Raw genomic sequence first — 72,089 nt, forward strand, 5'->3', positions numbered from 1 at the left:
TCAAAGTTCTTTATAAGGATATTTGTAGTTTCTTCTTGGCTTAGTTATGGATTCCCTCTCTCTCTCTCTCTCTCTCCTCGATTGTTTCGCCACTTGTCGCTTAAATAGCAAATCCAAAGTTACTGCGAGGAGGATCAGTGAAGGATTCTCTACGTTTCTAGAGGATCGGAATCTCGTTTCGGAGGATTTTGGGTTTCGGGCTAAAATTGAGGTAAGGCTCAGTTTTCGTTTCTAATTTAGTATATGTGTAGCAGTACGAATTGTAAACATGTATTGTACTGTAATTTGTAGGTTTTGGAGTCTTGGTTCGTAGTTTTGAGGACCATAGAGTTCGTTATTGGATTTTGGGTTAAGGTAAAGGGATTTTGTTTATATCAGTCCATTTTCAAAATTGGGATCGGTAAGCTTATAGGCTACGATCGTATGTATGTTTTGACAACTTATTTGGAAAAATCTGTAGGGTAAAAATACAGGATTTTCGGGTTACATTTTTTGAGGAAATTGGGGATTTCGGGTATCATCTCTACTTTGTTTTGGAAACTGTTTGTTATGTCAAAACTGTATTATTGAGGTGATTGTAATCCATATTTGCATAAACTATATACTTGAATTTGTAAATGATATGATTTGCCGTAAACCAAATAAGTGTGGTATGTATGGTTGTATGTATTTGTTCCAGGTATTTGTAAAACAACTATGTGGCGGCTAATTACCGTACACTGAAATGTATAGGAACGTGAGTTCCAAAATGATTCCAAGGATTTGTAAAACATCCATGTATTGGTTAACTACCGTGGGCGAGAGTAGCCGACTCTATATCCGGGGTGTGAAATATCATCAGTATGATCCGGCTGGTCACTGAAGAGTGTGTTCTACACCGTATGTAGCAATGTAATCACTGTGGACCTAGGTCGTCGTAGCGTAGTTGTGCATCAGGTAATGTAATCCTGGTGAGACTGGATGACCTTGTGTAGTTGCGTATGTGGCAATGTAATCACTGTGGGCCTGAGGGGTCGCTTCGTAGTTGTGTATGTAGCAATGTAATCGCTGTAAGACTGGGTAACCTTGTGTAGTTGCGTATGTAGCAATGTAATCACTATTGGGCCTAAGTCGTCGCATGCAATGTAATCGATGTGAGACTAGGTGACCTTATGTAGTTGCGTATAGAGCAATGTAATCACTGTGGGCCTCAATCTTCGTAGCAGTTGCGTATGTAGCAATGTAATCGCTGTGAGACGATGTGACCTTGTGTAGTTGCGAACTAGTGTGATGACACTGACCGTATGTTTTGGGTATCGTATGTACTGGAATGGTTTTTGTGAAAATACTGGAATTGTATGGAACTGTATGTATATGTATGAAATTGTATGTAAATGTTTCGTACTGTATCGTATTTTATAGTGTTATGAAGTATGTAAAATAACACTGGTATGCCACACACTGATATAACCTGCTTTCTCCCTTACTAAAAGGTGTCTCACCCCAAATATATATAAATTTTTTTCAGGTCTTTTTGGTAGCCGAAACTAACATCCTAGCATCCGGAAGCAAGGGGTGTTGTTTAGCTACTACTAGTGCCTGATAGGTACGAGTTTTTGTAACCGGGCTGTCACGATGGATTTTGTAGACGCCCATAGTATGTATGGTATTCATAGGGATGTATATCCTTATATGGTATAGACTCTGGTATGATACCATTTATGTATAGAAAGATCGTATTTCGCTGTGTATTTTGATGAGTATGTATGTATATAGGGCATCCGTTCACCCCACGGGGTCGGACCCTCTTTTTATGCTGTATCATGTATGTTTTAAATTGATATAGAGACATTTTAGGTTACTTTATTCACACCTGGGACCCACTCACGGGTTCGAGGCGTGACACAGGTAGCCACCACGACTCCAGCCACTCTAACGCAGCAAGCCAAGCATCCCCCTACTGCTCCTCTCGTCCATCTCACTTACCCAGCACCGCCACTCTCTGGTAGCACCATTAACTCCAGCAGGCATCGCCGTCGCCCATCACCCTCGCCATCGCCATCGCCATCGCCGATGCTGCTCATCTCCTTCGCCACCCCGCCGTTTGCTATCGTCGTGCCCATCTCCGCTCATCAGCTCCGGCAATGTCAACACCCGACCCCCTTCGTGAGTTCCCTACATATAAACACACACAGAAAACACCATACACACGTAGTAAAACACACCCAAAAACACACACAAACACACACACTCCACGCACTACACACCCCACGCACAACTATGACTCCCAAGGTAAGATTTTTAGTTGTACTTCTTTTTGTTTTTTTTTTTTTATCATGTGATTTTACTTGACTTTGTTCATATTATCCTCTTGTGATTTTATTTTTTCATTTTTTTTATCCTCATGCATAGAAATAATATTATGGTTTTTTTTATGATGTTATAATCACACACACACACACACACACACACACACACACACACACACATATATATATATATATATATATATATTATGGTTTATTATGTAGGTAATATGGTGATTTATCATTATTTATTGTTTTTAATAACATATGTATATTTATATTTTATCATGATTTATTGTTGCATATTGCTATCATATATTATTGTATATTATTTGTTAATATACTATTATTGTTTATTATTTATGAAAAGTGTTGCTCTTATATTCACGTGATGTCCATTTTTGTTAATGTTTAGAGGATTTCATGCTACTTTTGTTTAGGCAATCTCATAATTTTAGGATGTTGATTACCTTATGTTTAAGTTCGTTTGGGGTTTTAATTATTTTTACATTTTTAAATGTGTTGATTATTTTACATTTAGGGTCTTTGTCATAATTAATGCTCTTATATTCACGTGATGTCCAATTTTTTATTCAATTTATTTCTATAATTTCCCATTTAGTGGTCTTATTGAGTATTTACATATTAGTATTAACTTTAAATTGTTTCCATAATTTCCCTGTTTGCTTACCCTTATATAATTATCCACTAAATTTTGATCACAAGTTTGAATTGTTTCCTTAATTTTAGTAATTGCTTCCATATGTGTATCGTGTCAGTATTAAGGTAATTATTATGTTATGCATCTTATCCTTATTATCATTATCATTTTTAGAAGTAAGTTATTATTATCATTATGGTATATATTTATATATATTGTTATATTGTTATATTATTGTCATATTGTTATATTATTATTGTTATAGTGAATATTCTTAGAGTGTATTTTGTTATATAGATACATGATGTATATGAGTATACAATCTTATTAAGTACGTTGTTATATTTAGTATTATTAGATTATATGTTTATATTAAGAATATGGTTATATTTAAATATAATGTCATTTTCAGTATTTCATTCTATATTATATATTATTATTATGATTATATTTAGTATTACTTATTTAGTGTATATTTTTTAGTATTCTAATATTTATGCTATTACTTTTTTTTATAGTATCTTTAGTATCCTAATATATATATATATATATATATATATATATGGTATATGGTATTTTATTACTTATTTTGGTATTTGTAATATTTTAGTAGATATGTTTTTTTTTTTACATAGGAACTCTAGCCACCAACGAGCCCTTCGGACCCCCTGGTGTAGTACCAAACCTACAGATTGACGTCCTCCGCCACCAGGTCTCATTGATCAGGGTAAAGTCCGAATGCGGATACGGTTTCTGTGAATTAATTGGACATTCGGCCAACTCGACTCTCGGAACACATCTCCATTACCATCCACGGTCCCCACTGGTTCACAAAGCAAACTCTCACCATCCATGGTTTCCGTTGGCTCATAGAGTAAACTCTTACCATCCATAGTTACCGCTGGTTCCGTGAGTGTATTTACGTGGAATTGAACCCCTGATGCTCCTTCTTACTTACTGATGCCTTTCCACCATGCCATGCCATGGGGGTAGTAGATATGTATTATTATTATTATTATTATTATTATTATTATTATTATTATTATTATTATTATTATTATTTTGTGTATCATGGTAGCTTAATATTTTAATTTATCATAGTATTATCATGTATTGAAACCTCCCAGAAAATTTTAAAATATCACAAAATTATTTAGAAAATCCTAAAAAAAATTGAAACCAATATGAGAGTTATTTTTGTACAATATTTTCTTGATTTTCATTCCAATGATTGCAACAAAAAGGGGATATGAGCTCTTTGAGTTTCATGTACCCCATTTATGAGGGAATATATATTTATTATGTAAATATTTGTGTGAGGTTTTCACGAACATATTGTAAATTCACAAAAGGAGTAATCTAAAAAGCTTTTTTAAATTTACTTTGAATAATTTCATAATTAATTAGGTACCGTTCATAAGAACGGGCGCGTAAGGGGTGCTTCTATTTTTCACCTCGCATAATCGAATTCCCGATCCTGGCTTTGGTAACGCAGACCGATTCTATTCTTAATTGGGTAGTAATCAAGTGTTTTAATCACAATCAAAGGTTAGTGGCGACTCCATTCCTATTTTTCTCCGAAAATACAACATATATTTTTCATTCGCCTCGTTCCACCTCTGGGACGTCGCGACATATATTGCTATTTTAGAAAGTCATTTTTGTTCAATGCATTTGCATTAAATATAATTTTTCTTTATATTCTAGAACTGCAATCTGGATGAGCCCTTTGAACCCCCTGATAGCATCATATTGGGAGAGAATGTAATGGTTTCAGAGCTCGCTCATAAGCCATAATAAATCAAGGGTTGGTCTCTATGTGGAATCAAACCTAAGGCTACTATTATCAAGAAGTCTTATAACTCGCTTATATCTACATGAACCAATCTTTGGAGGCTTAGATATAATATTATACTTTTAAAAAGTATTTTATATTGTTAAGACTCGATGTAAACTATAGGATACAACGAACTAGGTCCAGTGGTGAACTAGGTACAAGAGATTACATCTTTGATTTGATCAAATCTTTTTGTGTGTGGTTAAGTGTTATATAAAACTTTAAAAAACATTCTCCTTGTCATTGATATGCTCCTTTTACATACTAGTTTAAGGATGGTAGACACTTTATCGTTCACAGAATTCCATACTTAGAAATTAAATTTTCTTTGGAATATATAGATGTCCTTCTCAAAGGAATAAAGACTACAAAAAAAAAAAAAAAGGTAAATCAAAAGCATTTTGTGAGCATAATAGGTTTTTTAAACTGTTAAATGTTTTACATGTTGGATTCTTGAAATGAATGAGTATCAATAATTTTCTTCTCATGTTTATATGAATTCTTAAAGGTAGTGTTTAGAAGCATGAATTTTGAAACTTGAATTTGAATTTATAGATTTGGAAGAAAGTTAATACTATTTTATATTACATTTTATTCAAGTCCACACAAATTCAAATTCTTGAGAAAGATTCTTTGAACCTAAACTACTAGTATATGTCATCCTAATAAAATAACCAGATGAACTTACGATGCCAAATCCTTGCAATCATCTTAACTTATTGGATCATCTTTCCCTCATCAATAATGGATCGGTTAGTGTCAAAACTAACTTAATTAAGAGAGTCGCAATTTTGCATTAAGCTCTGGGTTTTCATTTATTAAAATTATGTTACCATGGAGGAAATTTTTAATCGTAAAAGACCCATAGACCAGCTCAACTTGTTTGATCTTCAAATTAGAATAATCCTATATATGTTTTCTTCTGAAAAAGGAAAGGTACTCTCAACACTCCACTGAAAACTTGAGGAAGGATGCAATCAATGAGTGTACGAGGGATTGCCAGCTATTTCTTTCCAATGGAAGGAGAAATGTATACAGACACAGCTGGCTAGGCAGGTAGGTGGCCGGTGGCCCTTAGGCAGCAAAGTAGTTTGGTGTAATTGGGCTGTCTTTTCGTTTATTTTCTTCTTTAGTTTGTTTTTGCTTGCCGGCAAAACAGGAGTGGGCAAGAAATATTCAGGAAGCTAGCCAAATTTGTTTTGCCCTTTCCCTTCTTCATTACCTCTTCTTTTGAATCAAACTCATTAAATGATTGGAAACTGGCCATATTGTTCTTTCCTAAAAATTGAAATGGGCAGATAATTTTCAATGTTATTGGTGCATAAATGTAGAATGGAATTGATTATTATTATTTTCTGATCTTTTATTATGTGTGTCATACACATGGCTAGATCCTTTTAAATGCATCTAGCCTTGTATAATTTGAGGATCATGTCCAACCGAAAATGGTAAAAAAGCTTGACATGAAATTTCACTACATGTTAGATTTAAAGGTTTACTGCATTTGTCTTTAGTATTTTTGTTTTTTGTTTTTTATGATTCAGAATTCCAACTCGAACGACCCTTTTGGACCTCCCTAAGTGATGGGTGGAGGGGACACTCAGTCACTAATTGTGACTGAAAACTCAGTGAGTAAATGCACTCAATTGCAAAATAATTAATTTCAATCTAAAAATATATAGAGGAATTCAAAACAACTCGCTCACTCGTTATTCACCCTCAGTTCACCACACTTTACATAACACAGACACACATCTATTTATAGCAGAACAAGTGAAGATTAAATTAAAAAATTGTGGTCTGGTCAGTGAGGTTGGTGGCCGAAGCTTGCCCGATTTCAACAGAGGTGGACTGCCGGTTGATGAAGCTACTGCAGTCAAATTTTGCTGCCATCGTCCCACTGTTCAAGTCTAATCTTTAACATCCCCCCTTAAACTTGACTCTTCAGGTTTTGTCATTCCGAGCATTGTTTTCAGTCTTGCAAAAATATCATGCCTGAGTGGGTTCGTGAAATGTCAGCAATCTGATCATACATTCTGCAAGATATTGAATTCACTTCTTTATTCTTGACATGCTCCTTGATAAAATGATACCGAGTATCAATATGTTTGCTTCTTTTAAGGTAAACTGGATTTTTCGCAAGTGCAATCGCTGATCGATTGTCGATGTAGACTTCTGTGGGGTTATCTTGAAGAAATCCCAAATACTTTAGTACATTCCTAATTCATATACCATGACAAATAGTTAAGCTGGCAGCAACATACTCAGCTTCACATGATGACAACGTTACGATGGGTTGCTTCTTTGATGACCATGTAAATGTTGTATCTCCCATGAAAAATGTGAATCCCGTCATGCTTTTTCTCTCATCAAGATTTCTTCCTCAATCGCTATCTGAATAGCCGATAAGTTTGCAATCACCTCTTGATGAATAGAACATACCATTAGTGATGGTACCCTTGACATATCGAAGTATCCTTTTCTCTGCATTCAGGTGGGACTGGTCAAGAGTCTCTATGTACCTGTTGACAAGTCCAACTCCATAGGATAAGTTTGGTCTGGTGCACGTCAAATACCTCAAGCTTCCAACAAGACTCTTGAAATATGTGGGGTCAACATCTCCTTCCTCATTCTTTCTCAATTCCAATCTCGTTTCAACCGGAGTTGTCACAGGGTTGCATTTTTCCATCCCAAACTTCTTCAGTACTTCTTTTGCATAGTGGCTCTGGGAGATGAAGATTCCCTTCTCGCTTTGCACAACTTCTATGCCAAGGAAATGAGTCATCTGGCCAATATCCGTCATTTCAAATTCTTTGACTATGCTCCTTTTGGAAATGACAAACATCTCTGGATTGTTGTAGGTGAAGATCAGATTATCAACATATAGGCAGGCAATTAGCATGCTTCCATCTGTCTCTATCTTCATGTATAGCGCATGCTGGTAGGGATACTTCTAAAATCCATTCTTCTGTAAATAGTCATCAATCCTCATATTCCACGCACGAGTGGTCTGCTTCAAGTCATAGAGTTCTTTGTTCAGTTTACACACTCTATCTTCTTTGCCCTTCTTCACATATCCAGGTGGTTGATCGATATAGATCTCTTCTTCCATAAAACCATTCAGAAATGCTGATTTCACGTCCAGTTGGTAAATCTTCCATCCATTTTGTGCTAATAGTGAAATCAGTAATTTGATGGTTTCAAGCCTAGCAACTGGGGCAAAGATTTCTCCATAATCAATCCCTTCTTTCTGCTTGTAACCTTTGGCGACAAGTCTTGCTTTGTTTCTCTGAACTTCTCCTTGAGCGTTCTTCTTGGTATTGTAAACCCATTTCACACCAATAGTTTTGTGGCCCTTCGAGAGATTTGTCAACTCCCAAGTCTTGTTTTTCTCAATGGATTGAATCTCCTCATCCATCGCTTTTCTCTATTCGTCTTCTTCGTTAGCTTCCTCAAAGCTAATCGGGTCGCTGGTCAACAACAGACAGTATAGAGTAACATACTTTCTATTGGTTCTGTAGTTTCATACAGGTCAGCTAGATTTCGAGCTCCTCTAGGCCTTATGTCTGAGATTTCATGCTCAATTGGTGATGGAGATTCATTCCTCTGTGGTGAACCATGTGGAGGTGTCTGCAGCTCAGGAACTTGTGACTCGATAGCCACTTCTCTTATCTATGTGGGTTCTTCTCCTTCAAGTGTCAATTTCGCATCTTTGGAGGATTCAGCCTGGTCCCACTTTTAGGATTCATTTTCTTCAAAAATGACATCCCTACTATGAATAACTTTCTTTATCTTCCAATTTTGTCCTTCCTGCCTCTGGGATCTTGGTGTAGGCTATGGAGCCAAACATCCTAAGATGACTTAAATTGGGCTTATGAGTACTCCAGGCTTCATGTGGTGTCTTTGTATCAAGACTCTTCATAGGACATCGCTTGAGTAGATAGATTGCACATGACACTGTTTCTGCCTAAAAACTCTTGTGCACATTCTTATCCTTTAACATGCTCCTGGCTATGTTAAGGATTGTGCGGTTCTTCTTTTCATCTACATCGTTCAACTGGGGAGTGTAGGTCGGTGTGAACTGTGTTTGAATCCTTTGTTGCCTAAATAATTCCAAGAAAGCTTCGTCCTTGTACTCTCCTCCTTGGTCTGATCGGAGTGACTTGATGCAATAGCCACTTTGTTTCTCCATTAAAGCTTTGAACTATTTGAACTTTTCGAACACCTCTAACTTCCTTTTCGGGAAGTGGACCCAAGTCTTCTTGCTGTAGTCGTTGATGAAGGTGAGAAAGTATTGATTCTATCCATTTGAAAACGACCTCAATGGAACACACACATCTGTGTGTATTAGCTGGAGTGGCATAGTAGATCTCTAGTTGGCTTACTTTCCAAAGCTGTTTCTGTGTTGCTTGCTCAGAACACAGGTTTCACATATTATATTTGGGTGGTGGATATTGGGTAAGCCTTTCACCATCTTCTTACTTCCCAACTTTTTCAAACTGCAAAATTCAGATGTCCATACCTGAGATGCCATAGCCAGTCCTTGTCTTTAATGATAGCACTCAAACACCTTGGCGTATCATGTTGAATGGTGAGTGAAAATATTCGATTCTTTTCCATTTGTACTCGAGTAACGAGCTTACCTTGAGCATCTGTTATCACCATCTTCTTATCTTTAAGGCTAATTTGGTAGCCTTTCTCCACAAGCTGTCCGAGACTAAGTATATTAGTCTTCATGGCTAGCATATAGCACACGTTAGAGATATAAGCATGGTCTCCATCCTTCCTCTTGGTTAGGGCATTTCCCCTTCCTCGAACTGGGACTTTAGAGAGATCACCAATTGATATCTCTCCTTGAACTTTTTCATCAAATTCATTAAACAAGTTCTTTCTTCCAGTCATGTGATTGTTGGCTCTAGAGTCAAGGCACCAAACATTTTGGTCCTGGTGGGTTGAACTGTGTGCCATCAGCATCAACGATTCTCCTTCGGCTTTCTCCTTTTCTGCAAAGTTAGCATTTTCATTTACTTCGTGATTTTGGGAATTACCTTTGCACTCATTGTTGTAGTGTCCGTACTTGTGGTAGTTGTAGCACTGAATGTTTCTCTTGTGTACATTTGGGCAGTTATTGTATCCTACTCTTCTTCCTTGTCTTTTGCCACATGGGACATAGTTCTATTTGCTTGCGTCCTTCTCTAGTGGGACCTCTTCCGCCTTGGCCACCTTCTCTGGAGTCAAAATTTTCATAATTTCTTTCACGAGATCCTCGACCTTGTGTTCTTCCTCCCTGTGACGTACCCCCTTTATCATATCTATCCGTAGCGAGGGACAACTTCATTAGGAGGGCTTGCTCCAATGCTTTATCATCACTCCTTTTGTTGACTTTCTGCTCATGGACTTGGAGTAAGCCCACAAGTTCTTCTACGGATATGGTTTCCAGATCTTTTGTTTCTTCCATGGTCATGGCTATATAATCAAATTTTGGATCCAAAGATCGCAAAATTTTCGTTATTGAGAGTCCCTCTATTTCTTCTCAATGGATTTGATACTACCATAACTCATGTATAGTAGTCAACACTAGATTCAGTATATTTCATTTTTAAAGATTTGAAATCACCTCGCAATGTTTGAAGACGAATCTTCTTTACTTAGTCTGCACGTTTGTGTGTTCGCTGGAGAGAGTCCCAAACTTCTTTGGATGTCTTGGCGAAGGTGATGATTTCGAACGTGGTCTCATCAAGGCCTTGGTAGGTTATGGGCTTCGCCTTGCAATCCTTCTTTCGATTGGCTCGCAAGATCGTTCTTTGAGCATCAGGAATAGTTGCTTTGAATTCTTTTGATGGGTTTTCTTTGTACCCATCTTTAACGATATCCATGACATCTTGAGTACCTAGAAGGGCTCTCATTTGAATAGACCAGTTGTCATAATTCTCTTGGGTCAACTTTTGAATTACCGCTTGTGTAATACTATTAGCCATCGGGTTTAATATATCAAAACAAAGTGATGGGGATTGATTTTTGCAAATTGGATGCCACCAATGTGTTCAGAAGGTCGAAAAACCTTAGGAACCGATTTTGGGTTGTAAAGAACTAGTCTAAAAATCACGGAACAGGCCAAAAAAAAAAAATCTGAACCAGTTTAGCTGGATTGGTTTAACTTAACAAAGATAAACGACGTCAATAGTTACCGTAAGAGCTATGTGGCAGCTTTTGGGCGTGCCGCATGTCGGCGATAGGATGCGGGTTTGTTAGTCGGGTTGAGTCGTCCACGCGGGACTCAAGCTGGGTTTCTGGGCCGGGTCGCGGATTCGGTCTCCGGGAAGGATCTCACCAACTGGGCGAGGAAGACGCGTGCGAGCACGTGGAGCTCATGATGCTGGTGGTTGGTGTTCTTGCCGACACGTGCGGCGCATGTGGTAGATGTTGTTTCATCTGTTGGCACGTGGGAGCGCATGCAGGAGCTCCCGAACTCTGTTTGAAACTCGGTTTTTACCATTGGAATCGTCTCGACACAAATTTCATAATGGCAGGCTCAATTTTGGATTTTGAGCAACTTCAAATTTGAAAAAAAAAAAAATCGAATTTCCCTATATTCACCTTTGTTTGGCGAATTTCAGCGAACTTGGATGCTCTGATACCACTGATGGGTAGAGGGGACACTCAATCATTGGTTGTGATTGAAAACTCAGTGAGTATTTGCACTCAATTGCAAAACAATTAATTTCAATCTAAAAAAAAATACAGAGGAATTCAAAACAACTCGCTCACTGGTTATTCACCCTCACTTCACCACACTTTACATTATACACACACACACACACATCTATTTATAGCAGAACAAGTGAAGATTAAAATAAAAAATTGTGGCCTGGTTGGTGAGGTTGGTGGCCAAATCTTGCCCAATTTCAATAGAGGTGGGCTGTTGATTGATGAAGCTGCTACCATCAAATATTGCTGCCACCGTCCCACTGTTCAAGTTTAATCTTCGACATTAAACAGTATCAAATGGGAAAGGAGGTGACTGACCTCATAACTTCCTCTTGATAAATCAAGAATTTTTCTTATACAAAATCAAATCAAAGTCCTTCTTGAGAGTTATGGTGTAATCCTAAGAGGGGGGTGAATTGGGTATTTAAAAAATTCTTCCTAGGTCAATTTATTCCTATTTGAATTCCATAATCAGTATGACACAATCTAGGGTCTTTCTAAACAAGCATGAATCCCACAAATAATAATGTATGTAGATATTTTAAATAATTATAACATTCAGCACAAATTGAACAAAAGCATACAAGTGTGGAAAGTAAAGTGCGGAAATTAAATAGAGTAGGGAAAAGGGAGCAAAAACACAAAGTTTTTAACAAGGTTCGACAACTCCCGCTTACGTCCTCGCCTTGGGAAAACCACCTAAGGATTCCACTATTTGATCCTTAAAACTAGGATGAAGCTTCCCGTTACAATCCACTTCTTACCAGGGCGAAGCTTCCCTTTACAATCCGCTGCTTACACAAGGCATAGCTACCTCTTTACAATCAGTTGCTTACACAAGACATAGCTACCTCTTTACAATCCCTTGCTTCCACACAAGGCGTAGCTACCTCACCACAATTCAAAATCCGAAACGTAAATACAAATGATATAAGGAATGAATTTTTCGTACAATAAAATGCTTCTCAATAAGTTGAGTTGTACAATGTAAAAACCTTAATGCACTCTCAAATGATTTATAAAATTTGAAACTTGGTAGAGTAAGGATATTCCTCTCAAAAATATTTTTCAAGTAAAAATGAGAGAGTGGAATGATTTGCTCAAAGCTATCTTATAAAACTCAAAATCTTTTCTCCAAAGGATTTTTCAAAATGAAGAGTAAGAGAAGAATATTTCATTAAGATTGACCTTTAAAAACAAATAGCAAGAAGGAAATCAAGAAAAATATATGGAAGATAATATAGGCTCAAACCTTGCTTGAATAATCCAAAAGAATTTCCCCAAAAAATATTTTCAAAAAGAAAGAGTAGGAGAAAATAGATATTGATCTTCAAAGAGAGTATAATGAGGAATAAGAATGAAATAATTTTCAAAAAGGCTTTCCAAGTGTCTCTCTTTTCTTTTCCAAGTGTATAGACTTGGTATTTATAGGAAAATTTGAGATATAGCCATTTTATGGCCGTTTGAGGTATTAAAATATGAATAAATTTGAAAACTAGCCATTTTTCGGCCGTTGGGGCGCTTTTTGTGTGGATACCCTTCAGTTTATTAAGCATAACGTTTTTTTTTTATACAAATCCAACTTATAATTTCTTAGTATCAATAGAAATCTAAGAGAAAATCTCACAACTTTCATGTTGAACACTTTTTAAGATAAGGAGGTTTTGATTGACAAAATTGCTCATCAATGAGACAGAAGAAACATGAAGGGAATTTTTTTACTGCAGATACCCTTTAGTCTTTTACACATAACTTTTACTATATAACTCCAAATTGAACGTATTTATTATCAACAGAAAGCTAAGGGAAAATCCCACAACTTTTATGTTGGACACTTTTTAAGATAAGGAGTTATTGATAGAGATATGGACACATCAATGCAATGGAAGAAACACGAAGGATTTAAATAAATAAATAAAAAACTTGTTTTGGAAAAAATGTTTTCATGAAAAGTTTATGCCTCTAAGGTCAATCTAAGGTCTTGGTCATTTTGTGAGAGCTTTAATTCAATCATATGATTATGCATGCACAAATTGAAACCTAGTTACTATTATAACTTAAAAAAATAAATAAAATCTTCATGCTTCTGCTCTTTAACACTCCATGGAATACGCCATAATTTGTGCTCAATTAGGTACTCCTTGGCTTCCATTTTGTATCTCTCATTTGCACCTTCTGTATTATAAATCTATTCAAAGACTAAATGCAAATGAGATGTTGTGGTTTGTTATAATCAAAATAGGGATCAGACTCAAAAAGTCAACAATCTCCCCATTTTTTATGATAATAAACACAGGAGCAAAATTGGGATTACCTGACAAGGCTCCCTCTTACAAAATGCATAATTTAAAATGATATTTAATAAATTTCATATTCACACATGAAGACTTTATAAATTTCTAAGTTGAGCATTTGAGATCAGTTTAGTTTAATGTGTAGTTTATGTTGAAGCTGGTTTAAAAAATATTTAGCTAAGCACATTTATCATTTTCCATTTTGTAATTAACAAAAGGGCAAGAGGATGCAATTTATATGATAGTTTTGCTCCCAATACTTCTCCCACTTTTGTCATTAGCAAAAGGGCTGATAAATTTCTTCTATGATAAGAAGATCATTTAAAAATAGAGCCCTTGAATTTTTAAATTTCATGACACACAATTGATTTTAAGAACATTACAAAAGCACATGTCATGATGCATTTAAGCTTACAAATTTTGAAACAAGAGAACAAAATATTATCTATTAAAGGTTCATTTCTTGCCATAAAGATTAAAAAAATTTCTCTTTGGATATTATCAATAAGTCTTGGAGATTATGCTTGTTGAAAAAGAAACTTTAACACGTAAGTTCAATCAAGCTATATTTTTCTGGTTTAATGCTTAAGCACATAATATTTCAACAAATAACCAGAAAAACCAACCATATAGATCCTAAAGATATGATAATTTAAATACTAGATCATATGGCAAATTTTGAAAAATTGTGGCTAAGCAATATATTTTACTTATGATATTCAAGAAAAACATCATTCTTGAACACACAAGCTACACAAAACTTCTAATCTAAGCTAAAATATGGGTGAGTACAACAAGATATTAAAATTTAATTTCAAGAGCTCCCCCTATTAATTTGAGAAGCCAGCTTAGATGAAGTTAACTGCTTATACAGATAGCAAATGTGAAAAGTTCGTTAACATGGTATAAGTAATGAATATGAGTCTTTAAAAAAAAATTATTGGATATTAATTAAGACTATTTTTATCCAGCTAGTAAAATCATTCTATAGAATACACATGCATCGGAAGATTGAAAATAAGTCCTACAATGGTGTTCATATATCCAAGAACAATCCATATCATAGTATAAATCCATAACAAACACGATATGATATTCATGGATTTCATTTATACTTAGGACTCAAAAACAAAAACAAGTATGCATATGAATCCACAAGAACACTATAATAAAGCTCTATTTTATTTTTAATGATGGGGTATAGCTCCCCTGTATATTTGCATACATACATACATTTAGTCCAAGGATGGTGTTCATTTGGCATGCATCATATATTCATCCTTAAAAAATTTCAGCATGCAGCAAACCACTGTTGGCTGAGGACATTAAGCCTCAGTCGACTGAACTTGTGCAGTATAAATGATACGGTCAACAAAATTGTATGGAAGTCAACATTTTGACTTTGTACGGTCGACCATCCAGTTTTGAACACGGTGTCCTCGGTCGACTGAACTACCACGTGCCTGACACCCCGTACACTCAGTCGACCAAATCTTTTGTTCTATTTGGCCACAGTCGACCAAATTATATGTGTAGCCGACTGACCTCTTTGTTGGTCAACCGAACCTCGAACAGTTCTAAATTGCCTTAATACGGTACCATATCTCCTGTTCAAAATGGCTACGGTCGACTGAACATAGCAATATGGTCGTTCGAATCCTAAATATAGTCGACCGAACCTCTCGGGTTGGTCAATTTTTTATTGTAGATAAATGAGATCAATTTTAATTAAACATCATTAATCTTTTTCTAAAATGACCTTCGTGTCCCCAACGGTCATATTTTCACCCAAGTCTATATATACCCCCTCATAACTCAAAATTAGTAAGATGATTAGTTAGAAAATCCTTTGAAATTTCTATATCATATTTTCATCTTCCTAAGCTAGTTTTTCATCCTTTTTTTGTTATTTATTCAAAAAATCATTTTCAATAAAGTATTCTTTATCTTAGGCATTTTATTTTTTACAAATTATATTACTTATCCTCTCATATCTTATTCTTTTTAAAATCATTATCTTGAGAGTAAATCCTAAGCTTTCTCCATATATTTTCATTGATAAACATCTTTGGAGAAAAACTATTTCTTGTTTGTGAATCTTGCACATCCATTGCAAGATTCAAAGGATCACTTGTTTGTGCTTACAAAAATATTTTTGAGCCATAAACCCTAGATTCTCCAGCACTTTATTTAGAAATATATTTTTGGAGGGATTTCTTATTTGGGTTAAAATCTTTGAGCACTTATCATAAACATCTTTATAAAAAGGTTATTTTATGAGAAAATCACCATACTCACATTGAGCTTATTTTCATATCATATGTGAGTACATATTGAGCTTATTGGTGTACACACCAACTTGTTTTAGAAGAAATTTATTTGTACACAAATAATTTATTAGTTGTATTCCCGACGTGTGGTCGGGAGAGGGAAACTTGCCCTGTGAAAAGTCACGGACTGGTTCAGATCTGGTTATGAGAACTAGGTGCACCATCCTGTAAGGTGTTGTATTAGGTGCCACTCCACCCGTTAAGCGAGTCATAGTGGAATTCTCTTACTTTTGAGTTTGAGGCGGGGACGTAGGTAGTATTGGTCGAACCCCAATAACATATTTGGTGTAGCTTTCATTTTTTCGTAATTTATTTTCTGCACTTGCATATTATTATTTATTGCTCTAGTAGTTTTACTAATATGCATTGAATGATTGATAATACTGAGATTGGTTTATTAGGTTAAATATTTGCTCAGTAGTTCATTTGTCTTATTGGGGAATGCTTGGACGACCTTGGGTTGTGTTATCTTGTTGTTGGTTAGTTGACCTATGAAGGAAAATTTTCAAATACCCTATTCACCCCCCTCTTGGGAATACATCAATTCCAACAATTGGTATCAGAGCCTCATTGCACTAGACTGAAACGTTTTGCAAAAAAATTGAAATGGTTTACTTTGTTGTATCCCCATTCGGAGAGGGACTATCACCTACCAGTCCTCCTGTATTTTGTGGTGCAAATTTCACCCACTAGAAAATCAGAATGAGCATTTTCATAAAATCTATAAATTAGAGGGCCTGGCACGTGATTGATAAAGGAATTTGTATGTCAGTAGTTGAAAATGATAATAGCTTAATGCATACAAATTCACATGCCATGGATTTATATTGTGCTTTAGGTTCTCATATTTTTCATGAAATTATTGCATGTAAAATGCGAGGGAGATCTGGGTTGATCTCGAAAAGATTTATGGAGAGACCCAGGAAAAGGATACCACCACTTCGTGAGTGTCAAGCTTAAATGATATGGAAGTGATAAATCACAGGGATAGTGCATTAACATAATAGGAGGTATATGATTCTTACTCTTGCTCGATTGATGATTTGCGTGTTGAATGTTGTGTTGTTTCATGTGATGAATCATCTAGTAATTGCTATGATAGTTCTGTTATTGATGCATTTGATGATTCTCATGTTGAACACTGGAATATTTCATGCAATGAATCATCCGATTGCCCTAGTGATAATTGTGTTAATAGCTTATGTAATAATTCATGTGATGCATGTTGTGATGATTCTTGTGCCAAATCGTGTGATATATTGTATGAAGAATCATCCATGGTTTCTAATGATAATAGTGTATGCATTGATTCATATGAATGTTATAGTGATAAATCTCATGATGAATTATGCGGTGAATTTAATGACGATAGCATGCCCTTGAGCAAAGAACTTGAAAAGGATCCATTTAAAATTCATAAATCTTTAGCTAGGATGTCTAATAATAAAATCTTCCTGAGAAATAAAAGTAAAAAGGTAGTAAAACAATTAAATGAATTAAAAGAATATCATGCCATTCTAGAAAATAAGAAGATTAAGAAAATATCTGTGTAGAAGAAGAAATATAAGATGATAAACCCTTAGGAGTCAAAGGAAATAAATCTTTCAAAAAGGGTTCATATTTTAAGTCCCACAGTCATAAAAATCCCTTAATGAGTAAAAGCCGAACAAATAAGCATGATCCTTCACAAATATACAAAATTTTCTTATGTCGAAAAATGAAAAGGCACATTCAATTTACTTGCTCATCCAGAAGTCCAAGAGGCTTAGAAAAAAAATGATGTGGGTAATCAAGAAAGAAAACCTTGTAGGGCCAAAGGAAGATCGGATTCCAATAGAAATAATATAAATATTTTAATCATCCCTTAGTTCCTAGGTTTAGGAGTAGTGATGACTAAAGGCTTGGGAAGTGGTTTTCGTTTAATATGTTTCAAGTTACATATCCAATCTAAACTTAATACACATATGTCATAACGATTGGTGAAAATGTGAAAACTTTGGGTATAGCTTACTAAATTAAAATTCACTTCCAAATGGACCAAAGCATCCTTGCTTGGTATAAAATTCTTAATGCTTAATCTATGCCTGAATGTACATTTCTTAAGTTAAGCATACATTGCACAAACTTGTGGTTTAGGGAATCCATCTCAAACTATATATCATTTAATCCTAAACCCATTCTTGAACTTAAAAGTCATCATTCTCAATCAAATTAGAGGTAACTTGGAAGGGATTCAAACTGTTCATCGAATTGTAACAATAATAAAATCCCCTTGAGCTCTAAATATAAAAATCCTCTAATCTTGTTTCACCATCTCCTTCGTAGGACTCCTTACCAAACCACGATCATATTCGGTAATGTTTCTCCCATTCCTTGGCTCGTATCCTTGCTTATAATTATAATCATATCTAAAGGATACATTCCATTCTCCAAAGAGCTGTATTTAGAAATTCATACACTTCTAGATGCTTTTTACTCAAACTTGGACATGATTACTAAGCACAAAAATATTTTGGAAAATGTCCACTCATTCTAAATACTCTTCTGAACTTAATGATTTTAATTGTTAAGAGTATTTATTCTTCTTCGCTTCATAAGCACTCAAACATTAAATCAAATCCATTAGAACTTCATATCCTTCGTCGTGATTTGAATGGCCAAGTTGGTCGCAGCAGGTCTCAATCTAGATGAGTGCATAAAATTAAAGTGACCTATGCACATGTAATTATCATTCAAAGTTGTCTGAACTTGTGCCTCTCACTCATTAGGATTCATAAAGAAAAGAAACCATGTAGGCTTAGTTCATTTAAAGAAATACTCATTGTGACTTTTTGGTCCTCTAAGCCTACGCATGATAAGCCAAGTTTAAATCACGAAAAATCTAAATCACTTGGCTAAGTAATTAGAGAATGAAAAAGGCATTAAATGAGTCAAGTGCATACCTCAGGGGGAGCATTTATCTTTCATGGTTATAAATTGAAATGCTCTCTTGATATCATATCTTTTATGCTCATATGCTTCTATGAATAGCATTGCAAATACCAATACGCACAATAAAACAACAAATTATGTGTTAAATGATTATATCTTCTAATGGATAGTTTACATTTTATATCATTGTTGATGGAATTACTGGTATGCATGCTTGTATGGAACGCCAACTGCATGGCTGATGCAGTATATTGTGTATTGCATGCTGGTAGTGGATATAGGTTCTCGTATGCCTTAAACTAAATTATAAATTTCTTGTTTGAACCTATCAGGTACAGGTTTTATGGGAAAATTTCGAATTTACAAACGGCATGCTGCCAAATTTTCGTTGGAATTTTCCCACAGTAAAACCGTGTACAAAGATGATTATGATAAAATGAATGTTAAAATATTTTTGAAAGGATGAGTGAAAACTAAATGAATATTAAATTTCATTCTTACATAATCATCAGGTATCTAGAGAAGCTAAGCACCATCCCTATAGAAAGAACATAAAGGACCCATATGCATCACTTTCGTTCATTGAAATATTAAAGCTCTTCTGGAAACCCTAAGCATAATATCCAGCTTTCATGGTTTTATGATTGAGATATGGATTCCTCTTGGTAATGAGCATTATAGAATGCCTTAATATCTATTCTCTGACGTATCTATGGTCTATAGGGACAACTATACTAATAAGGATAAATCTAGTTGGTAGATAATCAGTATGGTTTGTTTAAAGGATTTAAAATGAATGGCTTATACTCTTGACATACTTTGTGCAATCAATTTTGATGAGTATAAGTGGTTCATTTCATCTATGCTATAATTAAAATTGATAGGGGGAAGCATACAAAACTAAATTTCTATCATATCATGTTCACCCACACTTTTAGCTTAGATTTGTTCTTGAAATCTCTTGTGGCTTGTGCTTAAATGTGAAAATTTTATTGAAAATCTTAATGTGAAATATGTTGTTAGCCACTGTCACTTGTGTCACCATTTGATCTTGTGTTTGATTGTTAAATTCTTAAGATCTATATGGTTGTCCTAATTTGGTCATCTTATGAAATTGTGCGTAAATGCTTGACCAGAATAACGTTTGCTTGCTTGCATGATCTTTAACATTTTTTTGGCAAGCATTACCCTTGGCACTTCATTGATAATATCAAAAGGGGAATTTAATTTTAATACTTTATGGCAAGATCTAGTTTCAAAACTAAATCTCCTTATCTCTTGCCTTATTATTATTATTATTATTATTATATACTATATGCTTTTAAATTGCATAACTGGTTCAGTAACTACACATGAAAATGCATGCGAACTAGTTAGATTGTGTTTGTACTCAAACCAACTATTTGCTATCATATGTCGTGTGCTTTAAACTCAAATCTTTCGCGGGTCCTATGATATGCTTCAATTGCAATGGTTTGTATATATTTATGGTCTGACTATGGTTTTTATGTCATTTAAATCTTTTAATGACCAGTTCTACTGTTTGTGTGCTAAATTGCTATATTTCTCAAAAGAGTTATAAAATTTTTATGCCCAAATATTTTTATATTCTTATGCCAATTTTTTTTAAAAAAAGGGGGAGTGATTTTAAATCAATAGGGGGAGAATCTTTATGAGCTAAATGAATATTCTTTTTGAAAGGGAGAGTGCCATTTTTAAGTTAAGATTTTTTCATCAAATATTTTTCTTAGCTTAACCCTTTTGCTGATGCCAAAAGGGGGAGAGGGAGAGCAAAATGATAAAAATGGTAAAATTCTGAGCTACATTGCATGCTACGTGTTTGTGCCCTATTGACAAAGCTGAATGCATAATTTTTGAATTGTCTTCTTTCGTTAATACGCATGTGTTATATTGTCTAAATTTAATTTATGCATATTCTTAAAGGGAGCCTTTTTAGGCTTAATCCATTTTGCTCCTTAGTGTTTGTCATCATCAAAAAGGGGGAGATTGTTGACTTTTTAAGTTCAATCTCTGTTTTGATGCTTGCAAACCACGAGTGTCATATGTGTGTATTTAGTGCTTGAACAGGTAACATTTCAAAACACACACACACATGGAGACTGAAAATGGAAGCCATAAGAAACTCGAAGAACATGTACATCATTTGGCGCATTCCAAGGAAGTCACAAGAGCAAAGAAGATTGAAGATATATAAATTTCATTTGTATTGCATTTAATTTTTCTATTTGGTGCGTAATAATGCATCTCATGCATGGTATGAATGAAAGCTTAGTAATGATCGTAGATAGACCGTAGGGAACCAAACCTAACTTTGGTCGACCAACGCCGGATTTTTGGGCTTAATTTAAAAGCCTAGGCCATAGACTGACCTTAGTTCCTCAAGCACCTCATAAAAAAACCCCTATAACTCAGAACCTATAATTATGTGAACAGGGATGACTTCAAATAAAAATCAGGATTAAAATGACCATTCAAAGGGCTTTAGTTGACCGAACCAGCCTAGTTATACTATGTTGTTTGACCGAACCACTGTTGGCTGAGGAGATTAAGCCTCGGTCGACCAAACTTGTGCAGTATAAATGATACGGTCGGCTGAACCGTACGAAAGTCAACATTTTGACTTGTTGGCTTTACAAGGCTTAAAATCTTATTTTGATGATAACAAATTAGATGAACTTAACATATTTGGTTAAGTGATGATGTGACAGGATTCAAGAAAGAGAATACAAGGTCAAGTGCTCACAAAGATCAATAAAAGATTATACTCCAAAGAAAGATGATCAAATGAAGCTTTAAAAAGCATGGATTCAAAGATAATATAATAAAGCTTGGAGATCATGAAAGCATGAATAAGAACTTGTTAAATTATATTAAAGTTTGAAGACAAGATGGAGTCAAAGCAAAATTATCATGGAAGACTTCAAAGCTTAGAGTTGCAGGCCTTAAGAAATATGATGTAAGTACTTCATGTTTTAAATATCTCACGAAATATATTGAAAGCTCTTCTAGGGCTATTCATTGACTTAGAGACCATATTTAAAACCCTGAAAATTTTTTTATAAGAAATCAAAGTAAGAGAGTAAAAAGGATTTTTGAAAACTAAAATGAAAAATCTAAATTTGGTTTGCCCAAACGACTGAGGTGCACCCTCAGAAGACTGAAGATGTACCTCAAAAGACTAAAGTTTTATTTCAGTTTATTGAAGATTTTTCTAAAGAAATACAGAAGAGGCAGTACACCTTCAGAAGACTGAACCCTCAGTTCAGTCGTATGACCCTGTGTCCAGTTCAAATTTTTCAGTGTGTTATGGAACATCAGAAAACTGAACCCGATACTTCAATTGTCTGAACATTGTTAACAGTTAGAAATTTTAAATGTTTAAATTTCAAATAAAGGTTTCTTGTGCCCCAAAATTTATGAAAACTTGGGGGTTACTCCAAGTAATATTGGGCAATACGAAATTACTTTTCTAAGCCTATAAATACATGATTTTTCAAATCAAATTATACTAAGAATTGAAAATTTTATTTCAGGACTGAAAACACACTTGCTCTTTCAAAGCTCTCTCTTGCTTATTCATTGCAAAATCTGATTTGCTGAAAATACTGAAGTGTTGATCCATCCTACTCTGATTTCTACTGCTGATCCTCATCTAGAGAAGGATATTGGTGAAATCTAACTTGAGCTTCAATCTTATTTCAGTTTGATATTTAGATATTGAAGTATATTAGTGCTTTTGAAATTGTACTAATCTGCTTTATATGAGAGTATTCTTGTATGCAGAAATTATTTCTTATTTCTTGTAGTTCTTGGACGATTCTAGGTTATTGGATCTTTGACCGAACGTGGGGTATCACTTGGAGAGGCGTTGCTCTAGCCTATTGAAGGAGTGTCTGAGCGTGGGGTGTCACTTGCAACGTTTTGTTCCGTCTGTAAAGGAACAGTATAGTGGAATCCTTAGGTGGTATTGGCCTAAGGCGAGGACGTAGGTTGGGGTTAAATCGAACCTCGTAAAAAATGTGGTGTCACTCTCCTTCCTTACTCTCTTTACTTTTCAGCATATATTAATTGCGTAGTTGATTTTAATTTTTGAACATATACACTGCGTGGATTGGATATTAAATAAACTGAAGATTAATTTGATTTTGGGATTTGTAGAAACCAAAAGAAAGTACGTTGGTTGATTAATACAAATTGCGGAAACCATAAAGGAGTGCGTTGACTGGTTAACATCGAAGACTCATAACTAAAAGTTTATTTAAAGTCCAAGGTCTTGGAAGGAGTGTTGCATTTCAAATTGTACATCATATTGAGAAATCAATTTCATTCAATATAGGGCTTGAAACAAACTCGTATATTCATAGGGTTATAAAAGTTGAAACTTGTCAAGAAGTTGCATACCATATCTTAATTGGGTATTTTATGGTTGATTACTTTAATTGAAAATGTAATGACCCAAAAAATTTTAACTATTAAAATAATAAGGTAGATAATAAATGGAATAGGGAAAAAATAAAAGAAAGGGAAAAATAAATTTTAAAGGTGTCAAGTAGGGACTCATCGACGATGTTGATCTTCTCATTGACGAGCTATCTTTTGGGTTTCGTCGACGAGTATATGTGTCTCATCGATGAGGAATTCCCGAGAGTAAGGAAAATTCAGGTTTTTAAATGCCTCATCAACGAACATTTCTGACTTTGGTGACGAATGATCTTCTTGGCCTCGTCGATGAATCCATGTGTCTCGTCGACGAGGGCCTGGTTATAAATAGACCCTGGCACTTCTTTCCACGAAATTCTCTCCCTCTCTCATTTTCTCTCTCAGGGTTTCCATTCCCCTACCTATTTTCTTCGAACCCGACCAGGATTTAGCCCGATTTGACGATTGGAAGCTACCATGAGACTCTTGGGAAGATTCTCTGCAACATAGGCGGAGCAGATTTTCAGTTTATAGTACTTGGGAACCACTCCAAAACTAGGATAAGTAGGGTTTTTTCAAGTTTCATTAATAATATGGAGTATATAAGGCCTAAGTAGTGATAAAATAACATTTTATTGAAGTTTGGGTTGATAAACTCAAGTTTTTGAATTAGGGTCTGCGTGAGTATCGCATGCGACATTACGGGGTTTCCGTGGGCATAACTTAGGAAACCAGGTAAAGGGAAAACATTATAGGAACATTTTAATTAATTTTTGAACTGATTAAAATTCCTATATAAAATTATATATGTTTAGGTATAATTTTCGGAATGGTTATACTTTTGGATCAAGGATGATTTTAATTAAATATATGGTATTTGGGAAAACAAAATTGTGTGGCATGGAGAATAACTTTTATAATTAAATGGTTGTGAGTACTATGGAATTAAGATATATTGTGTGCCTGTGGTTACTGTATGGGCTGTAAATTCTGCTTGGTTGAAAATACTAATCGGTTGTGAATTCTGTCTAATTGTTTATACTGTGGTAAATGCGTGGATGTGCTTGAGTGGTTGGTTTTGTTATTGACATGTGTCGTGGTTCATGTAAATTGTGATATAGCATTAGCAGTGGTATGAGGAGGTCGTTATATTATATTTGATATAAATCGCCACATAACGTTGGCAGTGGTATGAGGAGGTCTTTATATGGGCATTTATATTAAGCGGGTAAAACATTGGCAGTGGTATGAAGAGTTTGTTTTACTGATTTACTATGAATGGGTTTGTGTGTGTGAAGTAGTAACCTGTGTGATTGATAGTTCTGTGTGGACCAGTCTTGTGTGGACCGTGTAATCTATGTGATGTTAGTTATGTGTGGACGTTGTATTTTGTGTGGATATAAACCCTGTGTGGGTGTGAATGAAGACTGTATGAATAATCCTGTGTGGATGAGGGTCCTGTGTGGACTGTGATACTTGTGTGGTTATGGACCCTTTGTGGGTGTGCATGAGCTATGTGTGGGTCTTTGTGAAATGATGACATTGAATGCATGCATCTATAATTACATAAGTATTTATGGTAAAGTAGGAGTCTCCACTTGAGGGCTTGCTGAGGAAGGCGAATGCCCTGGTAATCTTCTGTTGGTACCAAAATAGAGGGAAGCTACCTCTATGGGTGGGTATTCTTCTTTATTATCAAAGACTTTACCTGGATATATAACCCGAGGGCTTACTAAGTAAGGTGAGTGCCCTGGTATTATTGCTAGAGCAGAGGGAAATTACTTGTATAGGCGAGTAATCTTCTCTATTCTCGGGAATTATCAGTAAAAATAAATATGGTTGTGTGTATAATATCAAATGACAATGTGATTGTTGGTAATATGATTTCTCAACTTCTATGTGATTGATTATCAAATAATTACTTTTGGTATGCATTAAACTCTCTGCCACACACTATTTATAGCTTTTTCTTCCTTACTAATAGGTGCCTCACCCCGTCAAATTATTAATCTTTTCTGGTCCTCCAGGTGATCGAGCTTAGAAAGCTTCAGGGTGGGATTAGTTTTGTGAATAGTTAAAAGAATGGATATGTGTACAATTCTATGTTTAATAACTTTGTCCTGGTTATGTAATATGGAGAATATGGTTGTACCTTTCTATGGGTTTGCATATGTAAATATAGTACTCTGGTATGTTATTTGAGGTTGTTTAATTAGCTTTATTGTGTGAATGGTATCGGAGACGTGTGGATGGTCTCATAACACTTTAGGCCCCACGTGGTGGGTCCGGGGCATTACAAAAAATTGGTTTGTTGAATGTTTAAGTTGTGTTTACTTGTGGTGTGTTAAGTATTGGTTTGTGGATTGATTAAATGATTAAAAAGTTTTGCTCTGTGTTTGTTAAAGTAACAAGTGGTTAAGAATTATTGAAAATAATTAAAAGAAAATTTTAATAACCCAATTCACCCCCCTCTTGGGACTACACCTTAACTTTCATGACTTTGTACGATCGACTGTCCAGTTTTGAACACAGTGTCCTCGGTCGACCGAACTGCCACGTGCCTGACACCCCATTCACTCGATCGACCAAATCTATAGTTCTATTTGGCCACGATCGACCAAATTATATGAGTAGCCGACTGACCTCTTTGTTGGTCAACCAAACCACAAACTGTTCAAAATCGCTTTAATATGGTTGACCTTATCTCCTATTCAAAATGGTCACGGTCGACCAAATCCTAAATATGGTTGACCGAACCTCTTGGGTTGGTCAATTTTTTACCGCATGTAAATGAAGTTAATTTTAATTAAACATCATTAATCTTTCTCTAAAATGACTTCCTTGTCCCCAATGATCATATTTTCACCCAAGTCTATATATACCCTTTAATAACTCAAAATTAGCAAGATGATTAGTTAGAAAATCCTCTAAACATTCTATATTATATTTTCATCTTCCTAAGTTAGTTTTTCATCCTCTCTTTGTTATTTATTCAAAAAATCATTTTCAAGAGAGTATTATTTATCTTAGGCATTTTATTTTTTACAAATCATATTGCCTATCCTCTCATATCTCATTCTTTTTAAAATCATTATCTTGAGAGTAAATCCTAAGTTTTCTCCGTATATTTTCGTTGAAAAACATCTTTGGAGAAAAACTATTTCTTGCTTGTGAATCTTGCACATCCATTGCAAGATTCAAAGATTCACTTGCTTGTGCTTGCAAAAATATTTTGAAGTCATAAACCCTAGATTCTCCAGCACTTTATTTAGAAATATTTTTTTGAAGGGATTTCTTGTTTGGGTTAAAATCTTTGAGTACTTATCATAAACATCTTTATACAAAGGTTATTTTATGAGAAAATCACCATACTCACATTGAGCTTATTTTCATATCACACATGAGTGCATATTGAGCTTATTGGTGTACACATCAGTTTGTTTTAGAAGCAATTTATTTGTACACAAATATTTTATTGGTTGTATTCCCGACGTGTGGTTGGAAGAGGAAGACTTGCCCTGTGAAAAGTCCCGGACTAGTTCAGACCCGGTTAGGAGAACTAGGTGCACCATCCTGTAAGGTGTAGTATTAGGTGCCGCTCCACCCGTTAAGTGAGCCATAATGGAATCCTCTTGCTTGTGAGCTTGAGGCGGGGATGTAGGCAGTATTGGTCGAACCCCGATAACAAATTTAGTGTAGCTTTTATTTTTTTGTAATTTTTTTTATGCACCTGCATGTTATTATTTATTGCTCTGATAGTTTTACTAATATGCATTGAATGATTGATAATATTGAGATTGGTTTATTAGGTTAAATATTTGCTCAGTAGTTCATTTGTGTTATTGAGGAATGCTTAGACGACCCTAGGTTGTGTTATCCTGTTGTTGGTTAGTTGACTTAGGAAGGAAATTTTTTAAATACCCAATTCCCCCCACCCCCTCATGTGAATAGAGCAATGCCAACACGCTGGAAAAGGAACTATAGAGTGTAAACGTTATGTGGTATTGGCCTAAGGTCAGGACGTAGGCTGGGGATAAGCCGAACCTTATAAAAGTCTCAATCTCACTTTTAACCTTTCTCTTTATTTTCTGCATATATAAATTGTGTGGTGTGTATTCAGAGTCTAGGAAGCCAAAACCAAGATTGAGAAGACTTTTGACTTAATAGGGCTTGAATCAAATATCCACAGGGCTATAACCAAATTCAGCTTTGAGTGTTTGGAATCAACAAAAAGTGTTGCAGCTTGTTTATTGTGTTTGTTTGGATTATTTGTTTGTTATTTGTTTGTGTTGAGATTGAGTGTGGTTTGTGGATTGGTTAAACACCTAAGCATTATTGTATGATTGATAAATTAACAAAAAGGTTATGAATTCATAAATAATTTATAAAGAAAATTTTAATAACCCAATTTACCCCACCTCTTGGGACTACACCTTAACTTTCTTAGACTTCACACAGAGTTTCTATACTGAGCATGACCACTTAACGGGTTTATTATAAAAATGTTAATCTCGCGCCACACGGTTTATCTATTTAACCATACTTTACTAAATTGCCCGTGAATAATAAATCATACTTTAATAATTCAAGACCATTAATTTCACCTGTTTAATTTATTCAAAAAATCTGTTATAATCATTTAAAAATCAAATACTTTAATTCAATCAGTTCAACTTTAAAATAATTATTATTATAAAATCCCTAGGCTCACAACCACCAATTTAATCAATTCATAATAATAATAATAATAATAATAATAATAATAATAATAATAATAATAATAATAATAATTCAAAATCCAATTTCCATATGACAAAATATTCAGAAAAATGTGTATACAATTCTTGTAATCTTATATTACAATTTAATCGGTTAATTTATAAAAAATCCTGATATAATTTATTCCCCTTATCTTATCCCACGAGTAGTGCCTACGTTTCAATTTATACGTCACACAGGCCTTCGACATCAGTATAGACTTCACACAGAGTTTCTATACTCAGCATCCCCACTTCAATTTATACGTCACACAGGCCTTCAACATCGGTATATATTTCACATAGAGTTTCTATACTGAGCATCACCACTTCATGTTTATATGCCACACAGGCTTTCAGCATCAGTATAGACTTCACACAGAATTTCTATACTGAGCATCACCACTTCATATTTCTCAATCAAATGTAAAATCTATCTTACCATAAAACAAAATTAAACTGTCATATCCCTATATCCATATAAAACCTGTTATTTTATAATTTCACAGTAATCCCACTATATACATATATCCATAAACAAGTATTACACCACATACTCACAATATCATACCATAACAATTTCAACAAATTCATATTAAATTATTTGTTAATTAATCTCATGCCACACAGTTAGACGTCAAAATTTTCATTTAAGTAATTCGTCAAGAAAAAGCGTGTATTTCTAAAATCTGGTTCGATTATTTTCCAAAAATCTATTTAATTTAAACATGCAATTTTTCCTAAAATGGAGAAACACAACCACCCTCCTAGTTATTACCATATATGTAATACACTCCAAAATGATATACGACATATACGTATAATATACTCAAATTTAATCGATTCAAAATCTTTAAAAAGCTGACATAATGTATTCCCCTTACCTTATCCCAGGAATGGTGTGTACGACACTCCTACGACAAATCTACTCCAGTTAAAATGTTGGTGGTCAAATTCGGAACCCAAAGGTATTTTCCATTCTTTGATTAGCGCATGTTTGGACAAGAAAATCGATGAGAGAGGGAGAGGGGTTGAGGAGAGAGAAAGAGAGAGAAGGAGAGAGATGCGGAGAGAGATGCAGAGAGAGCACTAGGGGGGTTGAATTTGGATGGATGCTTCCTCTAGAAGCATCCGTGGTTGCTTATATATAATAATAATAATAATAATAATAATAATAATAATAATAATAATAATAATAATAATAATAATAATAATAATATATTATATTATATTAATATACTACACTATATTATTTAATTAATAAATATTATATAATTAATTAATTTTAATTTAATTTTAGTTTTAATTAATTACTTAATTAAATTTTTTTTTACACTTCCCCGCATATTATTTTTAGGGTCGTTACATCAATGGTCCCCGGCTCCTTTGAAAACACAACCAGACCATAGATAGGAAGGGCCAACATATGTATAAGGGCTTCTTCCCTGTCTTCTTTTTCCATCGACCCCTTTAGATAATGCCAAGGGATTTTTGTATCTTCTGTCTTCGAAATTTTAACCTCGGCAACGTCATGCAATTCTTTCACAAAGGAAGCCCTGGAGTCATGCAAATATACTTTGTATGGCATAGGCATCTTGGCTAGGTGCAGCAACAAAGCATATTCCTCGATAGTAGGAGCCAGATCCACCCCATCCCTGGTAAAGCAACAGTACACAGATTCTAGAATTCTGCTAGTACTTTGATCACATGAGGATTTATCGATACATATAGTAGGAAGCCGATATGCCCATACAGGTGAGAAAACTTTAAACGGTGCTAAGGTTTCCACCCTTTCCAAATGCTCTTTAGCTTCTCCATAGAATTGGATCAAGTATTTTTATTGACTCGGTCTAATATCTCGGTCACAGATTCTTTACTCACACTGTCACCCCACTGCCTATGTTGACGTTTAGAATATAACTGGACTGTCGATTATGTCTCTCGATAGACTGTAGTGCCCTCTATAGATGACTCAGATTTTTTTGGGAACCTTGGCAAAGTATGTTGGATGCTTATGTGGATGCAACATGTCAGTGATAATGCCACACATTTCAAAGAAATTTTGTATAAACATGAAAGCACACGAAGAAGGATGGAGCTTCTGTCCTAAACCCAGGGTAGGTGTATATACAGGGTTCTCTGCGGCTCTATCCTAAGTAAAGGATTTTGGATAAACAATGTGTGGTTAGGCTTTAATCCCTACCAACAAAAGCTTCCTAGATTGAACTTCAATCCTCCTCCATAGGGGTCCAAACAAAACTCGCACTGAGTAGAGTGGTTCGTGCAACCCCAAGGACCCTGTCCCATGAGGGCTAAGTATTGTGCTTCTTTCTATTCCTAAAGGGTGAAGTCCAGGTAGAAGGCTAGTGAAAGTGTGTGAATTTAAAAACTTAGCCTAATCCCACTATCCCCACATTTATTCTCATGCTATTTTAAACAGGTATGGAAACAAATATTCACAAAGATATTCACATGCTTAAACAAAAGTGGAAGCAAAATATTCAGAATTAATCGTAGATATTCACAGGGTTATTCACAAAAATTTGGAAACAATTATTCACAAATAATCAAAGATTTTTACATGCTCATTCAAACAAATATGAAAATAAATATTCACAAAAATGCTTATTCAAACATGTGGAAGCAAATATTCACAATTAACATGCTTATTCAACAAAAAAATATGGAAGCAAATAGTCACAATTAATCAAAAAAACCTCAAACATATAAGCGCAATCAAATATTAACCCCAATATTCACAAAGTAAATACAACAGGTAAATATGCAAACATATACAAACAAGTATCCACAAGTATACATACAATATCCACAAAATAAGAAGGAGTAATTAAAAGACTCATTAAATTTAAATTTGGGATAATTAACAATTAATTACTGGTTTGACTCTCAAAAGTGTCCAGCGGAGTCGCCAAGCTGTCGCGACATGCTCCTGCATAGGGCAGAAACACCAGAGTGTGTGTTGCCCAAGGGTACATGAACTAGAAAAGGTGGATTTTAAAATAATATTTTCATGGAAAACTTAGTGTATGAAATCGCTCCTAACCTTTTAGTGTGGTTAGAACACTTGATTACTACCCAGTTAAGGGTAGAATCGGTCTACGTTACCCGAATCGGGTTCGAGAGTACGATTACGCGAGGGGAAGGTATTAGCACCCCCTATGCGCCCGTTCTTACGAATGGTGCCTAATTAATAAAAAATTATCCCAAAATAAATTTAATAAGCCTTAGAAAATTACTCCCTTTCAAGAATCAAAGAAAATGCAAAAAATAAATACCATATAAGTATTCCCTTAGAACCGGGGCATACTGCACTCTGAAGAGCTCATGCCTCCCTTTTAAATCATCGTGATATGAAATTCAAGAAAATATGGTACAAAATACACTCCAGGGGTTTTTGAAACTTGTAGGGTTTTTATAAGTATGAAAATGATATTCCAAGTGGTTTTAAAGTTATTTGGGGATGAAAAATTTGTAAAGATGAGTTTTCCAACTCAAAAATATTTTTTCATATTTTCCTATGATTTCTTGAATTTTTATGTGATTTTTCCAAGTATAAAAGCAATTTTGATCTCAAAAATATTGTTTGTGATTTTTTGATTTTTGATTGAAATAACACAAAAATAATAAAAATTGAGCCAAAAATATTTTTAAAATTTTCTTCTGAATTATTTTGTGATTTTTCTAACATTTTTATGATTTTTGTGGATTTTAAATGACTTACTTAAGTACTTAAATTAAAAAAAATAAAATAAAAAAAATACCGGTTTAGGGGGGTAAATCGGTCAACTTTGACCGATTTGAGGGAAGACTGATTTTAAATTTCGGGTCAGGACTGTGTGCCACATGTCTATCAGAGAGTGGGGCACGCATGTTGGTGGGGATCCGTGGGATGGCTTGATCCTAGCCGTCCACTGACAGTGAGGATCTAATGGCTATCAGCAAGCCACTTTAGGCAATAATGGCAAAGGGACAAGGTGGCCATATGTCGCCTGATAGACAGAGGAGCTACCCTTCATTAATGGCTTATGTCATGGGGGAGATCCTGACTGTTGCTGGGACTAGGGATCTAACGGTGGAGATGAAACCCGCACGGATTGATGAGGTGCCTGAACTTGGGCCGTTGATGCAAGTGGAGATCTACGGTGGGAGATGAAGCTGCTTTTTTGCTTTAAATGTGAGGGAGATGAAGGCGGCCACATGTTACGTGGCGGGTGAAGGTGGCAGCCACACGTGACTGAAGGGGGCTGACAACAGTTAATGCTTCTGACACAAAGCAATTTCAACCGTTGATATGATGCAACGATCCAACGGTTGTGGTGGAAAGCACGCGGATCGCCCATGCGTCCTCATCCAAGGCATTCAACACTAACACTAGATGAACGGTCCAAATTTTTCCGTGCATAAGTTTGATCCTAAAGTCACGAGAGCTCCACGTGTTGACATCCTACGGTCCGGAGGCATAGGATATTTAAACCAATTTTTTTTTATTTCTGTCATTTTCATACCTTCTCTCCAAAGCCCCCTCTCTCTCCCTCTCTATCCTTCCCTATTCTCCCTTTCTACAACCTTACAAACAAAACCCTAGGGTTTCCTCCTTTTGCAACTCAACTCTCTCTCTCTCTATCTCTCTCTCTCTCTCTCTCTCTCTCTCTCTCTCTCTCTCTCTCTCTCTCTCTCTATTCTTCTTCATAAACAAAACCCTGGTGCTTGCAGTTCTTCTTTCTCGAATCCTCTACTTTTTCCCCCCTTTTCTCTACAACTCCTCTGAATCCAAGCGTTAGCTTGCCACCTAAAGTCCCCCTCTCTCCTTCCTTTTGCCTCTTCTCTGAAGTTTTGAAACCCCTTAGAGACCCTAATTGCCCCCTACCATTTCCTTATATTTCCTAAAGGATCGTCGAACACCCTAGATCTTCTACAAATCTACCCTTTCTCTTTTATTCTCCTAATGAAGATAAAACACTAGACTAGCTGATCTCCTAGATCTCCCTAGCTCCTCCTCTCTCAATCTCTCACCTTTATCTCTTTCTCATGAAGTTCAGCAAGCCTAAACCTAAAAATTCTTGCACTCTACTCTCAGCTTCTCTTCTCTCTTTCATTTTCTTCGGTTCGAGTGCTAAGGTATAACACACTAGCCCTTTATACGAATCCAAAGTGCTACTACGCATACATTATACTTGTATCTGATAAACATACATAAACAACCCACCCTAAACAAGGACAAATGGGTATATCTCATACATATCTGTATTCATGCACAGCGGAGAACATAAACATTCTTACGGGATTCTATTAGATGTAAACCAAAGTTCTATATGTATTCCTCAATACATAAGATCCATACCTAAAACATAAACTTTATTACATCCCCTGACATTGAACCAGGCTAATAACCCAGTAATGATACAAAAACTTATGTCTACTAACAAGACTCTACGTGACAAAATCTCTCTAGAAGACTAGGACCGACGTCCTGTAGGACCTGAAACAAAGGTTGTAAGATTAGGGTGAGACACTTCTTAGTAAGGTGGAAGATATTACATCAGCACGTGATTACATGAGTTTATTCCAATTAGAAACAGTTTCACAATTTCACATTCACAATATTGTACTATAAGAGATATATAAACATAATTTAACATCATTACAACAGAGAGTTCTCGAGGTTAAGGTAGGGTATAGGCCCATACACTCTACGATCCCTCCACACGGTACTCAACCCTGTGACTTTGTTCATTTTAGTTTTTAAATCATGTATATGAAAATTTAGGACAATGACCAACTTTGGAACATCATAATTATGCCTAATTACCCCGTGGCATAGGTTGTGCACTGATAAACTCTAACAAGGCCCTGTTCTTGCAGGCATTGTCGAACATCACATATATAGTCCGACTGCCCCACCTGGTCCATTATTTCACCAGTGGCCCCTTACACTCGTGCAAGTCGATTATCTCAATACCCACACTGATTCACATGTGTGGTTGCATTGTACCTTCAGTAGCAACGGAACCGTGCCTCAAGCTATTTAAAGCTTCATATAACCTAGAGTGTCTTTCAACTCCTTTCGAGTGTCTTTCAACTCTTTTAGTAACAAGTTGTTGTCCTAATTTATCATATATATAATTTACAATGAAAACATAACAACCTGTGCAATTCTAGTAATTTCATAATCACAATCATGCAATCTTTCATGCATTCTTTCTTTCAAACTATGGTTTTAACCGGAACAAACGTTCTCAGTTCAGTCCTTTTTACATATAAAGCTCGGTGATTCATCGACACCTATTTTCCACATTTTTAGATAACAGAATGGAACTTCAGTCCTCACAGTTCATTAACAAGTATAATAGTTCTATATATTCCACTTCATATCATATGTCGCTCTTATGTCGTCAAAATCCACTAGATATAGTTTATAACTCAAAAAATACCATTTGGACCACAAACATGGGTATTAAGCAACTCCTACTTTAGGTTTAAAACAAATAAAGTAGTTTTGGAAAGTTTGGTGTTCATATGTCAAAACCTCATTTTTGCCAAAAACCGTAAAATCGTAAAGTCGTAAGAAACAACATTTATACCCGGTAAAACTTTGCAAATAAGCAGTCAAAACATGCATAAAGCCACAAGCCAACTTTCTAGCGGTTTAGTTTTCTAAAAATACTGATGTAAACAAATCTCTTTACCTTTTAACGTAAAAACTGAAACACGAACGAATAGATCCAAAACAACGATACGGAAACCACAAAACCTAAAAATTGGAGAAAAATACTTCAATATAATCCTATTTGCAGAAAAATACTTCAATATAATCCTATTTGCTACAGATCTACTGAATCGAAAACGAATTCAGATCCTTATCTTGACTTTAGGAAAAATCCTGAAAATCCTTAAAACGACAATTTGATCCGCTACAACTATAGAGTTTCCTCCCCTAATCAACATAGAAACCTTCGATCGTAGAAACAGACGACGAACGGCGAAGGATCGTAGAGAGAAAGAAAGAGAACTCGCTTGTTCTAGAGAGAGAGAGAGCTTTTGGGTTTTCTTACCCCTTAAGCAACCAAAAATGATATTTATAGAGCCTTTAATCGAGTCAAATTCGTCGACGAAGCGGCGCCTTCGTCGACGAACCACCTGGGCTATTCGTGGACAAAGCTCTTCCTTCATCGACGAACCCCATCCAGATATTTTCTTGGTTCGCTCGGTATTTCTTCGTCGATGATGCTCTGAATTTTGGCGATGAAGAACTTAAGGGACTTCGTCGATGAATATACTGGCTTTGTCGACGAACCCTACTGAATTTCCCTTTTTACCCTTTTCTCTATTTATTTTCCTTATTTTACGAGTTCGGGCCTCTATAATCTCCCCTCCTTATAATAATTTTTTCCTCAAAATTTGCTAATCGATACTACACATATTGTACACTTATGACTTTGTCGTACCGAAGAGTCGACAGCTACCCACAAAGCAGCTCCGGCCCAAATTTATTACCTACCCTCACTTATGGTGGAGGAATACCGTGGTTACAACATGATGTTTCAGAAGATTACATACACATACAAAACTCTCCCGAGGATCATATCTACTTATTAAACATATTAACATATATGCATTCACTTACTTGACTAGCTTAACCATCTCTGAACAACTAAGGATACTTTTGACGTATCTCAATTTCTAACTCCCATGAAGCTTCTTCCACTGCATGGTTCCTCCAAAATACCTTCACCAATGGTATCTCCTTTTTTGACTCTATGAGTCCAATCCTATTTTGATAATGACAAATCACTTGGTATTTGATCTGTGCATTGAGATTGTGAATAGGAATAATATTTAGCATGCACGTAAGGCTAGCAAGTCATGGAAGCCATGAAGATTAAAGAATATACATCTTGGCAAAATCCATGGAACTAAAAGAGTTGAAGAATGAAGATGCAAGTGGCAAGTTCAAAATCGTCATGGGAATGGGTATTTAGAACTAAATGTATTCACATATTTCATATGATTTAATTTGAGGTTCAAAATATACCCTAGACTGACTTTAGGGCTCATGCATCTCATGAACATATTTAGGGGATATTTATGGACTTAGAGATTGTTTTTGAAACCCCAAAAAATATTTTATAAAAGAGCAAAGAAAGAGAGCAAAATAGATTTTTGAAACTAAAAATAAAAATCCAGAAAATGCACTATTCAGAAAACCGAACTCCCTATTTAGTCGTCTGGAGTGTCAACTTTAGAAGACCGAAGTTAAGCTCAATCGTCTGAAGAATTTCTTCAGAAGACCGAAGATTAAGTTCACTCTCCTGAAGAATTATTGAAGAAACACAGAAACAGGTAGAAGCACACTAGAAGATTGAACCCTGACTTCATTCGTTTGAACCCGCAACTTCAGAAGACTGAACCCCAACTTTAGTCATCTGACTCTGTGTCCAGGTTCTATTTTCAAAGTTCTAAGGAACTTCGATCATCTGAACTCTAACCCTCAGTCGTCTAAACTTACGGGAAGATTAAAATTTTGATATTTTAATGAGAGAACACGCGAGTTATTTCTTCATCAAGTTGATCCAACGGTTAGAAATCATCCTAAGGGCAAGGTTACCTATATAATCAACATCTAAACCCTTCTTCCCCCAACAAATGAAAAGAGAAACAATATACAATTGAGCATATTGTAAGATTAGCACAACTTTGGGAAACACACTGCGGAAACTTTTACTTGGGATTTCAAAGTTTATACGTCAAATTTGAACTAAGGCTATCTTGATCTTCAAAAGTCATTCTAGTGATTGTTGTGCATTCAACTTGGTATTGACGTTTGGTAAAGTGGTTTGTTTTTTAATACTTATTCTCAAAGAGTTTTTCATTTCTACATCTATTATTGAATATTATTAGAGAGATTGATCTTGAGTGTTCATATACATATATAGATTGTTTTTGACAAGATCACTACTAGAGGAAAGTTTTGCCATTGGTTCAATATTCTTTGATTCAAGTGTGTATTCATTTAAAGATTTGATATTTTCGATAGTACAAAACCATTTGATTATATATCCAAAGAGTTCATAACTATATATATTATCGTGGGATATTTTCTGAAAAATATTATATTAGGTTTTTGATCTTTGGAACTCATATCAAATATATATATATATTTGCATAGTACAAAGATCATATTGTGATTGGATACTTGGAAGAAAACTTATTGATTTAGATCTTCATAATATTCAAGACAAATTTTTTAGTAAGATCACATTTGGTATTCGTGCATCTAGTAAGTTGAACTAGAAACCTAATTTCTCCAAAGCTTTTACTTAGATCATTATTTTGGGAGATTTGATTGAAGGGAAATTGTGTGAAACATATAATTCATATAACGATTATATCGTTACATATATACTGAGCTTCAAGTTTCATCATATGGATATGTGTTAGGATTTCAATTGTACTCACTAGCTTTGTTAGAAGCAAATCTTGAGTTGTTTTGCAGATTTGAAATTCTATATTGTAAATCACGGTTCAGGTTGTGAACCGGGTGACGAGGAAGTTATGCCTCTTGTAAGCAGCGGATGTAAGGGAAGCTCTGTCACAGTTAAAGGAGTAGGGATTTAGTGGAATCCTTGAGTGGGTTGCTCAAGGCGAAGACGTAGGCCGGGTTTGCTGAACCTCATAAAAACTGTGTTTGCCTTCTCTCTGCCTTGACTTCTTTTGTTTTCCACAGCACATTTCAATATCGATCTTGCATGTGTATGTTGAATAACCCCACATGCACTTAACAATTAATTGGGTGAAAAGAATTCATTGATATAATAATTTAAATCAGTATTAAACCCTTGCAATTAATTTGTTAAATATAGAAATAGGGATTAAGTGGTAAGTAATATTAAAGGTTTTTAAAAATACCCAATTCACCCCCCTCTTGAGATTACACCTAAATTAACATCCTTGGTTTGAAGTTGTTGTACCTTCCAATCTAATATCTCCACCAAGACCTCCTCATATGACAAGGCATCACTGATCTCTAGAGGTTCGTAACTCAGCACGTGCAAAGGATCCGACACATACTTCCTCAGCACTGACACGTGGAACATGTTATGAACTCTGGATAGTGCTGGGGGTAAAGCCGCTCGATAAGCAACCGAACCTATCCTTTCTAGGATCTCAAACGGCCCGATAAATCGAGGACTTAGCTTCCCCTTCTTTTTGAACCTCATCACCCCTTTCATTGGAGCGATCTTTAGGAACACCATATCTCCTACCACAAACTCTAGCTCCCGTCGATAACTATTAGCATAACTCTTCTGCCAACTTTGAGCTGTCCTGATTCTCTCCCTGATTAAATCGACCTATGCAGAGGCCTGCTGAATCAGTTTCGGACCCAGTATCTGACGCTCACCTACTTGATCCCAATACAACGGAGATCGACACCGACAACCATACAATGCCTCGTAAGGTGCCATCTCTATGCTGGCCTAGTAACTGTTGTTATATGTGAACTCAACAAGCGGTAGATGTCGTATCTAGCTATCACAAAAATCCAGTACACATGCCCACAACATATCCTCAAACGTCTGAATAGTCCTTTCAGTCACTTTATCCGTCTGAGAGTGAAAAGATGTACTGAACGTTAGTTATGATCCCAAGGCATTCTGTAGACTCTTCCAGAAATGAGTGTCGAGCACTGCTCTACGAATTGGGCGATCTCTCTTTTCATGTTCGACCACTAGAAAGATTCCCTCAGATTCTGGTATATCTTAGTACTACCAGAATGTACAGTCTAGATCGAATGGTGTGCCTACTCCTAAATTGTCACGACCTGCTCATTTTTCCACTTATTTTTTTTTATATATAAAATCATCATATCATAAAATCAATACTACATATCCCACAATCCAGTTTAGCAGGTCATCATCCACCTGGACCCATGGGTACCAGGGATATAACAGAATATACAGCAGAAGCCTACGCAGCAGAAAGTATAAAATCATATACATCTCATCATAACGTGCATAACACATACCAGAGTACTACAAACACTATCTCTCAGTATATACATCCTAAATATAAATCTAGGGACAATTCCCACAAAAATCATAACTTTCCTTACCAAAAACTTACCCTTCCAAAGAGGGCAAACACTGCTTTAGATCAGCGGGGCTTTTTCCGCTCTCCTATCAGAGGCTCATGAAAAATGTACAAGATTTAGGGGTGAGACACCTCTCAGTAAGGGAAATAAACTAATACTAGTGTGTGGCAACATGAGTATCCGTGTTCTACATGTATCATATATAACATATTCAATACTATTTATCAAATCGGGGAAAACATATGTATTTCAAAACATTGTAGAACATATTGCATTTTCATCACATAATATCTCATCTCATATCATAATAATAACATAAAACAATCCCTGGTAGGTTAGCTGGCTGTTGTCATGTATTACCCCCACATGGCTGGGTTGTGTGGCTCGAAGGCAGGACCTGACAATGGTTGGCCGACCACTGCCAAGTCAATAGTCTAGTCTGTAGGTCCGATGGGTCTACCCAGATTGGTCCGTACACCAGGGGCAATAACAGCACACTTCTTGAAAATAACCACATCGACCATCCAATCTCACACCACTCCATACAGCGGCGTTAACACATATATCATGATCATGAGGACCATGGATACATAGCAACGGTACCGTGCAAGTGCTAGCCTAGACCAAGCCAACCAAGTTTTGATATCATATACATATACTAAAACCATGATACATAAATATCTCATGTCATTTATTTTCACATCAATCATATCATTTCACATATATACGTGTATCATGAAAATCATCGGCCCGTACGCCGGTATTACACATTTTAACATAACACGGCCTGTACGCCGGCAAATCACACAGCACAGCCCGTACGTTGGCAAACAACATAGCACGGCTCGTACGCCGGCAAATCATATAGCACAGCCTATACGTTGGCAAACCACATAGCATGGCCCGTACGCTAGCAAATCATATAGCATGGCCCGTATGCCGGTAAATCACATCCACACACACACACACACACACACACACACACATATATATATATATATAAACATCTCAACCCGTACGCCGGTTTTTCATCGTAAAAATCCATATCATCCACATTCCCAGAAAACAACATTTCACAATATTTTTACTCATGCCACACAGTAGATTTTCCATATATTCAACATACAATCATTTTCATAGTATTTTGCAAATATAAGACATATATAATCATATACATTTTCCATAAATCAAATGATAACTATATATATATAAGCATTTTCCAAAACAGTACTAGTTTAGTTTATCCCCTTACCTGATTCCTGGAAAGCCCCTAATAAAACTGTCCCACACCCGCAGGGTTCCAAACTCAACACCCTGAAAATGAAAAATTCCAAAATTAAAGTTCAATATTTCTAAGCGTACAACATTTTCTTCAACTGTCAAAAATCCAAATATTGAATAGAATGTTTTCACCCAAAAGCATTCATGTTTAACACCTGAGGGTTTCCCTAACCAATACTCTGAAATTGAAAAACCCCAGTATTAAACTTTAGTATTTTCGTGTGCACAACATTTATTATAACTAGTGCAAGACCAAATATGGCTTTAAAAGCCTTACCTAAACTCTGGAATGATTTCCAACTAACTTTCTCCCACGATCCGCTCCAGCAGATTTGGATAGAACTCCGCCAGGAGCGTTGTGGTGACTTCGGATTGTCGATCCGACGTATATCTAGCCCAAAAATGATGAGAGAGAGAGAGAGAGAGAGAGAGAGAGAGAGAGAGAGAGAGAGAGAGAGAGAGAGAGAGAGAAGAGAGTGATGACTTCTTTCATAAGATAAAAATTTGGATTTTCGTATATATAAAACAGGGGATTTCGTCGACGAGCCCATTCTTCGTCGACGAGTCCTTCACAAATTTCGTTGACGAGACCCTGTATTCGTCGACGAAATTTAGGCTGTCTTAGAACCCCTCTCGGTATTTTCTCGTCGACAAGTCCCTGTGTTCATTGACGAAATTCTTAAAGCCTTCGTCGACGAAACCCTATGTTCATCGACAAAGCTTGGCAGCTTCCTTCTGTTTCTTTTTCCCATTCCCCTTTCTTTGTTATTTAAATTTCATTTAAAAATACGGGTCGTTACATCCTGCCCTCCTTATAAAAATTTCGTCCTCGAAATTTACCGTTCACATAACTCGTCATCCCTTATAAGGCTAAATGGTCTACTTATTTCATTACCTACCCTCACTTGTGGCGAAGGATTACCATGGTTACACTCCAAGTCCTGGAAGATTACATATACAAAAGAAAACTTCTCCTAGAACTAAAAATACCACACTAATTAATCATTACATGTACCTGCAAAAGAAAATATTATTTATCCACTTGTATTTTATCCAATTAGATCTACTGGAATAAATGCGGATACCTCTGTTTCATCTGCTCCTCGGACTCCCAAGAAGCCTCTTCTACTGCATGATTCCTCCATAAAACTTTTACCTGAGGAATCGTCCTGTTAAGTAGCTCTTGCACTTTCCTATCCAGAATCTGAACTGGTACCTCCTCATATCCCAGTGAATCACTAAGCTCCAACTCATCATAACTGATGATATGAGAAGGTTCGAGGACGTATTTCCTCAACATAGAAACATGGAATACGTCGTGGATTCTGGATAACACAGGTGGCAAAGCTAGTATGTAGGCTACCGGTCCCACTTTATCTAGAATCTCAAACGGACTGATAAACCTAGGACTAAGTTTACCCTTCCTCCCAAATCGTATAACCCCTTTCATCGGAGCTATCTTCAGAAACACGTGATCACCCACGTCAAACTCTAAATTCCTACGGCAATGGTCAGCATAACTCTTCTATTGGCTCTATGCTGCACTGATCTTGTCCCTGATAAGCTGAACTTTATCACACACTTGCTGCACAAGCTCTGGCCCCACAACTCGCCGCTCACCCACTTCATCCCAAAACAAAGGAGAACGATATCTCCTACCGTATAGAGCCTCAAATGGTGCCATGCCAATGCTAGACTGATAACTATTATTATACGCAAACTCTACCAATGGCACAAACTGAGTCCAACTACCCCCAAAGTCCAACACGCACGCACGAAGCATGTCCTCTAGTATCTATATCGTCCTCTCAGTCTGCCCATCTGACTATGGATGGAATGCCGTGCTAAACGATAACTGAGACCCCATAGCCTCCTGCAAACTCCTCCAAAATCGTGATGTAAATCGCGGGTCTCTATTTGACACAATCGATACTAGCACCCCATGAGAACGAACTATCTCTTGAACGTAAATCTCCACTAAATGGCTGAGGGAGTAGCTGATCTTGATAGGTATAAAGTGGGTGGTCTTTGTCCAATGGTCAACAATCACCCAGATGGCATTCTGGCCATGTAATGTAGTCGACAGTCCTGACACGAAGTCCATCGATATGTGATCCCACTTCCACTCTGAGATAAATAACAACTGCAACTGCCCTGCCGGCCTCTGGTGCTCAGCCTTTACTCGCTGGCACGTCAAACACTGGGCTACATACTTGGTGATCCACTCCACCAGTACGACTCTCGTAGATCTCTGTACATCTTTGTACTACCGGGATGAACTGTATACAAGGATCTGTAAGCCTCCTCTAAAATCGTCCTCATAATGTCAGCATCTGTAGGCACACACAGTCTGGAACAGAACTGCAAAGCTCCGTCATCTGCTATACTGAAATCCTCCCCCTGTCCACTCCGCACTCTGTCTATCACCTTTACTAACTCTGGATCTTCCTTTTGAGCGGCTTTAATTCTTTCCTGCAGAGTAGGTTATACCACTAGGCTGGCAATACAAATCGGGAGATCACTCTCTACCAACTCTATATCGAGTCTCTCCAGATCCATCATGAATGGATGCTGGATCCCCATAGCCGCCAACACTGGCTCCCTGGATTTCCTGCTCAATGCATCAGCTACCACGTTTGCTTTCCCTAGGTAATAGCTAATGGTACAGTCAAAATCTTTAATCAACTCCAACCACCTTCTCTGCCTAATATTCAGTTCCTTCTACGTAAAGAAATACTTTAAGCTCTTGTGGTCGGAGAAAATCTCACACTGCTCGCCGTACAGATAATGCCTCCAAATTTTTAGTGCGTGTACCACTGCAACCAATTCAAGATCATGTGTAGGGTAGTTCTTCTCATAATCTTTCAACTTTCTGGACGCATACGTACTACCCTGCCATGCTCAATCAATACACAACCAAGTCCCTTCAAGGACGCATCATTGTAAATGACATACCCCTCATCCCGATGGGATAACTAACACTGGTGCTGCGACTAATCTCTGCTTCAGCTGCTGAAAACTCTGCTCACAGCTATCATCCCACTCAAATTTGACATTCTTCCTCGTCAGTCATGTCAAGGGTCCTGACAAAGTTGAGAACCCCTCAACAAAACGACGGTAATATCCTGCTAGCCCCAAGAAACTCTGGATCTCCTGGACATTCCTCGGTCTAGCCTAGTTCACCACCACCTCAATTTTACTGGGATCTACAGAAATACCGTCTCCAGATATAACATGCCCCAAGAACACGACCTTCTCAAGCCAAAACTCACATTTACTGAATTTGGTGTATAACTTCTTCTCCCGAAGTGTTTGCAAAACCAGCCTCAAGTGCGTCTCATGCTCCTCATAACTCCTCGAATAGACCAGTACATCATCAATAAACACAATAACAAACTGGTCTAGGTATCGATGGAAGACTCTGTTCATCAAGTCCATAAATACCACAGGAGCATTCGTCAATCCAAACGGCATAATAAAAAACTCGTAATGCTCATACCTAGTCCTGAAGGCCGTCTTTGAGATGTCTTCTGCTTTCACCTTCACTTGATGGTAGCCGGATCTGAGGTCAATCTTTGAATACACCCGTGTACCTTGGAGCTAGTCAAACAAATCATCAATACGGGGTAGAGGATATTTGTTCTTGATGGTCACTTCATTAATCTCCCTGTAGTCTATACACATCCTCATAGTGCCGTCCTTCTTCTTCACAAATAGAACAGGAGCTCCCTACGGAGACACACAAGGCCGTATGAAGCCCTTATCAAGCAGATCTTGCAACTGATTCTTCAGTTCTGCCAATTCTACTGGCGTCATTCGGTAAGGTACTTTAGAAATCGGCGCCATACCGGAAGGTAGATCAATAGGGAAATCTACCTCACGGTCGGGTGGTAAGCCTAGTAACTCATATGGGAAAACATCTGTAAACTCCTTTACTACAGGCGTGCTAGCAAGTTTCAACTTATTCCTTGACATCTCTTTCACAATAGCCACAATTCCCTGACAACCACTCAACAGTAGTCTCCTAGCCTGCATAGCTAAAACTAGCTGAGGCGAGGATTGCACTCGCGACCCTACGAACTTGAATTCCGCTTTCCCCAGAGATCTAAATATCACCTCTCGTGCACGGCAATCTATGCTGGAAAAATTAGCTGCTAGCCAATCCATGCCGAATATAACATCAAACCCGTGCATGTCTAACACTATCAAATCAGCAGACAATATTTTCCACTGAATCTCTACTGGACAATCGCGGAGTAGCCTACTACACCTCACAACTGATCCAATCGGCGTAGATACCAACAATTCAACATCTAATGACTGTGTTTCAGCCCCACATAATTTAACACACCCCGAAGACACAAACGAGTGTGTAGCTCGTGAATCAAATAATGCAATAACTTTAAAAGAAAGCATAATCACCATACCTGTAACCACGTCACCTGTCGTCTCAGCCTCGCCCGGTGTCAAAGTGAACACCCTGGCTGGAGCCGTATTCCTCTGCTGGCCTCCACGTGGTGCCTGATAACCTCCCCGATATGGTATAGGAGCTAAAACTGCATCTGATGGTGTAGGGCAGTCTCGTACCATATGCCCAGGTTTACCACAGCGATAACACATTGGAACTGCATCTGATGGGGTAGGACAGTCTTGCACCATGTGCCCTGATCTACCACAGCGGTAGCACACTATACCACTAGCTCGACACTCCCCCCAATGCCTCTTATCACAAGTCTGACAAACTGGAGGACCCTACCCTGTCTGCACCTCACGTCCTCCCGTCTCCTATCTTCGTCCTTTTCCATGATTACCTCTTCTCCACTGGCCTGGTCTATGACCCTGCTGGTAATTGGTAGATGCAGATCTCTTCTTCTGTCCCTGCTCCTCTGCATCAAGACGCTCCCCAATCTCTGCCAAAGCCGCCCTGTCGACTAACTCAGTAAAGTCCTGGATCCATAGCAGCACCGCCTACTTGAATATACTCTGCCTCAAACCTCTCTCAAAATGTCTCGCCTTCCTTACCTCATCAGGAACAATATATAGGGCGAAACGAGAGAGCTCGATAAAACGTGCTGCATACTGCTAGACGGATAACTGTCCCTACTTCAACCTCAGGAACTTCTCTACCTTAGCCTCTCTGACCGTAACTGGAAAATATCTATCAAAGAACAGATCTTTAAATTGGTCCCATGTCATAGCTATCGGAGTCACCCTCTGCTGCTCCAATAGTCTCACCGCAGTCCACCACCTCTCAGCCTCTCCTATCAGTCTATCGGTGGCAAAGAGGACCCTCTGTTCCTCAGTACACTGTAGTACAGCCAAGATCTTTTCAATCCCCTGCATTCAGTTCTCGGCGGCTATAGGATCAACTCCACCTGAGAACGCTGGAGGATTCATCTTCGTGAACTTCTCTATGGTGCACCCATGGCCTACAGATGGACCACTTTGCTCCCTAGAGCTCCTAGCGATCTCAGCCATAACCTTCTGAGCCACGCTATGTAATACAGCGTCAGAGTCGGTCCCAGTTGCACCCGAAGGCCCTGCTCTATCACTGCCACTGGCATGGGCACTATTTCCTTCCGGATCCATCCTGGAAACAAAAAACACAACTCAGTAATCCTATCGTCATCACTTATCTCAATACTTCCCAACTCATTTCTAACCTCTAGCCTACATTCTAGGAACACAACCCGACAATAGCTTACTATGGTTTTCTTGAAATCGTCACCCCAGGAAAAGAACACAAACTACCACGGAAGTCCTGCTTCCAGACTATAGAACAAAACCTCAAATCATTTCCTAAATTCTGGTATTGTTTCTGCTGCACTCTAAAGTCTATAGAACCTAGCAACCTAGGCTCTGATACCAAGCTGTCATGAACTGCTCATTTTTCCACTTATTTTTTTTTATACATAAAATCATCATATCATAAAATCAATACTACATATCCCACAATCCAGTTCAGCAGGTCATCATCCACCTGGACCTGTGGGTACCAGGGATATAACAGAACATACAGTAGAAGCCTACGAAGCAGAAAGTATAAAATCATATACATCTCATCATAATGTGCATAACACATACCAGAGTACTACAAACACTATCTCTCAGTATATACATCCTAAAAATAAATCTAGGGACAATTCCCACAAAAATCATAACTGTCCCAACCAAAAACTTACCCTTCCAAAGAGGGCAAACACTGCTTTAGATCAGCAGGGGTTTTCCCGCTCTCCTATCAAGGGCTCCTAAAAAATGTATAAGATTTAGGGGTGAGACACCTCTCGGTAAGGGAAATAAACTAATACTAGTGTGTGGCAACATAAGTATCCGTGTTCTACATATATCATATATAACATATTCAATACTATTTATCAAATCTAGGAAAACATATGTATTTCAAAACATGGCAGAACATACTGCATTTTCATCACATAATTTCTCATCTCATATCATAATAATAACATAAAACAATCCCTGGTAGGTTAGCTGGCTGTTGTCATGTATTAGCCCCACATGACTTGGTTGTGTAGCCCGAAGGCGGGACTTGACAATGGTTGGCCGACCACTGCCAAGTCAATAGTCTAGTCTGTAGGTCCAATGGGTCTTCCCAGATTGGTCCATACACCAGGGGCGATAACAGCACACTTCTTAAAAATAACCACATCGACCATCCAATCTCACACCACTCCGTACAGCGGCGTTAACACAGATATCATGATCATGAGGACCATGGACACATAGCAACGGTACCGTGTAAGTGTTAGCTTAGACCAAGCCAACCAAGTTTTGATATCATATACATATACTAAAACTGTGATACATAAATATCTCATATCATTTATTTTCACATCAATCATATCATTTCACATATATACGTGTATCATGAAAATCATCGGCCCATATGCCGGTATTATACATTTTAACATAGCACGGCCCGTACGCCGGCAAATCACATAGCACAGCCCGTACGCTGGCAAACCACATAGCACGGCCTGTACGCCGGCAAATCATATAGCACAGCCCGTACGCTGGCAAACCACATAGCACGGCCCGTACGTTGGCAAATCACATAGCACAGCCCGTACGCTGGCAAATCACATAGCACGACTCGTACGCTGGTAAATCACATCCACACACACATATATATATATATAAACATCTCTACTCGTATGCCGGTTTTTCATCATAAAAATCCATATAATCCACATTCCCAGAAAACAACATTTCACAATATTTTTACTCATGCCACACAGTAGATTTTCCACATATTCAACATACGATCATTTTCATAGTATTTTGCAAATATAAGACATATATAATTATATACATTTTCCATAAATCAAATGATAACTATATATATATATATATATATATATATATATATATATATATATAAGCATTTTCCAAAACAGTACTAGCTTAGTTTATCCTCTTACCCGATTCGTGGAAAGCCCCTAATAAAGCTGTCCCGCACCCGTAGGGTTCCGAACTCAAAACCTTGAAAATGAAAATTTTCAAAATTAAAGTTCAATATTTCTAAGCGTACAACATTTTCTTCAACTGTCAAAAACCCAAATATTGAATAGAAAGTTTTCACCCAAAAGCATTCAAGTTTAACGCCTGAGGGTTTCCCTGACCAATACTCTGAAACTGAAAACCCCCAGTATTAAACGTTAGTATTTTCGAGCGCACAATATTTATTATAACTAGCGCAAGACCAAATATGGCTTAAAAAGCCTTACCTCAACTCTGGGATAATTTCCAACTAACTTTCTCCCACGATCCGCTCCAGCAAATTTGGAGAGAACTCCGCCAGGAGCGTCGTGGTGACTTCGGATTGTCGATCTGACGTATATCCGGCCCAAAAATGATGATAGAGAGAGATAGAGTTGAAGGGGAGAGGGATAAGAGAGTGATGGCTTCTTTCATAAGATAAAAGTTCGGATTTTCGTATATATAAAACAGGGGATTTCATCGACGAACCCGTTCTTCGTCAATGAGTCCACAAATTTCGTCGACGAGACCCTATATTTGTCGACGAAATTTAGGCTGCCCCAGAACCCCTCTCGATATTTTCTCATCGACGAGGCCCTGTGTTCGTCGACAAAATTTTCATCACATAATATCTCATCTCATATCATAATAATAACATAAAACAATCCCTGGTAGGTTAGCTGGCTGTTGTCATGTATTACCCCTACATGACTGGGTTGTGTGGCCCGAAGGCTGGACCTGACAATGATTGGCCGACCATTGCCAAGTTTATAGTCTAGTCTGTTGGTCCGATGGGTCTACCCAGACTGGTTCGTACACCAAGGGCGATAACAACACACTTCTTGAAAATAACCACATCGACCATCCAATCTCACACAACTCCGTACAGCGGCATTAACACAGATATCATGATCACGAGGACCATGGACACATAGCAACGGTACCGTGCAAGTGCTAGCCTAGACCAAGCCGACCAGGTTCTGATATCATATACATATACTAAAACCGTGATACATAAATATCTCATATCATTTATTTTCACATCAATCTTATCATTTCACATATATACATGTATCATGAAAATTATTGGCCCGTACACCGGTATTACACATTTTAACATAGCACGGCCCGTACACCGGAAAATCATATAGCACAGCCCGTACGCTAGCAAACCACATAGCACGGCCCGTACGCCAGCAAATCACATAGCACAGCCTGTACACTGGAAAATCACATAGCACGGCCCGTACGCCGGTAAATCACATAGCACAGCCCGTACGCTGGCAAATCACATAGCACGACCCGTATGCTGGAAAATCATATCCACACACACACACACACACACACACACACACACACACACATATATATATATATATATATATATATATATATATATATATATATATATATGAACATCTCAACCCATACGCCGATTTTTCATCATAAAAATCCCTATCATCCACATTCCCAGAAAACAGCATTTAACAACATTTTTACTTATGCCACACAGTAGATTTTCCATATATTCAACATACGATCATTTTCACATTATTTTGCAAATATAAGACTTATATATATAATCATATACAATTTCCATAAATCAAATGATAACTATATATATATATATAAGCATTTTCCATAACAGTACTAGCTTAGTTTATCCCCTTACTTGATTCCTGGAAAGCCCCTAATAAAACTGTCCCGCACCCGCAGGGTTCTTAACTCAACACCCTGAAAATGAAAAATTTCAGAATTAAAGGTCAATATTTCTAAGCGTACAACATTTTCTTCAACTGTCAAAAACCCAAGTATTGAATAGAAAGTTTTCACCCAAAAGCATTCAAGTTTAACGCCTAAGGGGTTCTCTGACCAATACTCTGAAACTGAAAACCCCCAGTATTAAACTTCAGTATTTTCATGCGCACAACATTTATTATAACTAGCACAAGACCAAATATGGCTTAAAAAGCCTTACCTAAACTCTGGGATGATTTCCAACTAGCTTTCTCCCACGATCCGCTCCAGCAGATTTGGAGAGAACTCCACCAGGAGCGTTGTGGTGACTTCGGATCGTCGATCCGACGTATATCTGGCCCAAAAATGATGAAAGAGAGAGAGAGAGAGAGAGAGAGAGAGAGAGAGAGAGAGAGAGAGAGAGAGAGAGAGAGAGAGAGAGAGAGAGAGAGAGAGAGAGAGAGAGAGAGAGTTGAAGGGGAAAGGGATAAGAGAGTGATGGCTTCTTTCATAAGATAAAAGTTCAGATTTTTGTATATATAAAATAGGGGATTTCATCGACGAGCCCGTTCTTCGTCGACGAGTCCTTCACAAATTTCGTTGATGAGACCCTATATTTTTTAATGAAATTCAGGCTACCTCAGAACCCCTCTCGATATTTTCTCATCGACGAGACCTTGTGTTCGTCGACGAAATTTTTAAAGCCTTCGTCGACGAAACCCTGTGTTCATCGATGAAGCTTGAAAGCTTCCTTCTGTTTCTTTTTCCCATTCCCCTTTCTTTGTTATTTAAATTTCATTTAAAAATCCAGGTCGTTACAAGAATGACCCATTTAATCCCACCGTCATCTGGTACGCATACCCTGTTATGGAATCTCAAAATCCCATCACCAAATATACTAAAATCCGACTTTAAACCAGTCTGGAGCCATAACCTTAACATTCTGGATCCTCCTTTTGTGCTGCTCAGAGCCCCTCCTATAAGGTCGGCTGTACCACCAAGCTAGCAAGAACATTCTGATGATTTCCTTCCACTACCTCCAAACCCAATCTTTCCAAGTCCATACAAATCTGATGCTGAACTCCCACTGCTAAGACCGACGCATCAACTGACTTCCGATTCAGAGCATCAACTACCACATTTGCTTTTTTAGGGTGATAGCTAATGATGCAATCGTAGTCCTTTATCAATTCAAGCCATCTACGTTGTCTCATGTTCAGCTCTTTCTGGGTGAAAATGCACTTAAAAGCTTTTGTGATCAGTAAAAATCTTACACCTTTCACCATACAAGTAGTGTCTCCAGATTTTCAATGTCAACATTACAGCTCCAATTCCATATCATGTGTCGGGTAGTTCTTCTCGTACTCTTTAAGTTGACGAGAAGCATAAGCAACCACCCTTCCCTGCTGCATTAGAACACAACCAAGACCTTTCTTAGAGGCGTCACTATAGATAACAAATCCACCATCCCCGAAGGGAATGGTTAGAACTGGAGCAATAACTAGTCATCATTTTAGCTCTGGGAAACTCAGCTCGCACTCATCAGTCCAATCATACCTCACGTTCTTCCTCACGAGTCACGTTAAAGGACCTGCTAAACTAGAGAACCCTTCTACGAACCATCGGTAGTATCTTGCAAGACCCAAAAAACTTCTGACCTCCTGAACATTTTTTGGTCTCGTCTAGTCCACTACTGCCTCTATCTTACTCGGATCCACTGATACTCCTTCTTTGGACACTACGTGCCCAAGAAAAGCAATCTATTCTAGTTAAAACTCAAACTTCCTTAATTTAGCAAATAACTTCTTCGCCCTAGGCATTTGCAGTACTAGTCTCAGATGAACTTCATGCTCTGCAGCGCTCCTAGAATATACTAGGATGTCATCAATGAATACCACGACGAACTGATCTAAGTATTCGTGGAAAACCTAATTCATCAAATCCATAAATGCTGCAGGTGCATTTTTCAGACCGAATGGCATAACCATGAATTCGTAATGATCGTACTGAGTTCGGAAAGATGTTTTCGGAACATCCTCCGTTTTCACCTTCAATTGGTGATACCCAGATCATAGATCAATCTTAGAGAAAATCTGAGTGCTTTGTAGCTAGTCAAACATATTATCAATCCTGAGTAATGGGTATTTGTTCTTTATCGTTACCTTGTTAAGTTCTCTGTAGTCGATACACATCCTCATCGACATGTTCTTCTTCTTCACAAATAGCATAGGTGCTCCCTAAGGAGAAACACTCGGTTGAATGTACCCCTTATCTAGCAGCTCTTGAAGCTATTTTTTCAACTCTCTCAATTCAACTAGAGCCACACGATATGGAGCTTTTCATATCGATGTCATTCCTAGAGCTAACTCTATAACGAATTCCACTGCATGGTCTGGAGGTAATCCTAGCAAGTCCTCTGGAAACACATCAGGGAACTCGCGCACTACAGGAATCACCTTTAGTTTACGTTCTTCTACCGGTGTGTCTTTCACAAATTCCAGATACCCTTGGCATCCCTCCCGGAGAAATCTACCAGCTTGCAAAGATGAAAGGATCCGTGGTGCAGAACGCACATACGACCCTATAAGCTTGAATTCCTGCTCCTCTAGAGGTCTAAACATCACTTCTTTCCTGTGGCAGTCGATACTGGCATAACTCGAAGACAACCAATCCATCCCTAGGATGATATCAAAGCCATACATGGCAAATACTATAAGGATAATTGGTAGTACTCCTCTCTGGATCACTACTGGAACATCACGAACTACTTTACTACATACAATTGCCGACCCTGATGGCACAGCCACTACCAGTTCATAACTCAACTGTTGCATCTCTATTTCACACCATTTAAAAAATCCCCAGGAGATAAAGGAATGCGTTGCTTACAAGTCAAATAATATAATAGTTTTATTGGAAAGTATGTAAATATTACCTGTTACCACAGCTCCAGCATTTTCTGCATCACCTGGAGTTAAGGAATACACCCTAACCTGGGCAGTACCCCCTTGCTGTCCACTTCATGGTGCTTGCACACCACCTCTGAAAGGCTGCTTTGGAGCTCTGCTATACCTCGGCAGGTTACAATCCCTCACCTGATGTTCCAACTTAGCACATCGTAAACAAGCCCCCATAGCTCCCCAACACTGCTCTGGATGAGGTTTCCCACACGTAGAACAAACAGGAAAGGATGTGGTACTCTGAGAAGCACCACTACTATTCTTCTTCTTCTAGTTGCCTTGCTTTACCCCTCCATAAGAACTGGAAGGCGTAGGTTTCTTCTTTGGAACTTGAACCTCAACGTCCTCCTGCAAACTCTCCTTTACTATAGTGGCTTTGTCAACTACAGTAACAAAGTCCTGCATCTACCAAATTGTAGTCTGCTTCCTGATCTCAATCTTCAGGCCCCTTTGAAACTTCCAAGCCTTTTTTGCATCGTCCGGAATCATAAACAGAGCAAAATGGGATAGCTTTTGAAAAATGGCAATGTATTGCTGAACTATCAGTCCTCCATCTTTGCATTCCTAACCGTGGCCGAGAAGTACCGCTCAAAGAATAATTCTCTAAAATGGGCCCACAATAATGCCATTGGAATGCGTTGATGCTCCTCAAGCCTCTTCACAGACTTCCACCATCTCTTCGCTTTTCCCAATAGCTTGAACGTTATGAAGCTCACTTTTTGCTTCTCAGTGCAATACAGGACGTCCAAAATCTTCTTAATTTCCCCAATCCAATTCTCAACTCGAATCGAGTCTGCACTTCCCATAAAAATATGAGGCTTCAGTCGGGTGAAATGATCGATAGAACAACCCAACTTAGCCGCAAGATGATCTTGCCCTCTATTCATCTGAACCTCCTCAGCCATCAGCTGCTCAGTAAAGTCCCGCAGAACATTCATGGAGTTACTACCAGCCTCAGGGCCAACTCCCTCACTGCTACTGCCTCCAACATTGGCAGTATTATCCCTGGATTCCATCTTGAAAAGAAAATGAGAAAAATATCTTAGAATTTTTAATACTCTACATATCGATTACTATCACGATACTATAAAACTCAAGTTCCCAATTCTACATTCCCATTATAACTCACATTTCGCCCCCTCTACTTGGAAACAAAACTTTCAATAGATTGTCGTGGTTTTATGAACCTCGATTGATCTAGAAAAACACAAAAGTCTGTCAATGTATTTATGTCTCCAGGTATAATAAGAAAAACTCAAGGTCTTCTCCTCTTCCTGTACTCTAGTATATTCTAATCTACAGAACATAGTAACGTAAGCTCTGAGTATACCCCTAACCGGGCAGTATGAATCACATCACACTTCTGACTAGTTAAGGGCTCTAATACCAAACTGTAACACCCTAGCCCTTTATACGAAACCAGAGTGCTACTACACATACGTTGTACCTATATCTGATAAACATACATAAACAACCTGCCCTAAACAGGGAAAAATGGGTGTATCTCATACATATCTGTATTCAAGCATAGCGAAAAACATAAATATTCTTACGGAATTCTATTAGACATATACCAGAGTTCTATCGTATTGCTCAGAACATAAGATCTATACGTAAAACATAAAATGTATTACATCTCCTTACATTCAACCAGGCTAATAACCTAGTAATGATACAAAAACTTACGTCTACTAACAAGACTATGCACATAAAAATCTCTGTAGAAGACTAGGACCGACGTCCTGTAGGACCTGAAACAAAGGATGTAAGATTAGGGTGAAACACTTTTTAGTAAGGTGGAAGATATTACATCAGCGTATGACTACATGAGTTTATTCAAATTAGAAACAGTTGCACAATATCACATTCACAATACTGTACTATAAGAGATATATAAACATAATTCAGCATCATTACAAGCGAGAGTTCTTGAGGTTATGGTAGGGTACAGGCTCATACACTCTACGATCCCTCCACACGATACTCAACCTTATGACTTTTCCCATTTTAGTTTTTTAAATCATGTATATGAAAATTTAGGACAATGACCAGCTTTGGAACTTCATAATTATGCTTAATTACCCTGTAGCTTGGGTTGTGCACTGATAAACTCTGATAGGGCCCTATTCGTGTAGGCACTGTCAAGCATCACATATATAGTTTGACTGCCCCACCTAGTCCTTTATTTCACTAGTGGCCCCACACACTCATATAAGCCGACTATCTCGATACCCATACTGATTCACATGTGTGGTTGCACTGTACCTTCAGTAGCAACGGAACCGCGCCTCAAGCTATTTAAAGCTTCATATAACCTGGAGTGTCTTTAAACTTCTTTCGAGTGTCTTTCAACTCTTTTAGTAACAAGTTGTTGTCCTAATTTATCATATATATAATTTACCATGAAAACATAACAACCTATGCAATTCCAGTAATTTCACAATCACAATCATGCAATCTTTCATGCATTCTTTCTTTCTTTCAAACTATGGTTTTAACTGGCACAAACGCTCTTGGTTCAGTCCTTTTTACATATAAAGCTCGGTGATTAATCGACACCTGTTTTCCACATTTTTAGATAATAGAATGGAACTTCAGTTCTCACGGTTCATTTACAAGTATAACAGTTCTGTACATTCCACTTCATATCATATGTCACTCTTATTTCGTCAAAATCCACTATATATAGTTTATAACTCAAAAAATACCATTTGGACCGCAAACATGGGTATCAAGCAGCTCCTACTTTAGGTTTAAAACAAATAAAGTAGTTTTGGAAAGTTTGGTGTTCATATGTCAAAACCTCATTTTTGCCAAAAACCGTAAAATCGTAAAGTCGTAAGAAACAACATTTATACCCAGTAAAACTTTGCAAATAAGCAGTCAAAACATGCATAAAGACACAAGCCAACTTTCTAGCGGTTTAGTTTTCTAAAAAATACTGATGTGAATAAATCTCCTTACCTTTTAATGTAAAAACTGAAACACGAACGAATCGATCCAAAACAACGACACGGAAACCTCAAAACCTAAAATTTGAAGAAAAATACTTCAATATAATCCTATTTACTATAGATCTACCAAATTGAAAACGAATTCAGATCCTTACCTTGACTTTAGGAAAAATCCCGAAAATCCTTAAAACGACGATCTGATTCGCTATAGCTATAGAGTTTCCTCCCCTAATCAACGTAGAAACCTTCGATCGTAGAAATAGACGACGAACGGCGAAGGATCATAGAGAGAGAGAGAGAGAGAGAGAGAGAGAGAGAGAGAGAGAGCTTTTGGGTTTTCTTACCCCTTAAGCAACCAAAAATGATATTTATAGAGCCTTTGACCAAGTGAAATTCGTCGATGAAGCAGAGCCTTCTTCAACGAACCACCTGGGCTGTTCATGGATGAAGTACTTCCTTCGTCAACAAACCCCATCCGAATATTTTCTTGGTTCGCTCAGTATTTCTTCGTTGATGAAACTCAAAATTTTGACAATGAAGTTCTGAAGGGACTTTGTCTTCGAATATACTAGCTTCGTCGACGAACCTTACTGATTTTCCCTTTTTACCATTTTATTTATTTATTTATTTTCCTTATTTTTGCAGGTTCAGGTTTCTACATAAGCTCTCTAACTGATGAACAACCTAGCTAATCAAATCCCAAGACTTTGAAAATCCTGTGAGGCTGTGGAGAGCCAGCGAACACCATAAGGGTGCTTCAAAGTAAAAAAAAGAAGGAATACAGACTCTGAGAGGGTTTCAATAAGATAAGTTCTCCTCCATTTTCTCTCTTTCTTTTTCTCTTTTTAAAAATTTTTAATCTCTCTTTATGAACATGATTGCTTGAATACTAGTTTCTTGTGAAGTACTTGGGTCTGTTTAGAGCTTCGGCTTAGGTCTTCTGACTTGTTAAGGTTAGGGTCCAGTTTGTAGGTTAGGGTTAGGATTCTTAGTGGAGATTGGGGGCCCTGTGTTGAATACGTGTCAACTCATCTCAACTTGGTGAGTGGGTAACAGGGTTGTCTCATATGAGTCAACCTAGGACTTTAGGAACTCGGTTTAGCCTGAGTATAGATCGTTGGGCTCCGGCGGGCCTAGTCATGTGCAGGGTTGTCATGCGAGGAGTAGGCGAGTTGGAACCAGATTGGACTTTGGGTTTTTAAAAATGGGCTTAGGGTTTATTTTCAAAAAATGGGTTTTGGAGTTTTCAAGTGGGCCTGACTTAGATTTAAAAACGGGTGGGCTGTGTTGAATCTTAAAACGGGAATTAGGCCGAGGTCTTTTAAAATGCTAATGGGGTTAGGGTCTTTTTTTTTAAGAAAAGTAGATGGGTTAAAAGTTAGGATGGGCTTGAAGGTTAGTTTTCAAGGTTTGGGCTTGAGGGTTTTAAAAATAGATGGGCTAGTTTATCAAATGGGCTTGGCTTTCATTTAAAGCTGGAATGGTCTTGGTTGAAGAAAGGTTGGGCCTTTGGGTATTTTCAAAAGTGGGCTAGTTTTCATTTAAAATTGGAATAGGCTTGGTTAAAAAAGGTTGAGTCTCTGGGAATTTCTAAAACAGACTTGGGCTTGGGGAATTTAGAAAGAACTTGGGCTCTGGTTTAAAAAATTATGTGGGTTTCGTGTTAAAAAGGGTTCATTCTTGGGTCAGGATTCAAGCTTTGGTCTCTGGGTCCAGGGGATCCTAATCTCAGTTCAGGTTTGGGCTTTATTGACCTCGAGCTCAAGTTCATATATGAACCTAAGACCTAAGAAGGTTTGAGATCTGCATTCAAACTCACATACATTTTATTATATGGAACAAAATAGGGGTAAGAGATGTCAATTTTACCTTGCTCTTCTTCTCTCCTCCGTTCTTCTCTGTATCTTTCTAAGTGATCTGGTTCAGTGCTCTGAACGTGAGGTGTGCCCTGGGCCCTTTGCTTTCTGCTTCTCTGCTGTAGCCCTTGTTCTCTATTGTCTGCTCTCAGCCCCTCTGCCTCTTTGCTCTCTACAATTTGGCAAAACCTCCCCTCTTTTTCTAATTTCTTTCCCTCTCAATTCTTGAAGTATTTCTATTCTCTCTAAGGGTTCTTTTTTTCTCCTAATTTCTGCAGAGTATTTCTATATTCTGTTCTCAGAAACTCCTTTACTCTTCTCTCAACTTTGGCAAGGCATTGCTGCTTGTTGAATGGTATTCGTCTACAGTGCCAGCCTCCCTTTTTATAGGGAGGTTGGGTAACTTTTTTGGCGCCAATTCTTCCCCTCCAATAGAATTCCCTGCACTGGAAGGGAATAATTCTTTCTAACAAGCTGCATTTTGCACATGTGAATTTTGGATTTTCTTTTATTATTTGGAATTCGAATTAACTGATCTTGTTACATTCCGTGCGTAGGTGAATTGGAGGATCCAAGTGGCAGCCCTAGACTGGAGGGCTTGGCATCTTTTTTGTGTTTTATTGTATTTATTTTTCTGTTTATTATTTTCTGTATATATTCTATATGTACCCTCGCCCCCCTTGTACTGCAGCATGTGTTTGTACACCTGTGTAATACTTTTATTTCCCTGTATACGCCGACTTATTCCTGTACATAGGGGCACATCCTTTTCTTTCTTAATTAAATGTGATTTCAGGTATGGGATTTTTACCATTGACCAATTTTGACAAAGAGAACTACCTAGCAATAGAATGACCTTAAGACCCAAACAACAACCCTCTTTCAAAATTGAAATATCAAATTTGAAAAATGAAAGGTTCAAAAAAACTTTGAAAAACTCAATTCAAGAAAAAAATTCAATTCAAAATTTTGATAGACTTAATTTTTAGAATTTAAGAGATTTTATTTAATGTCTGGGACTCATATTAACAATAAAAAAACTCAACTTCCAAAAATGAAAAATAAAGGACTCAATTTAGAAATTTAAACAATTTAACTAGAAATTAGAAAAGCTCAAACTAAGATTAAAAAAGACTGATTATGGGGCTTAATCCATGATAAATTTTGAAATTGAGGGACATTGATTCTAATAAAAAATCATAGCTCAAGAAGCTTGAAAAATAACCGAAACTTAAAATAAAATGGGACTCCATTCTTTCTAAGAAAACTACTGGGAAGCATGTATGGAACTTAAAGGACTCAAGGACCTGAATTTTTTATTTTTCATTGTTTATTTATTTATTTATTATTATTTATTTATTTATTTATTTATTTATTATTATTATTATTATTATTATTATTATTATTATTATTAAAAGAGGTTTTATTCAAAACTCAAAGCTGATTTTATTACACTAGGTTTTCTCGAGAGTCACTTGGTTAAAATTGGGGTGTTTACAAACCTTTTGCTTGATGGACAACAAAGTTCTTCCATCCTATCTCCCAAAACATCGGTAGAATATTGGGAAATCCATATTCAAAGGACGAAGTATCGAGGATCTTACCAAGTATGGGTTCCGTAGAACGAAGATGATTTCGATATCATTGCTTGGTGTGAGGAGCAATGAGCCACCTCTCAATATTTTTCGTCATCCTTTCCCGAAGTCGCACCACGGTTTGCCGTACTCTTTGTTCGTGGCATTTTGATTTTAAAGGAGAATAACTGAATGTTTAAAACCCTAGGAATCGTGGGTAGGTGATGTAGAAAGATGATTTTCTCACTTTGATCAAAGGATTTTGAGGTTTAGAATCAATAGAGATCAATGAGAAGGAAGTTTAGGTGAGTGATGAATTAGGGTCAGTTGACTAGGTTATAAAAAGCTAGGGTTTCGCGTTGATGAGTATTTAAAATCTCGTTAGTCTAGTCGACTGGGGTCCTAAGTTCAGTCACCTGAACTTTAGTGAATTTTAATTTTTACAAGTCAGTAGCTTGTCAGTAGACTGGGGTCACAAGCTTAGTTGCCTGACCTCACCAATCTTTCAAATAAACTCTTTTGACTCATCATGTATCCTTCCCAAACAACTTCCCTACTATGTAATAGGCCAAGTTCTCTTCTTATTGATATAAACCTATTTTCTAGAAGAGGTTTGGTGAAAATATCCGCCCATTGGTCGTTTGTATTTTCAAATTCAAATAATATATTTTCTTTTTGCACATGATGTATTATAAAATGATGTCTTATGTCTATATGCTTGGTTCTTGAGTGTGATATCAGATTTTTGGAAATATTTATAGCACTTGTATTATCACACTTTATAGGTATAGTTGAGTACTCTAAATTATAGTCTTTTAATTGTTGTTTCATGTAGAGTGTTTATGCACAACAACTACCTGCTGCCATATACTCAGCTTCAGTAGTAGATAAGGTTACAAAGTTTTTTTTTCTTAGAGAACCAAGAGACAAGAGACCGTCTTAGAAAGTGACAAGTTCCACTTGTGCTTTTTCTATCAATCTTACAACCCACATAATCTACATCTGAATAACTAATCATCTCAAAGCTAATGTCCTTAGGATACCATAGACCTCAGTCAATAGTGCCTATCAAATGTCTTAAGATTCTTGTTGATTAAGGTGTAATCCCAAGAGGGGGGGGGGGGGTGTGAATTGGATATTAAAAAAATTAAGCCACTTAATTTCCTTTTACACACTTCTTATCAATTTACCGACTACTTCTTGTTGCTCAATTATGTATGTGTGTGGCAATCCTATCTATGCATGCAATATACTCAATTTAAATATAACGTGAAAAATAAATAGTAGAGGGAAGAGAGAAGACAAATGCAATTTTACGAGGTTCAGCCGACTTGGCCTACGTCCTTGCCTTGAGCAACCACTCAAGGATTCACTAAAATCCCTGCTCCTTAAAGTGGGACGGAGCTTCCCTTACAAACCGCTGCTTACAAGAGGTACAGCTCCCTCCTTATCTGCTGCTCACAAGAGGTACAGCTTCCTCCTCACACCCAGTTCACAACCCAAACCGTGTTTACAATGAAATCTGAAAATAACACTCAAAACAATGCTTCTAACAAAAGCTAGTGAGCACAATTCAATTTCCTAACACATTAACATATAATATAACTTGAAGCTCGTGAATGTATGAAAACGATAAACTCGTTTTATGTATAATATGCCTCAACACACGAATCCCTTTTTAACCAAAACTTTCAAGTAAAGATAAATTCAAAACGTTTTGGAATAATCTAGGGTTCTTGGTTCACTTTGCAAAAATGCACACTTATATAATTGAAGTGAACTTGTTGGCAAAAACTTTGTCTTGAATATACATTCAATCAAAATCACAAAATTTTATTTCAAGTACTCAACCACAAAACTAAGTACATTAATTTGCAGAAAAATATCCCTCAATTAAAATTATATTTATAAGTATCAAGGGGTTTAAATCAAGTTCTAATGTATCTAAAGATAGATCCTTTTAGAAACCACACACTTGAATCAAACCTTTCAATGAGTCACACACCATAAAACAAATAATGATCTTGTTTAAAATAGCTTGGTATATATAAAGATACTTTCAAAATCACTCTTTTAATCAAAAACTAGGTTTTTCAATAAGAAGCCCTTTGAGAAAATATATGTATATTTATATACTCTTGAACCAAGATTTAATCTACCAAGTTAGATAAACTTTCTCAAGTAATGATCTCTTAGAAAATTAATTTTTGTACGAAAGGCACACTCAAGATCAATACTTTTCAATACTAGTCAAGAACAACCAATGAGATGATATGTAAAAATCAAAAGACTAATAACTTGAAAGATCAAACCTCAATACTAGATTGAAGTATAGTAGAGTAACCAAGTTCCCTTTGAAAATCTGAATTGATTTGCCCAAGCTTGAAGATATGAGATTGATGTATAGGCAAACAAATAGCACTAATCAACAAATTTGCAACAAGGTGTGTTCTTCTCTTTCTTGTGTGTCTCTCTCTTTTCTAGGGTTTAGATATTTATAATATATAGTATATTACCCTTAGAATTGATCTCAGCCATTTGATCAATAAGATACCTCGCGTTTCTTTTTAATAAAGAACTAATTTTTAGGCTTTCCCGCGAGTTCAGGCAACCGAACTCCACTTCAGGCTCCTGAAGTGTCAACTTCAGACGCCTAAGGTTCCAAGGTCAAGCGACCGAGGTACCTCTACCAAGTTCTATCTTTCCCATTTAATTCTTCAGGCGACTGAACTTAATCTTCAGGCAATTGAAGTCCAAATTTTTATTTCCTTTTTCTAATTTTAGAAAATGCTTTACTCTTTTTCTTGGGTCTTTTATAAAACATATTTTCCATGATTTCAAAAACATTTCTAAGTCTATGAAGGTTCCCTAATGATATACATGAAATGCATGAATCCTAAAATCATTCTAAGTTATGTTGAGCCTCAAGATAAATCATACGAAAATGTAGATACATGAGTTCTAAATACCCTTTCCCAAGATATTCTTGAACTTTGCCACTTGCATCTTGATTCTCGTACTCTTTGAGTTCCATGGATCTTGCCAAGATTTGTTAATTCTCCGTGCATGCTTAGTGTAAGTCATGTTCACAAACTCAATGCATAGATCAAAAATCAAGTGATTTGTCATTATCAAAACAAGATTGGACTCGTAGAGTCAACAATTCTTTTTACCGCTATCTGGTGAGATTCCTTAGGAGCTGATTGAAACCGGGCATGCATGCATACACTAAACATTATATCTGGTCTACTAGCTGTCAAGTATAGCCGACTACCTATCATACCTCCATAGTATTTCATGTCAACTGGTTTTCCTTTTTCATCCTTATCAAGACTTATGGAAGTACTCATTGGTATTCCTATAGGCTTGCTACCTTCCATGTCAAACTTCTTAAGCATGTCCCTTATATATTTTGATTGATTTATAAATGTTCCATTTTTAGCTTGGTTGATTTGTAGTCCTAGGAAGTAATTTAACTCTTCTATCATACTCATTTCAAATTCATCTTGCATACATTTTTTCAAATTCCTTACATAAATCATCATTTGTAGCACCAAATATGATATCATCAACATAAATATGTATGATGAGCATATCTTTATTCTTAGATTTATTCAACAAGGTGTTGTCCGCCTTTCCTCTTGAAAATCCATTTTCTAGTAGAATCCACTCAACCTCTCATACAAAACTTTATGAGCTTGTTTTGACCCATATAAAGCTTTTGTTAACCTAAACACATAATCAGGGTTATGGATATCCTCAAATCTTGGAGGTTGTGCCACATAGACTTCTTCATTTATGAATCCATTTAAGAATGCATTTTTTACATCCATTTAGTATAGTTTAAATTCTTTGTGGGATGCATAGGCTAATAACATTCTTATAGCTTCCATTTTAGCTACAGGAGCAAAAGTCTCATCATAATCAATTCATTCTTCTTGATTATATCCTTGAGCTACAAGTGTAGTAACCAAGAGGAATTATAATATTTTGATAATAAAAGGAAGGGAGAAAAGGAAATTAAAAAGGGGGTAAACAGGTCTTTTTCGACGACGCGACGTATTGGGCTCATCGACGAGTGTACTCTTCGTCGATGAGAAAATACCGAGAGGGGTTTTGGGTGATTCTGAATTTCTTCGACGATAAGAGAGTTCGTCAACGAAGGCTAGTGTATAAATAGTGATTAACATGATTTTTCAGCTTTATTTTGGCCGTAGAATCTCTCTCTCTCTCTCTCTCTCTCTCTCTCTCTCTCTCTCTCTCTCTCTCTCTCTCTCTCTCTCTCTCTCTCTCTTCGGTTCCCCTCACTTCTCTCTAGCTTTATGGGTCCGTTCTTCGCCAGATCGACAATCTGAAGCCACCACGACACTCCTAGGGAAGTCCTTTGCATATCTGCTGGAGTGTATTGTTGGTGGGGCTTAGAATCCATCCCAAATCTAGGGTAAGGCTTTCTACTCAATATTTGACTTTTTAGTAGTAGAAAGCGTAGTACGTGTAGAAATACTGAAATTTAGTACTGGGAACTGTCATTTTCAGGGTGTTGAACGGGGAACCTAATGAGTGTTGAGTTGATTGTTTTTGGGGCTTTTTTAGGAATCAGGTAAGGGGATAAACTAAGCTAGTTATTTTATGAAAATGTATGTATGTTATTACAGCATCTGATTTCAAGAAAATAAATATATTTATATATGCTCTATGTTTGGGAAATACTACTGTAAAAGATGAAATGTTTAAATATGTATGAAGCCTATTTCGTGTGCCATGAGTAGAATTTATAATGAAATACTGTTTTCTAGGAAAATGAAAAAGATATGGATTTTGTATAATGAAAAATCGATGTACGGGCCGAAAATTTTATATGATTTGCAGGCGTACGGGTCGAGCCATAGATATGATTTGTTAGCATACGGGCCAAGCTATGGATATGTTTGCCGGCGTACGGACCGATATATGGATATGATTTTATGGCGTACGGGCTAAGCTATGGATTTGTTTTCCGGCGTACAGGCCGAGCTATGGATATGATTTGCTGGTGTACGGGCTGAGCTATAGTAAAATATGAAATACCGGCATACGGGCCAATGATTTTCATGATATACGTATATATGAAAAATGATATGATGATATTGATTTGTTAATTAATGGTATGAAATATTCATGTATTGTAGTTTCATTATATGCTATATGTTATCAGAACATGGTTGGCTTGGTTTAGGCTAATACTTGCACGGTACCCCTGCTATGTGTTCGTGATCATCACGATATTGTGTTAACGCTGCTGTATGGAGTGACGTGAGGTTGGATGATCGATGTGGTTTTAAGAAGTGTGAGCACCCCTGGTGTACGGACCAAGTCTGGCAAACCCATTGGACTTATAGACTGTACTTTTGACTTGGCAATGGTCGGCCAACCATTGTCAGGCCTCGCCTTCGGGCCACACAACCTAGTCATGTGGGGGTAATACATGACAATAGCCAGCTAACCTACCAGGGTTGTTTTCGTATTATATTATATGAGATGAATTATGTTTATAAAAATCATGTATTTTTGCCATGATATGAGAATATATGTTTCCCAGATATGATACAGACAATTATACTGATATGTTTATGTATGATTTTATATAGAACACGGAAATACTCATGTTGCCACACACTAGTATTATTTTATTTCCCTTACTGAGAGGTGTCTCACCCCTAATTTCATAAAAATTTCAAGAGCCCCTGACAGGAGAGGAGATAAAGCTCCGCTAAGGTATCTGCAGTTGGTTTGCCCTTTCTAAAGGGTAAGTGTTTTGGTTGGGTCAGATGGACTTTATGGGAAGTGACCCTAGGTTTCTTTTGGAATGTGTATATAAATGTAATGGATGTAGTAATTCTGGTATTGTGATGGATGGTTTTTTTTTTATGATATTGTGATTTTATGTTTCCTACTACTTACGCTTCCATTTGTGTTTCTGTTATATCCCCGGTACCCACGGGTTGAGGTTGATTATGATCTGCTAAATTTATTATACATATTTTGTATTATTTTTAAGGAAAAGGAAAAAAATGTTGAAATTAAGCAAGTCGTGACAGCAAGTCTTGCCTTATTTCTTACTACAATACCATTTTCATCCTTTTTATTCCTAAATACCCATTTTGTTCCAATTATTGAATGATCATTGCGTCTAGGGACTAATTTTCATACTCTATTTCTTTCAAGCTGATTTAATTCTTCTTGCATTACTACTATCCATGAATCATCATTTAATGCTTCTTCAACGCTTTTAGGTTCTTCATGGGATAGAAATGCATAATGATTACATAGGTTTTTTGTAACGTCCTGATTTTAGAACCATTTTTATTTATATATAAAATATTATTACTCTGATAATACTCTAATACCATGATATATAGTCAAAGTCCACCCGAACCCATAGGTTCTGGGGATTTACCTATTTATATATACATATCACCTAAGCAGCAAAACCAGAATACACTTTACATATATACAACCACCAAAGTTTCACTATTTCTACATATAAACCCCAAAATCCATCATGTCCCCGACTCATCTACTTACCCTACTACTAGGTAAAACCAACGAACTCCTCAGTCAGGGAGCTTGTTCCACTCGTCTTTCTGGATTACCTAAAATATTTGTAATGCTAGGGTGAGACACCTCTCAGTAAAGGAAATAAAATAATATCAGTGTGTGGCAATATGAGTTTGTCATATTATAAACATATATTGCAAATAATTTAATTTTAGTATAACTTAAGATGTAGCTGATAATACATGAAAATATGTACTTATAAACATAATCATAATAAATTTACATAACATTTAAATCATCTGTTAAGTCTGTTTAATACTAAAATTATATCGTGGATGTCAGTGTATCATGTCTCCACCCCTCGTGATCCGGGTTATGCGGCCCAAAGGCAGGACCAAACTTGGCTGGCCTACCGTGTTAAGTCAAACATAACATACTAAACACGATTGCCCACCCAACCTAACCTTCCCATACTACTACACCGTCACACTTACACCAACACACTTGTGGGCTAATTGGCCACCGACCCACACTTCCTTACTAGTGTGGTTGCACTATCGGCTATACTCAATCTGGTCAGCCCAACCTACTACACCATCAAAACTACTAGGGTCAGCACTCTACACTGATCTAATTAGCTAGCTACGGTACTGTGCTCTTAACGCAAGTAACCATCCGGGTTCTGATACTATATAATACATTTCACATAATATATATATATATATATATATATTTCTATTCATAAATAACATTTTCATATTGCTGAAATAAAATTTGGCTTTTACGTAACTCTGAATAAAACCTTTATTTCATAATTTATGAATCATATCATCATAATAAAATTGATCTTGGCATCTACGCTGGCTAACATATCTCAGCATCTACTTCGGCTAACATATCTCGGCATCTACGCTGGTTATCATATCATAATATGCTGAAAAATATCTTAATTTCTATATTGATCATTAACTTTAAAACTATTGTCACATTATGCTTATTCTGTAAAAATATAAAACATTCTGACCTATTATAAATATGTAGTAAAATCATTTATACTTACGCCACACAAGTGAGTATTACTATATTATATTATCTGTCTTGAAAATATCATATTTTACTGACGAAATAATATTAAATATGAATCATGTTTTACTCAGTTCAACACCAGTATTTTTCCAAACTAATTAATTCATTAATAAATTCCCAAAATTAAATATTGTATATTCAATAAATAAGTTTCTAAAAATAACTAACTTAATCTATTCCCTTACCTGATTCCTGAGAAGCCTGCTTAAGCACTAAATCTACGCCCCTGCGGCGTTCGAAACTCAAATCCCTGAAATTATATTTTTCCCAAATTTAATCAACCCAATCATCAGAATATTTATCATTCAGTATTTCCTAGGCTCTAAATACTCCAAATAAATCGTAAAACTATTATTTAACATCCTTACCTCAATTTTGGGATGGTGCCCCGGAACCCCAAATCGAAATTCTGCTCCACCAAGGTTGTAGAGAATCTTCCCCAGAACCTCATGGTGGTTCCTAATCGTCAATTCGGGCTTGAATGGAGCCGGAATCGAAAGTAGAAGAGTGAAGGTCTGTAGGGTTTCTTAAGAGAGAGAGAGAGAGAGAGAGAGAGAGAGAGAGAGAGAGAGAGAGAGAGAATGTTTGTTTTTTTTTTAATTTTCAAATGAAGCTCTCGGTTGTTATATCTCAGCACTACCAATCAAAATTGTCAACGATTTTGTCTAACTTTTAGAAAACCATCGCCGATTTTTTGTTTACTGGTCAATTTTTACAATTTACCAATTACCGTCCCGTGGTAAAATCCCAAAACTGTCACCGATTTTCTTCCCCTTTTAGAAAATCATCGCCAGTTTTCTCCTCCTCCGACCAAAAATCCATTTTTACCATTTTTATTTTATTATAATATTTTCCGGGTCTCTACATTTTTCAATGAAGATCTAGTTGATACTCCTCGTGATGGTTCTCCTATGATTTGATCTTTTGGATGATTTCTTACAAATTTCCATTCTTTAGGTAACTCAAAATTTTTAGTAGAATCATTATTTGGAGTACTTCATTTTTCTCTTCTTTCACTTTTGATATTTAAAACACCATATCCTTTTTCATTTTGAATTCTTTTACACAAGTTTATCAACATATTGCAAGCTTCATCTTTGGGGGCTAAGAAGAGTACCCAGGTAAACCTGGAGTAGTCATCAACAATGACGAAAGCATATTACTTTCCTCTTAGACTTTGTGTTCTAGTAGGGCCAAATAAATCTAAGTGGATAAGCTCTAAGGGCCTGCTAGTGGAAATATGTTTCTTCTTCTTAAAGCTAGACTTAATTTTTTTTCCTAATTGACAAGCATCACATATTTTATCCTTTACAAACTTAGTGCTTGGTAGTCCTCTAACTAAGTTCTTTTTAACTAATTTTGATAGTATGTCCATACTAGCGTGTCCTAGTCTTCTATGCCATAGCCAACTTGCTTCATTCATGGTTGCTAAGCATGTGATATCTTGAGATTATATATTTTCAAAATTTATGCAGTACATGTTATCAACTCTTTTAGCGCTGAATAGAACATTATGTTTTTCTCTATTTTCAACAATGCATTTATCTTGTTTGAAGATTATGTCAAATCCTTTATCACTTAATTGGCGTATAGTTAAAAGATTATGTTTCAACCCATCTACCAACAAAACACCATCAATGGTCAAAGAAGGTTATTTACCTATTTTTCCAATTCCAATGATTTTACTTTTAGCATTGTTGCCGAACAAGACGTATCCACCATCTTTTTGCATTAGTGTGGTGAATTTGGATTTATCTTTGGTCATGTGCCTTGAACACCTACTGCCTAAGTACCATTTGTCTTTTGATGGGATTGTCCTAAAGTAAACCTACAAGAAGGGTTCAATGTGTTATTTTTAGGTACCCAAACCTTCTCAGGTCCTTTTATTTCAAATTTATTTTCTTTGACTTTCCCTACTTTCTTGACTTTAACATTTTTTCTTTTAAGTGGGCATTCAAATTTTATATGTCCCTTTTTCTTACACAAGAAGCAAGTAGTGTGTTCATAGATATTTGTGGAAGATGTACTTGCATAATACTTTGATTCCTTTAGAAAGTATCCCATATATAGATTCTTTTTCTTTTTGTTTTCAATTCCATTATATCCAATTCCTTCTTTGTCTAATGACATTCTTTGGGTTCCAATCAACTTTTTAAAGTTCTCTTTTCCTTTTGTAAAATTGTAGATGATTTTATCCTTATCCTCAATTTTACTTTTAAGGTCTTTTATTTCTAACTCTTTCTTGCTTTCACCATTTACTTGAGGTTTTACCAAATCTTGAGACATCTTGTTTATTTTCTTCATGAGTTCATCAATGTGTGATTCCTTTTCTTTTTCAATTGATTTTGATGTTTCTAGTTGATTTTTGAGTGTTTCATTTTGTTCTTTTAAAGCTATGTTTCTTTTTGTTACTTTTATAAACCTATTATGTAATGCAAACAACTCAGCCTGAATTTCTCTATATGATGACATACTTTCACATGAGTTACTACATGATTCATCACTAGATTTTTTAGATGAGCTAGAATAGAAATTTACCTCAGCATTTTTTGCCATGAAGTAGATGTTCGCTACTTCTTGTTCACTTGATTTGTTCTCTTATTCACTTGAGCTTGTGTCATCCCATGTAGTATCTTTCATAGCCTTCTTCTTCTTCATTTTGAGTTGTGGACAATAAGGTTTAATATGTCCAATCTTTTTGCAATTGTAACATGTAGGAGGTTCATTCTTAGTTTCCTTTTTGCTTGTTTCTCCTTTTTCAGATTTTTAACCTCTAAACTTTCAAACAAATTTCTTATTTTTCTTAAACAATTTTCTAAGTCTCCTTGTGAGCAATACTATTTCATCATCATCTAATTCATTATCATCTTCTTCTTCACTAGAACTTTCTTTTGCAACTTTAAGGGCTATTGATTTCTTTTGTTTTTTATTTTCAAATTCCTTTCATTCATAGCCATCTCATAGGTGAGAAGCGATTCAATTAATTCATCTAGGGAGGTATTCTTGAGATTTCTTCCTTTCGTAATTGTTGTGGCTTTAGGTTCCCAAATTGGTGGAAGTCCTTTAAGGATTTTTTGGATCATCTCATATGTAGAGTAGTTTTCCCTAAATCATTGAGGGAGTTAATTATATGGGTGAACCTAGTGTACATACTAGTAATAGTTTCATCTGGATTTATCCTAAAGGTCTCATACTCGCTTGTGAGCATGTTAATTCTACTATCTCTAACATCAATTGTTCCTTCATAGGTTACCTCTAATTTATCCAATATTTCTTTGGCTAATTTATACGCCATGACCCTATTGAATTCATTTACATCAAGAGCACAATATAATGCATTCATAGCACTTGAATTTACTTGCAACATCTTATGGTCATTTTCGGTCATCTCTTTTTCCTCTTTAGGTATTTCTTTACCATCCACAATTTTAGTGGGGATAAAGTCACCTTGTGTGACAACCTTGCATGCTTTCCAATCCATAGATTGTAAGTAAATTTTTATTCTTTGTTTCCAAAAGTTGTAGTTTACACCACAGAAAATAGGTGGTCTAGTTGAGGATTGACCCTCGGTAAAGGGAGATACGCCTAGGTGTGCCATAGGGATCTTTATGTAGCTTCTAGGTTAAGATTTAATATAGCCTCACTCTGATACCAATTGAAAAGTAAGGTGTACTCCCAAGAGGGGGTGAATTGGGATTTAAAACTTTCTTTGAACTCTTTTATTATTATTATTTTTTAACTCTTCACACAAGTATGGTTTGACTTTCAATCACAAATTCAGCCAAGCATCAATTTAATTTAAATCTTTATGAGTGAACTTGAATGCTTTGTAACTTTCTTAATGCTTCTTTAAACGAACAAAATTAAAACTCAATAAGTCAATGTAATCAAGATAAGCTTCACAATATGAATTAATATAGAAATTCCAGCAAGCTCCAAGATTCTAATTTTGATATTTGATTCAAGTATGTAGCTGATGAATGAATGACCTGTATAATGAACGTACTCCCTTACAAGGTTTTCAAAAGATTCAATCAACATACTCCCTTAGAAGGTTTCCATAATTCCCAATCACAAAATAATTTCCAGCAGTTCAATAAGCATTCATGCAGTTTATATATGCAGAAAATTAAAGAGATTAGGGAAGAGAGTGACATTGAGATTTTTATAAGGTTCAGCTATATCCGCCTATGTCCTTACCTTAGATACACCACCCAAGGATTTCACTATACCACTCCTTTAATCAGTTGGAGCAAACTGTGTACACACTCCTTTAAGTAGGATAGAGATCTTCTTTCCAAGTGATACCCCATGCTCAATAATCCAAAGATTCAAAAATCCTGAACCATCAAAAAAACCAAAAACAAGAACAATTATTGTGTACATAGATCACTCTCAAAATAGAGTTGATTAGTGCAGGTTAAAGCACAATTAATATACTTCAATTTAAAATATCAATAAAGAATTGAATTGAAGCTTAGAAAATTTATCACTATGATCTTCTTTCTTTTATTGAAAAACTCAGTATATGTGCGTAAAAATTGGTGAGAATAGATTAGCAAGACTCAGTAAAATCTAAGCAAAGAGTGTGAGCAAGAAAGCTTTTGAAGAGTATTGGCAAGAAGGCTTGATTGCTGAATGTAATTCTTGATTGTATGTAGTTGTGTAAAATATTTTGGTTTTCCATGTATTCATAGAGTTAAAAAGGTCATATTTCATGTTTCCCAAGTTACTTTGAATTTTTTCCAAGTTATTACAAAGTTTGGGGTCCAAGAAATCTAATTTGGAAACTTTTCTTTGCTATTTAAAAATAGCCGTTTCAAAGTTCAGTTGACTGGACTTATTAGGGTCAGTAACCTGGACTTTGAACTTTAGCAAAATATTAAAGTCAGAATGGGGTCAGTCGCCTGGACTTACAGGGGTCATTCGACTGGGCCTATTCTGTCTTCCCAAATTAATTCAGTATAAAATGTCCGTCACTTGACTAGAAAGGGTCATTCGCCTGGACAGGCAAAAATTCATGCTTTCATATTGTTTGTTTCCAAACACTTTTGTGAGCTTTTACTTTCCAAATTAGTTTGAGTCTTTTGAAGATATTTTCCGGGGTTTTTCAAAATTTGGTCTCTAAGTCAATAATTAATCCTAATGAGCTTCAAAGCATCCATATTGACTTTTAATTGAAATACTTACATAAGGCTTTCTTAAGACTTAAAAGCATTCTAAGTACGAAGTCTTCATGTTTGTCTTTCTTTGA

Source organism: Malania oleifera, chromosome 9 (genome assembly GCF_029873635.1).
Source record: "Malania oleifera isolate guangnan ecotype guangnan chromosome 9, ASM2987363v1, whole genome shotgun sequence".
Lineage (NCBI taxonomy): Eukaryota > Viridiplantae > Streptophyta > Magnoliopsida > Santalales > Ximeniaceae > Malania > Malania oleifera.